The following is a 62643-nucleotide window of genomic DNA, read 5'->3' as shown; positions in this document are numbered from 1 at the left end:
ATTCGATTTCATATAAATGATTAACCGGTTTCAAAATTTGAAATCGTCCCAGCCCTACTTATAAAATTCAAATGTGTAATAAATTTACTATTATGTTTTGAAGACTTTCAGGAGAAGCTGGTCAAACTATATAAAACACACGTCATGAAGATACCACCGTTGCCCCGCCTACATAAAGATAGGAGGAATGTAAGTGACATATATGTTTCTCCCTGGATGACTGTAGAAATAAAGAATGAAGAGTCTAAAAGATGGGAAGAGGTTAAGATTTCAACGCATCAAATATTCAGAAATGATGATAAACCCGCAAAATATATCTACGTAATTGGAGAAGCTGGCTCAGGGAAAAGCACGTTTTGTAAAATGCTGGTACATTTCTGGTGTATCGCTCATCCGTATCAGGGATGCAGTTTAGACGAACGTGACATAGTTGAAGAAATGAAGAGATTCAATTTCTTATTTTATGTTTCACTACGACACTTATCCGATTGCTATAGTATAGAAGAAATACTAAAGAAATCATATAGTGATCCTGCGCTTGGAGATATTTTACAAAATGAATCTTGTAAATGTCTTATTATCCTTGACGGTCTTGACGAATGGAACCCAGAAAGAAAACACAGTTCGCAGTTTCTAACCCCAGGACTTCCAGGACACGAGTTCAGTGCAGACTATACAATTGTTACAACTACAAGACAATGGAAATTTGATGCTCTGCCAGTAAGTGATAGCGAAGTAGATAAAAAGGTCAAACTAAATGGAATTGATAGGTTTGAAATGAGAAACCTCACTAAGAAAACAGTCGAAATATTAAATGACATCTATCAAAAATGTAAAAATGCAGATGAGTGTATATTTGATCTTGAAAGTAGAGAAGTGTCCGACATTAGCCACACACCGTTAGTCTTGCAACAACTAGTTTGTGTATGGTTCAATGATAAATTCCGAGTTAATTCAAAGTGCGATATATACAAAAGCATGTTAGACCTCTTTTTTGAGTGGAAAGTATTTGGTACTTCAGAAAGTCAAACGCAACTTTATGCTATCAAGGCCCCCAGTAGAAATGCTCATGTGACGAAGTACATTTCATATTTAGCGTACGAAACTTTGTTTGACAAAAATAAAGAAACCACACTGACGTTCAGTAGTTCAACACTTACCCAATTGAGCATACCAGATGATGTGATAAATGACTGTTTGGCCAGTGGTATTATGAAAGAAGAGCGAATCATAAGTTTTAGTGAAAGTATACAGTCATCAATTTCCTTCTTTCACAAATCAATGCAAGAATATCTAGCTGCAGTGTATATAGCTAGTCAGTTCAGAGAAATGCTAAAATCGCAGAAGGATGAACATGGTCTTACAGATGTCTGCAAAAAGTGCGTAGAGAAATACTTCGGTAGTTGCAAAACGGTTGTTGATATTTTAGAACTGTCTAACGTGTTAATTATGCTTTGTGGATTAGAACCACAGGTGCTGACAAATGTTACTGAGTATTTCTATAACGTAGCACTTGTTGACACAATGGTGGTTGAGGAAAGAAATAAAGTAACGGAACCATTCAATTCAGATCATCATAAATTGATCAATGCTCTTCGAACCTGCATTATAAAGTGTATTGAAGAAGTGATGTCGATTGCAAAAAATGTTTGCCCGCATGTTTACATTGCCGATCTTTACGTTGACCCTTCAGCGGATTTGATACGTTGTTTTAATAATATTATTTTAAAAAATGTCCTATCGATAGAAATAGTGAAAAGTCCATACAGAATAAGAACACGTTATGAAAAAGATGATACAGAGGCATTTTATCTTGTCGTGAAACATTTAACAAAATGTGACCAATTAAAGGTTTTTACATTTATTACCGACAACCACTGTGACGAGAAGATTGACAGTGACGTTTCTGCAATACTTGAGACAAATATTCGCACTCTTGAAACTGTCAGTCTTTTAAATATACCCAGGGCAAACATACCACTTTTTCTTTCGAAAGTAACGGAAATGCGACAATTAACTTCGCTAGAGATGAATTGTATTTTCGGAGAAAGTATCCCACATAATATTTGTTTGTCGTTGGGTAAATACCTGGAGCAGACTACAAATCTTCAGCATTTAGCTCTCGGTACATTTTTTGTAAAATGGGACGAACATATGATAGATCTATCGAAGCAAAATCAACTTCAGCATGTTGATTTAAAGTTAAGTTCATTCAGTATGGTCAGTTGTAACACTGACAATCTAGAGACGTGTAAGCTTAGAGTTGCAAGCGGTGACATGATGAATCAAGTGTCTGGCAATCTATGTAGTGCAGGTAAATTAAAACATCTTGATCTGTTTTGTGGATTTTTTAGCAGTGTTAACGAAAAAGAATGCAAAACTACTTCCGAAAATATTTCCAGACTACTGCCATCATTAGTCAGTCTCAGTACTCTAAAGTTATGGAAGTTTACTTTTACTGACAATATTATAGCACGTCCGTGTGATATGCAGAATATGGAAAACATAACACTTATTCAGGTAAGAATGAATATTTCAACGTGGTGCAAGTTTATAGACAATCTTCCTGCACTGCCGCATATAATAAAGGTAACAACGATTCACATGGATATTAGAGATGGGACAACTTGTGGATACGGAATACGTGATGAAATGCAGGTAGCAGCTGCAAACCGGTACGTTAAAGAGAAAACGCATTTATTCTGGGTGGCATATGAAGATAACATAAATTTTCGGTTTACTACAATAAAAGTGTGACTTTGAATATGCTAATGGGAGAAGGTAAAATATGTGACTTTGTCAAGTTTTATAATGTTGACAGTAATTCATGACAAAAGGCGTACTAAGTTTACATTTCAAAACTTGTTGTATGCCTTTCAAGCATTTTGCATGTTTACTCAATGAATTAGATGACATACCTCCGTATTCAACAACTTTATAAAATGATTAAATAGCACTTTGAATGCGTGTACTAATGTTTTTTAAATGTAAAAATACAGTTTGTTAATAATTGTGAAAGCAAATATATCCATTCAGAGAGCTCAAGGCTCTATTCATAGATATAAGAATTTATCAGAATAAGGTTGACATAGTCATTACGTGTATTTCTTATTAAATTCTAGTTTGGTACACCCATTACCAAATAAAACAGCTGGCCTAGAAAAGATCATTGGTTCTAGCCAGGTCTTTCCCGTGCGTACTAAAAAGGACACTAAGAAAATATGAAATAAACTACAGCTAAGTCAGTTTTACTATAAACCCACCAATTAAATGTGTAAATTCAACCTAATGGTAGGGCTATGCCAGGTTAGAAAACAGTAAGCAATTTATTACATGATATCAGAATTTGATTTTAACAGTTTTATATTGAATATGTTTGGCTAAGTAGCCCTGAAAATAGGTTTGGAATATAGACCGGTCATCTACTGCAAACTATGGACCAGAGAGATGTATGAGTCGTCATGTTATCAATACTTCTAGCAGCATTTTATCAGACATTTTTTCTTTTATTTAACGAGTTTATAAATTTGATATGGAAGGCACAAATCGAATGTTCTTTTTATCACATGGCAGTTGGTTTTCGCTGACACATCGAACTTTCTATATCTTTACCTATAACAAATGAAATTAATAGGGAACATTAGTCAGTTACTTCCCCTGATTATGTCCAAGAAGTAGATTGGCCCTTCCTCTGTTTTTATCGTTGACTTCTTTGTAATTTTCAAAAGCAATATCTATACTAAATTTCATTGGATTGGAAAATGATTAAGGACAGGTTTTCTTTTTGTGGCCCTCTGCTAAATGTAGGTTTGATTAATCATTTTTATTTAGAAATCTACACATAAAAAGCATATTTATTTTGACCAACCACAACATTTTAGATAAAGGTTATAACGAAAAAGTCAGATGAATCCAACTGAAAGGGACCAATGTAGTATTTGGTTATCCTTGCGCTTTATCATACAACTTTTCAAGGGAAGTAAAAAGCTAATGTTCCTCATTATACCATCGTCTTTTATATTTATAAGCACGTCAACGCGAAATTATTATTCCAAAAACATATAATGTCTTACTTTCACTAGAACGATGTCATTGATTTTCAATCATACATACCTTTTCGTTTATAACCTGGTTTTCTCTTAGAATGATGTTTAATTCCTTTTCCTTTTTTCCGAAGTTATTGTATGAAATTAAATGTTAGTTATCTGTGTCTATGTACATTGAAAACAATCTCCGATATACAAGTGAGTTGTCACGACAAATTGGAATCTAAAATTACATAGGTGTTTATTTTTACATAAAACTTAATGGAAGACTATAACTAAAGACTATAACTAAAGACAAGAAAGATATATTATCTGCATGTATATAACACATTGTTATATCTTGGACACTGAAACATCGGAGGCTTGGAAATATTTCAGATGGTCTATTTGAACGCAACAACACACATTAACTCAGGATAATATATGATGATAAATGTATTGTATATGCTGTACAATTGATGCACACATCTGTAGATAAATTTTAAATCACTTTTTGCGTTTTGTTCTAATAAGAAAATCTTGCGCGAATTCAGTTGGTGGTTTGCTGGACCGAAAAAATGTAAATACACCAGAAGAAAGAGTAAGTATTCAGACTACGTAAGTTTTGTTGTTCTACCCAGGTGTGCGTCCTGCCTGAAATGATGCTTGAATGAGCATATGGGGTCTCAATCTACCAAGAAAAGCCAAGTAACCTACAGCTGAGTCGGTGACATGTTAAAAGCAACAAATTAATAATTTTAAGGTAAAAATGTGAGAAAATGTTGTTTTTTTTTTTTTTTTTTTTAGGTTAATTAATTATCTACGTGTAGTTTCTAAAAGTACAATTTATAGAACAGCTGTAAAGTGATCTTATAACAGCTCATTGATATCGTATCAGAGAACAGACAGGAAACATACATAAAGACCTTACAACAAATGTATGCGTAAAAGTAACGAACTTGAGCATTGCGCTTTATTTATTGGGTTAACCGGTTCCTCCTTGTGTTCTGCCTACTGAGGATGCGGTCGCTCATTGTAGCTGAGATAAATAGTTGCACTTGTAGTCTACCCCTACTGAGCTTAATATTTACGCGTTGTGTTCTACCTACTGAGCTAGTTTGTCACCCATATTGTTTAACGTACTCGGTAATCTGGTTCCTCACTGTATTTTACCAATTCAGTAGGTTGCCCCTTGTACTCTACCAACGGTTGCCAATTGTAATCTACTTACCTTGCAAAATGGTCGCTCATTGTGTTCTACCTACAGAGCAAAATGTCTGCCAATTTTGTTCTACGGAGCTATATGGTTGCCCATTAGGTTCTACGTTCTGAGCTGAGAGGTTGCCTATTGCAACCTATTTACTGAGCTAAGTGGTCGCCAATCAGTGTTTTACCTACGGAGCTAAGAGGTTGCCAATTGTGCTCTAACTACTGCGCTAACTGTCCCCCACTGTGTTCTAGATCTACTGAGCTATATGATTGCCAGTTGGGCTCTACGTACGGTTGCCTATTTTGCTCTATCCATTGAGCAAATAGGTAGCCCTATATGTTCTGCCTATTGAACAAAATGTGCCCAATTTTTCCTACTGCTGAGTTAACAGGTATGTCATTGTGCATTACCAACTAAGCTAGCAGGCTGTCCTTTGTTTTTTACCTACTAAGATAACAGTTTGGCCTAGTTAGTTCTACCTACTGAGCTTTAAGCCCGTCCGCTGTGTTCTACTTTCTAAGCTAAATGGCTGCCCATTGTGCTCTAGCTACTGAGCTACCTGGTCATCAATTGTGCTCTTACTACTGAGCTACAATGAAGCATGTTTTCTATTTTCCTCTACCTATAAAGAGCTAGTAGGTTGTCCATTGTGTTCAACCTACTGATCAAACTAGTTGCCAATTGTGCTCCACCTACTGCGCTAATAGGTTACCAATTGTGCTCTACCTATTGAGCTAGCAGGTTACCCAACGTACTTTACCAGTTTAGCTGGTAGATTGCCTATAAAACTACATACTGAGCAATCCGGTTGCCCAATTAGTGCTACCTACTGAGCTAAATGGTTGTCTATTGTGTTCTTCCTACTGGGCTAAATTGTTGCCGGTGGTGTTCTACCTACTGAGATACTGGGTCCTGAGCTAACTGGCTGTCCATGTGCTTAAATTATACTGCAACCAATGGCCTTATGGTAGCTCTTGATGTCATAAATAATGTACTTTTAGGGATCGTGATATTAAGCGAATTGAAGCATTATAAAGACACTCTTAGAATGTACGTCTCAGTTTTTGTTCGTGTATTCCTATTTTGCAAATGTACTGGTTTACAGTTCTCTGTCAATAAATGGTAAAGAGCTAGCTCGGACCAACGTGGCTTGATTAAAAGACCAGCCAAAAATACTAGAAAGGACTCATTGGAGACAGCTGAGACAAACTTTGAATCCTAGCGATACTCCCATGCCATGAAAAATGCAATTATTGGACTTGGCTTGAACTTAAGAATATGTGTTTTAGAATAATTTATTTTTATGAATGTATGACCTTGTTTTCATTTTTATGTCCTTTTTGGAATTTTTTAGTTCTCTGAGAAGCTGTTATATTACTAAGAAAGTATATTTTAGTCACAACTTATAATGTTTCCAAGCTCCTTCCGCTTGGGTGAAGGATACAAGTATAAGAATTGCATACAGGTGAAGACATAAATGTAAACTTAATCATTAAAAATAATTATGTTCGTACACTACAATATTGTATGACACATTTTGGAACTAACGAAGTTGATGAAAAACATAACTCTATCGTACTGACGTGTACGAATACAGCTTTAATCCTGTGTAACCAAAACTGACAAATGTTCATTCTATAGAGTTAACTGTTGTACAGCGTCTTTGCTTACCTTGTGACTATGACCATACATACGAATTAAACACTCTAGCTTGATATTGCAAATATCGGAAAATCAGTGTTACAAGCAGTTACATAAGACTTCTCACCGTATTGTGGCATCAAAATGCCACAAGCCATATTGCTCATATCGTATGGTATGGTATGGTATTTTTTAAGTCTTAAATGACATTGATTATCAGAAGGCACATATCAAATGGAACATATTTAGTAGTTTTGTTACCCTAAACTAAAATGATATATTCTTATTTAAAGTTTTTAGTAATCTATCACCGCTAAAGAAATCGAAAGTAAACTTCTTCCCCCGTTGCGTACGTCGCTTATGGATGAATGAGTGGTAGCTGGTTGTAACTGTAGAGTCAGTGTAGCCGGTGTCGGGCTGTACGCGGTTTCGCAGACAGGCAAATTCATGCTCTTCGTAAAAATAAAGCAGAAAATTAAACAATTCTCTGTTATTATTTCACGAAACTTAGTTATTCCCTACATAATTTTACACCAGGAGTGTTTCTCCACTGGAGCCTCGCTCTGGCAAGTACAGACAAAAACAATAACAACACCAATGAGGGCCAGTATGTCGACTGAAAGTTTTTAAATTTCATGAAAATAATGACTATGTAATTTTAAAACAACAATAAAATATATAATTTAAAAATCACTATTCCATCATATACCATGTGAGTATTTACCTATAACTTCAACATTTATGGAAGGTATCTCAATCTGCAAATGTTTGATTTTTATGCCCCAACTTTTGGGGTGCATATAAATTTGTCCTTGTCCGTCCGTCCGTCCGTCCTTCCGTCCGTCCGTCCGTCCGTCCGTCCTTCCGAGAATGTTGTGTCGCGCGTAGCTCCAAAAGTATGTGACGTAGAGTTACAAAACTTTACAGGAATGTTGGTCAGCATGTGTAGTTGTGCACCTGGGTTTTCGCGTCCGGATTCATTCAGTCATGTAGGAGTTATGGCCCCTGACTTTGTAAAAATTGGTAATTTTAATGTTGTGTCGCGCCTAGCTCCAAAAGTATTTGACCTAGAGTCACAAAACTTTACAGGAATGTTGGTCAGCATGTGTAGTTGTACACCTGGGGTTTTGCGTCCGAATTTTAATTCAGTTGTGTAGTAGTTATGGCACTTGACTTAGTAAAAAATTGGTCATTTTAATGTTGTGTCGCGCGTAGCTCCAAAAGTATTTGACCTAGAGTCGCCAAAGTTTACAGGAATGTTGGTCAGCATGTGCAGTTGTGCACCTGGGGTTTCGCGTCCGGATTCACTCAGTCGTGTAGGAGTTATGACCCCTGACTTAGTTAAAAATTGGTCATTTTAATGTTGTGTCGCGCATAGCTCCAAAAGTATTTGACCTAGAGTCAGCATTTGCGGTTGTGCACCTGTGGTTTCGCGTCCGGATTCATTCAGTATTGTAGGTGTTATGGCCCCTGACCTAGGAAACAAATGTGTGTCCTTTGTCATGTAGTGGGGGCATTTGTGTCCCATGGACACATTTCTAGTTTGCTTTAAGTTTTTGTTTTGTTTTGTTTTTTAAACTTAGAACTTAATCAAGTAATTAGAGTTATGGGGTTCACTAATGATTTAAATGCTACGGTTTTATTTTCATGTCAACTGCTTTAGCCTTTTTCAGTCCAACTAATTGTGCTAGTGGGTAACTTATGGGGGATTCTGACCCAACTTGATCATTTAGGTTTGCTGCTTAGTTAGAATATTTGCAAACGAATAATGTGTTCTTACGTAGATGTATATCCAAATATTTTCTGTCTGTACAACCTGTTTAATTCTGAATTTTTCATGCGCCAAACATTAATACCTCTACGCCGTTTGTCTTTTTAAAGATATTTCTTGTTTAATCTGTTCTTGTATACTAAGGATAAAAATCCTGATGTAATTGCTCTCTCCAGTTTACATAAAAAAAACATTCTCCAGATAACAAATCACAGTCTATATGTCACAGTTCTCTTCCTAAAAAGGATAAACCAAGTATTTAGAATTCACTTAACCGATGTCATCAAATAAACATTCATTAGTAAAGAAAACATATCTGAGGAAAATTATTAAACACCTACAGAGAACGAGTTTGTACGCTTGTTGTATCTAGGAAAAATGGTATGTCAGATTAACATGTATATACGAAGTTTCAACACTATTTACGGCTGATTTAAATTTCTACAGATTACTGATGCAGGAAATGAAACCATTGAAACTTTAGCTCTTGTCAAATATATATCAGCAAGATGAGCCTATATTTATTAATTTGAGAGGTAGGACAACTAGACTAAATTATACCAAATCTGCTTCTACTTTGCTTGGTGGTTTTCTATGTTTCAATCAAACCGAGTCTTCTGTATTTTAGCTTGTTTGCATTCTATGCTTCCAATGGATCTTCTACTAGACTTTTTTTAATCGCCTTAATGTCTAGAACAAAGGAGTAACAATCATCGTTTTACTATTATGAGAACTTGCATTAATATCTTGACAAGTCTTTATCGTTAACACAGGCTAACTAAATAAGAAAAAATAAATATAAAATGAGCATGCACCAATAGATAAGTCCGATCACCCAGCAATTGCAACAGATACGGACGGGATTCATCTGTGAAGCAGGTATTAAGAGCGAAAGAATCGGTAACTATATAATACTGCATTTCTGTACCTGGTAAATCTGGACCTCTACGTTCAAATCAAGAATTAGACATATGCAAAAACCCTTAGTGAGAGCGAGTTTGAGATATCAAATAAAATCTGTAAGAAGATACCTTGGACTGATAGAATACCACCGAGAAAAATAATAGCAGACACGGTTTAATTTTTTTGTTGGTTTTAAATCCTTGATCCGCGGCCATTCAAATTTTATTGTCTGTGTGCAACCTATGATTACATTAGGTAACAATTAACGACCACGCACCACACTTTCGTACGCAAATCCACATGTATTTTATATAGAATTTATCTAAAATAGACTCAATTTTGACAGGCCTCAATGTTCATAGTCAGGATTTTCATGCTTTTTCCGGGACAATTTTAGATTAAAAAGGTAGGACTGGAGCAGGTCTTTAACGTCGCATCGACAAAATTATAGGTTCTATTGCGACTTTTTAGCTTTGATGATGATAAAAAACCAAGGTGCCTCTCCGTGCATTTTGATGTTGTCTATTTATGAGAGCTAATGGAAAGTGCAACACCCCTTACGCCAACTAGCACCCCAGCTTTAGCGGAACTCAATTGCAAGTGTATTGAATGAGACAAGTTAAAACTCTATATTATATTAAAGCTTTACTATGTAAATAGATACAGAGCTAAAATGGAATAATTCCTATTTCACTGTGCTATTTCAATATGTCAATGATACCTTCTACAGATCAGTTTATAATGGGTTAAACAGTGGCATTTTCTTTGACAATTATCCCATGGTTTAAAAACAAACATACATGAAATTATCACTGATAGTAGTACCGAATAAATGGCCTTGGATTAGATATGAATAGAAGTTGAGCTCTGAATGCTGCCGCATTATGATTAACACCTGTGAGGAGCTATTTGAAAATCCTTCCAAGCATCAAAAAGACAAAGCGAACAAAATTTTGTGTTTGAGGGACATATGGACTGACTAACAGACCAAAACCTGGACACACCTCAAGGATCTGAGGGATGAGAACTTACATTTATATAAATGCATTCCATTGAAAAAAAGATGCGACTACAATCAAATGATACTGATTTAATGCTGGTTCCGCTTACCGTTGTTGACTTTTAACTTTTTAAATTGAAATGATTACGAAACTCGGGGTCTTGAGTTTGACCCCCTTTCCTCCAACTAAAATTACTAACATTTAGATAAGTGTCCCATGTAAAAAAGAAGACATACTTCTCTGTATCTTGCACCATCCCCTAGAAAATAGTAAGATTACTAACAGTCTTTGGAGGAGTCGCCAATATAACCTCTAGGTGACGACTATAAATAAACTTTCATACAAACAAGATAAAGGCAAAATTGTCAAGCTGTAAATATCCCAAATTGCAGAAGTATGAACAAATCTTTTTCCCTAGAAACACAAAAAATGTATACATGAATGTTGACAAAACGATAAGCAACGAAACAACCTGTGAGCAGATAAATTTTGATTAAACAAGAGTGTCGGAAACACATTGCAATCAACTATTCAAACAGTTTTGCAATAGAGAAGGGAAATGAAAATAAACATCTGAATGCAACAGAAACTGAAAGATTTAAAAACACAAATATGGAGTAACTTGATAAAAGGAGACAAAAAAATATGTAACAAAGACTTGGAGGTTGGGCAGGAAGGAGGTGAGGTGGGATGGAGGAACAAGGAACAGAGCTGTGATTCTAAGAGAAACAAAAAATAGTAATAATAACCGTCCCTGATATTTGGGGAACTGGACCTTATGTCAGACGTTTGCTCCTTAATAAGACAAATCCTTACGCGGGGTTTGATGAAACAGAGACAGCACTAAAAAAGAAAATAGTAAAATAATTTTATCGTGAGCTTTTCAATAAAGCTCTTTTTCAGCCCTATTAATTACTTGCCCCAATGACATTGGTCTTTGGAGTGGCTCACCTGAATTGACCTTGCAATTAAACTCTAACCAATACGGTTACAATATTTATTCCCAGTGATCTCGGCCTTTTTGGATAACTGACTCTTATCCAATTCATCCAATCCACATGTGCAGTTTGATGATAATAAGGGTTGTTATTTAGAAGACAAAGTGAAATTGAGAAAAGCTTTCCTTGATTGTCGAAGTGTTTAGCAGAACGCCTGTTTGTACTTTGCACCATTGCACTGATGGTAAGTCAGAAAATAACTGTAAACAAAAATTGTGACACAAGGTCTGGCGAGAATGTTATATATAAAGTATATTAGAAGTAATCTAATATCGTTGTAAAATTATATAATATAATGCCGTGGGCAAAATATTTCGGTTTTTTTGTTTGGCCACAAGGGCCGACTCGTGTCTGTATGAGGTCTTGGTTTTCGTTTTTGAAATGTCAAGTAAAAGCGGTGTTTTTGTCTATTAGGGTTTAACTGTGCAGATTGTCGCAACTATGCAATCTTCTAAAAATATGCCCTCATGAATATTCCTGATTTCACAGTACTTTCTACTACTTGTATTTACCAGTGTTAAACCATTTTCTGTATCAGTAGTTATCTAAGCAGACATACTAACCCTATAAATTTCGTGGGCATTTTAGCTGTGATTATTGATATTTACAATTGTAAAAAGTTCCGTTAAAAGTTAAGGTAGAACAAAAGTGATCAACATCTTATCTGGAGCGATCAACATATTATCTTGAGCGATCAACATACTATCTTGAGCGATCAACATCTTATCTCGTGCGCACTACATCTTATCTCGAGCGATCAACATATCATCTTGAGCGATCAACATATTATCTCGAGCGATCAACATATTATCTTGAGCGATCAACATATTATCTTGAGCGATCAACATCTTATCTCGAGCGATCAACATATTATCTTGAGCCATCAACTATAATAAATAGTTGATCGCTCAAGATAATATGTTGATCGCTCGAGATAAGATGTTGATCGCTCAAGATAATATGTTGATCGCTCGAGATAAGATGTTGACTGCTCAAGATAGTATGTTGATATCTCCAGATAAGATGTAGATCGCTCAAAATAAGATGTTGTGCGCACCGCACGAGATAAGATGTTGATCGCCCGAGATAAGATGTCGTGCGCACGAGATAAGATGTTGATCGCTCGAGATAAGATGTCGTGCGCACGAGATAAGATGTTGGTCGCTCAAAATAAGATGCCGTGCGTACGAGAGAATTTAATCTTAAAAAAATAACATATGTCCTAAACATACCACCGTAAAAATCCCACAAGTAGATCTACATTCAAACTTTTTGCAAAATATAGATACAGGGGGCAGGAAGGGTAAGGGGTAGGTAGGGGATGGGGGAGGAGATTTAAGTGGAAGGTAGGACAAGGATGAATATACAAAGGGGTTACTCCGTTCCTAAATAACAGTTACACTACAATATAACACAGTAGCGCAAACATAAACATTTCATTTAAAATTTATGATCGAAACTATTCGATTAAATAATTATCGGTATGTTTATTGAATTCGAACTAAAACATGTACACTGATATTACGTTCGTTTTATCATCACCGAATATATAATATATAATAAACACTGTTGTAAAGTTATTAAGTTGCAAATATGTCCTGATGAACAAACAGAGAATGGCAGGCTATTGTCTTATATCACTGATATCACTTCTATCAGGTTATACTGATGTAGACTTGAAGGGATGAGGTTTACTGAACTGTTTCCGACTATATTATGCGACTTGATAAAATTTATATCAAACGATGCCAGCCTTATAACAAACTTTTCATGTAACCCATATGGCCTGTCGAGAAAAACATATGTTTGAATACTATTTCGTAAAAATATACTTTAAAAACACACTCTGATATCTGTGTTTTGCAAATGCTTGGAGCACATTAGTTTACAAAACAAGCAAAAACATGATTCATTTGTTATTTAAAGTGATCTTTGATTGAAAACAAAAATACCCAACAAATAAACGTGCATTCTAGTACCAATTGTGTCTGAGGCGCAATAGCGGAACAATTTTCGGTCCTGTGGAAAGCGGTTCATATTGCCGCTGAGGACTTAACAATCTACAACAAATGCTAAATGATAATTTACATGTTACAAATTGTAAGTCGCCATATGACCTATCATGTGTCGATGCGGCGTTAAATCAAAAAATGTTACAAATTGAAAATAGACCATTAAACGTTGACAAAAATATACTTAAAAGATACGTACATTTGTAATAGCCTGTTGAACAAACGTTATAAGATGATCACCTGTCTTTGTTCAACTGACAAAAGGACATATCTCATCATATTGACAGATGTATAACATTTGATCCGTACCTGTAAGAATCATTATGTGTAACCCTATGAAATTTGTTATAAAGCAAATTCAAAGACTTTATGTTTTGTTCAGATATAAAGGCAGTAACATTAACACAATACAGGTTAATCAGATTACGTCACCTACATAAAGATAAACTATTATGATTCAAGTTCTAAATCAATGACTTCAGTACAAATTACCTTGATGGCACAATGCAAATCAATGGTACTGTCCGACCCCGGTAGCGGTCGGCCATTTATTTCTTATTCAACAGATTCCAGTATCATAAATGCAACATGAGAAATTCAAACAATGTTGTAAAAACGTTTCGATTTAAAATCTTTGGCATAGATAGATGTTTTGTCTATTTAACTTTCGATTTTAAAATGAAATGTTACCATTTATTGTTCTGTTGTATTATCCTATTTTATATTGATCTGTTAACAAATAAAGAACGAAGAATGAGTATCTATAAATATTTTAATACCGTATATAGCAATGACATCTTTCTTTCAGCTGTTTCACTTTTTACTTATTTTTCAATGCCTCTGTATATTTGCCCTACTTAAATAGTCCGACCTACGTCTCAAGCCATTAATAGATACAGTGCAACCTCTCCGGAGTGGCCCTCTCTTTAGCAAAAATGTCTACATTACAGCATCATTTAAATTCCCCTAAGCTGAAATTTACAAACAAATTTACCTCTACAGAACAACAACCTTTACATAACAGTCAATATCCGTATCTCCCAAAAAGGTGTTGCTCTACAGATGTTGCACTGTTTGTTACTTATGGGCACTTATTAGTATAAAACCATCGGGACACATATTAGTAGAAGAAGTATAAGCACACGTAAAACTTAAAAATATATCTGCATACGTATAACTTATTGCGTGTACAAGTAATAGCCAATACTAGCATATTAGTTTAAACATTTCTGCGTACGTACTGGTACAATAATGATAATAATAATAATAATAATAATAATAATAATAACAACATCAATGCAGATATGAGTTTAAAAACATCTGCGCACGTACTGGTATAAAAACATTTACTCAATTATAAATTATTACGTGCGCACGCATTACTTTATACGTGCAAGAATACTAGTATTTTTCATACTAGAACGTGCGCACGTATAAATATGTGCGCTAACGATTTTTATACTAATACATGCGCACGTATTAGTTATTACGTGCATACGTATTAGAATATATTAAAATACATTAACGCCACCTATGTGCTACCGCAGTGAGGACTCTCTATCATACTGTTATTTATGAATGATTATAAATGCGTAAATTCATACCCTTCATTACTTAAATAATACTTAAAACGTAAGCTTTGTTTGTACTTTATTTTCTACCCTATGAAGAATATGGTATGCAAGAAATTGAATATGTCACCGATAGAAGATCTGGTTCTTGGGTAACTGTTTTGCTGTATCTCGGCAGAGCCTCGGTTCCAACAAACAGTTACCATCGGGTAAGATATTTCAATCTACAACTACCGGTTATTTTATTGATACAGTTAATGAAAATACCTTAACATTCAGAAATAGCTTAAAACATTATGTTTTCCTAATGCATGGAGATATAATGCATTATTTGCATGAACGTATAAATGTTTGAATTCTGTGGCACTTCGGCGGTACACTCATTTATTTTGAATACATATTGATACAATTCATTAATTATAAATAGCATATAATTATTTGGATTGTGTTTAAAATGTAATTTGAACCATCGTCGTATTTATTTACCTAGATTTAAAATCTTTTTTGCTGTACAGGTTGCCACTCCACGGGGGTCATACTGATAACGAGAACAAACGTAGATCATACTGATGTCTATTTTTCAGTCATAATAGTATATGTTTAAGACCATCGTAAATCTTTACCATAGTTTTAACATTATTTTTGGCTTGTCTTGCGTGTGTTTTAAGGCAATTTATAATACTGGCACTTAAAACGTCAAGTAATGATAAAGAGGTTAAGGTCAACATAATTATTGAATGGCCGCCAATTTAATATTGCCACATCAATATGTGGCAAAAAGCAGAAAGAATTTTTGTACATGTTATTTTAAAAAAAATCTGTCACCAAAGTATTGTACTTAAGTCCTCGCGAAAGCCATATTAATACCAACTACAAAGACGAAATCAAACCTGAAAATTTCCTATACCATATTTTGCATTTTTATAGCGATCATCTTCTATTTTATTACAGCACATTTATTAAATCTTTATTTCTTAAGTCGCCATTTCTACCAAGTATGCGATAGGAACATGTGGGTTTGGACAGAACGCTAAGTGATACGTACTGAAACACGCTAGAGTAAAGAATAAAATAAAACACGGTGCTTTTGAGAAAGGGCACAAGGAAATGGAGAAAGATAAGCAATATTATATTTGGACTACTTGTGACTAGACCAGCGGAGGCTAACAATTGATTTGGTAGTGACATGACTTATATACAGTAGAAACTATAGTGCATTATGCCAAGATGACAAAGATATAGATCTCTAATTTAAATGGTTTAAGTCTCATCTTAATGGGCTATACCCGTAATTAAAGGTCTCGCATTGTTTAAATTTGAAACTAATCTATAGCTTACAAAACATGAATACAATCCTATAAACAATCAATTAAAGATATGATCATGTTCGTTTATTCAAATGTTACAAACAGTCTTTAAACTGGCTCTTTTTTAACAATACGTTTGCGATACATTGGTATGTGCCTTAAATTTGAAAACATTAAATGAAACAAAGCAGTGCTTTAATTTGATTGTGCATATATTTGACCTGGGACTATTTTTGACCTGGGACTCTTTTTGACGTTGTTATTTAATAAATTGTTGATCCATCAATATTTTGTGAAGTTGTTTTGGAATATAAGACCATTGTGTTTGTTTATCCATTAGCTACGCACATGCGCAAACACTGGTATTATATTTTGATTTACACCATGACGGAAATGAGTCCTGGATAAGTCAATATTTCAGGTAAAATATATGTTTCTAGTCTTTTTCTGACATTATTAACTAACAGCAAAATTGTTTCCATATAAGCGAACTGCTTGGTGTAGTTTTTATTCATGTCATCTGTCCTTAGTTAACATACTAACACAAGTTTTCTCCATATAGAAAAGTAAGATTTATTCTATATGATAAACGTTGCACATTAGATATCATTATAGCAGAAACCGCTCCTATTTCCCTTTTTCCGCAATGTAACTAAGGACAACAAATAGAAAGAGAATGTTAACGTTCTGGTTTTGCAATGTGGCATGATGTTGTTCATTAGCCATATATTGTTTAATTTGCAAATATATTAGTATGCTGTTTAGTAATCGTATTATTAAACATATTTTATTGCATATCAATACACATAATATCTACATCTCAAATATAAATCTTAACAATATTATATGCAAAAGGGTTGGGTAACAAGTTCTCTCAACATTATTACATACCCTCCCCTTAACAAAATTCACTTACATGAGATTTGGCTACAAAGTGTGTATTGAAAAAGCTATGCAAAATTTTATATAATTGAAGTTAAAAGAAGAGAGGAAGAGGGAAGAAAGAATAGTAAGAGAAAGTCTAGTTAGATCAAGTACAACATAATTAACTAAGAACAAATGACATGAATATATGCTACACCAAGCAATTCGCTTATATGATATAAACAGAGTTTTCTCTTTCATTTGATAATGGACGTGTATAAGATTTATATTAAATCAGTCCAACATTGTCAATAAATTGTTCTTGAGCTCATACGTTACAAGATATTTATTACTTGCGTAGAAATTAGTCTACGTAGAAATATAAAAATAAATGTACTCAAGGGTTCATTTTCATATTGAACGATTTATTGAAAACTGCCCACAATGATGTGAACGATTTGTTGCGATTTTATTGAAAATATTTAGCAAGTGATTATAGTAATTCTTTTTCATTTAACTGTTGAAAGGGGAGAAATTGTGTGGTCAATGCCAGTGGTATTGGACCGGAAAGAAACTTAAAACATTTACATGCAGTTTTATCAAATACAGATGCACATACAATAATTAAGTTGTACAATATTTGTTTGTAATTTGGCAGCTGTTTGGTTTGAGAGCCAATTATTCATGATTATGTCGGGTATAGTTATAGTTTGCTAAATATCTAAGAAACAAAATCGCAATTGCATTCTTAGACCGTTTTTTTCCCAACAATCTAACCGGAAATAACAATTCTATCAACAGGCGACTGACTACCTTCTGAGTTTTGAAGAAATGTGTAAACTTTGGATACTTTTCTGTGCTTTAAGTCCATGCCCTTCCATTATCTTTGTTATGAGACAGTATTTTTGTGTGTTATTATTTTTTTTTATAAAATGACGAAAACACGCCCAGTAAACTGTGGCACCACCTCATTTTCTTGTAATATTGCCTTCAATATGAGTGGTATCATACAATATGCACAATGCTTAGCATTTTGAACATTTTAGTTATTTTAAAACACTTTCTCATTTTTTTATTTTTTTTCTGGTTATCATTAAGCAGCTTAATTTTTCGAGTGTTATTAATTTGGACTGAATAACTTGTCTAAGCTTAAGTTTTAAGTTTAAACATATTTTATTCCCAGTAATACATGTACAGATTAAATACATACATCATATTTGAACAAGATAAGTAGGGAAGGATAAGAATGAAATACACAGTCTTCTAGAATTCTTCTCCTTATTTTTTCGAGTGTCATTAATTTAGACTGCTTAACTTGCCTTAGAATCTGTATTCGTTTGCTGAGCACCAGTATTATTTGGTACTTTTTTAAGTTTACTAGCGGATTTGTTATTTTTATAGTTGTTTCTTTTCTTTAATTTGTATCATCTATCTATTGCTATTATTCACTTCTTTTGGGAATACTATGAAATGTTTAGTGAACAAAACTGTCTTAGTTTTAATTCTGCCGAGTGTTTCGATTCTTGCTATGTTTTCGTCAGTTTTATATTAAGTTGTGTTTAACTATATTTTCTAAGTTTGGTGTCGATTCTTTGCAATGATAACACTTGTACTGCTTCAATGTACCTAAACAGGCAGAAATAAGAAGCACCGGGAATTTGTGTTTTAAAGGAAATCAGCGATGAATTAAGGCTTAATTCGTAATCAGTGAAAAAGAAAATATACTAAATTCTTATAATATGACATGCATTCAGAAACTTTGGCTCAATTTTTGATAAAACTCATTCACTTTTTGTTGGCATCATCTAAACATTCACCATTTAATCAACTAATTTTACCTTACCTACTGCTCATGTAAGTCATTCTGGACTTATATTGACGGGGGAACACTTGACACATGCCTTTCGAAGACATTTCAAGGAACAAACATACCTTTGTTACCTTTATCCAAATATCAATCGAAAAAAGTTAGACAACGTTTATCACGTTTCAACAAATGATTGAAATCACATCGCTATTTCCGTTTTCGTTGTTCAGTTGTTTCTACACTGTGTTTAATACAGTCAAAAACATACGGTGTTCTGTTTTGAGAATCGTGACTTTCTATTTCATACTTAACCGCGATGACGATGGTACGATGACGAAAACGCGATAGCGCGATGGCACGATGATGAAACAACGATGGTAAAAACACGATGGCACGATGATGAAATCGCGCTGGTGCGATGGTACGACGGTGAAATGTCGATATAAAATCGCGTTTTCATCATCGTACCATCAAGTTTTCACCATCGTATCATCGCATTTTTATCGTCGTACCATCGCGTTTTCACCATCGTGTCCTCGCATTTTTATCATCGTACCATCGCATTTTCACCATCGTACCATCGCGTTATCACCATCTTACCATCGCATTTTCACCAACGTGCCATCGCCTTTGTGTGTCAGAAAAATACAGGCTTGATACAATCTCATTTTCACTATGCACTATGTACCTTCTACATCCTAACAAGAAGAAGCTGACTTTGAATAATACCATGTGACTATTACACCCAGCTTTTTATTTACTTTCATGCATACATAAAATACAAAGGACGTGGCCTTGAAGATTTACAGTTTTAATGAACAAAGCACTGACCATTTTGTAAAACATTGTGTAAAACAGCAGAATCTAAATCATGGTAAATTTCGTCTCACAAAATACATTGAGATACATTCATCTACTGTTGACAAAGATTCAAGTGTACGGGACTACGCATTTCAAACCGAAAGGCGATGGTACGATGGTAAAAAGCGATGGTACGATGGCAAAAACGCGATAATACGATGGAGAAACCACGATGGTACAATGATAAAAACGCGATGGCCTGTGGCTATTTAAAGGGAAACGTTTCTTTGACTGAAAATGTTATTTTAGCTCATTTGAGCACGAATTGCTCAAGCATGTCAAGGGTGAGATATTGATTGTGGTCGTTGATTATCCGTTGTCCGTCGTCCTTCAATATTTTCTTTTAAACAACACGATAACTACTTTCCTCTTTTGTAGGGCTATATAAAACATGGCACACATAGCTCAACTAGCAAATGTCAAATACAGGAACTGGGTTAAGGCTGGACTTGGTATTAAGTACGTTAAAGAAGGCTTGAAACCATTCTGTGACCACCTGGCTACACAACAACATATTGATATCCTGAATAAAGTTAAACAGCCACACACTCTTGCAGCAGTGTCTTGTGGACATTGTAATATACGGACTCTTCAGCCTAATCATGTACGAACCAGAAATAAGCAGTGCCCTCTTGATCAACGCGATTGTAACTGCCAATATCCAGGCGGAAAAACGTTGTGTCCCAACAATGTATGTGGTGCCATCTACGATGAAATCATTCAACTTCACGCATCAATCCCTCCAGCGCCTTACTGGAAGAACACGGATGCACGTCAATGGTGCACTGAACCATGGTCTGTAGCAAAGTGTTTCATAAATGCTCCAGGATATGAACACAAAACAAAAGCTAGTGAGTTCGATTGCCCTGGCTTGTTACATCTGCTGATAAACAATAAAGGTTTTCAACAACACATCAAGTGTACAATCTCTGGCACAGACGTTTTTTCAAGGGTATGTATTGAATTATATTCTTGTTGTGCCACGAAAAAAATAATGTTTTTTATAATCATGTGGTGATAGGTATGTAAATAGTAACGTTACATGTTTGATGTTCCAAAATGCGTATACATTTAGATTAAATTGGGTGATATTGTTTACTCAGACATAATCTTTGTCCTGGACCGACACTACTGCCTGAGTTTGAACATACTTCTTATCAATAAGTCGCCATTTGACTTATGTTTATTTCGGATCGACTCAAACAAAGAAAACATATCACAGTTTGTACTATATTATACAGGTACGCAAGTCTAGAAACGCTATATTTCATTCCTGTACTATGGAACTAGAAGATGCTCAGGTTAACAATTATATTGATGATATGATAGAACTATTACAAGATGAAACAGAACTCAAACACAGACAAGAATCAAAAGATGCAGTCATAAATCTTAAAGAGGTAAAGGAAATATATCAATGCATTTAACACTTTTCGCATTATATATATTTTCATGCGAAAATATGATTTAATTGTTTTGTATGATAGAAAGGCCATTTGCAGAATTCAGTGTGTTATGTGACAATATCGATTTTAAGTATCTCTGTTTGGTTTGATAAACCGAAAAGTCATAGCGTAACGTTATTTACCGATTTCCGGATCCGGCATACGAAATCGAATGTCACTATATCTTGTGCGAAGAACAGGCTGGATTAAGAAAACATTATAACACTGTTGATAATATATTTTCTTTAAAAATGTGAATAGATATGTATTTTGTCAATTATAAAAAACTGTACTGTGCTTTTGTGGATTACCGAAAAGCTTTCGACTCAGTCAATCGTATTGCTCTATGGCGAAATATTTTAAGTTACAATATTGATGGTAAATGTTTTAAAATTATTCTCAACATGTATGATAAAGCAAAGTCTTGTGTAAAATCAAACAATAATCTGTCTGATTATTTTGTGAGTCATACAGGAGTTAGACAGGGTGAAAATCTCTTTCCTGTTATATTTTCTTTATTCTTGAATTATTTAAATAGCTTTATGTCTAGTAAATTCCATGGTCTTCAGTTATTATCTGATAATGTTAGTCATATATTAAGTGATAACGATGCTGAAGTTTTCTTCAAGTTATATCCGCTATTAATTGCTGATGACACTGTCATCTTAGCTGAAAACCCTAACGACCTCCAGTCAGCTCTTAATGCTATATCAGAATATTGCACCTAGTGGGGGGCTAAAGGTTAACACCGCAAATACTAAAGTTGTCATATTTTGGAAAAAAAAGAGAGATATGCGTAATGCTCCAGTATTTCAATTGGAGGGTAATATTTCAGAAATTGTTGACCACTTCTCATACCTAGGTATTCAATTTTCTTTCAATGGCAAGTTCGATAGAACTAAGGCTCTTAGTATTTTATTTCTAATAATTGGTTAGATCAGAAGATTCACTCACTTAACTACTTCAAAACTGTTGTTAACACGAGAATTAAAGATCAGTTTATACAAAACTGGAACTATTCAGTTAATAACTCAAGCATATGTTTAAGTTAATAAATATATAAACACGAATTTGTATTTGAAAAATGTTTCAAGCTTTTACCTTTTGACCCTAGCATTTCACTTTGTAAATTCAGATGCATGAATCGTTTGTTCCAATAGAAAAGGGTAGTTTTGAAAACATTGCAAGTGAAAAAAGAACTTGTCATTTGTGTAACAGTAACATTTTAGGAGATGAATTTCACTATCATTTTGATTGCAATACTTTAATGTTGATAGAACAAGAGCTGTCACTAATGGTGACAAATGCCCCCGCAGCGCTTTGACCTTTAACCTGCTGACCTTTAACTTTGACCTGGTGACCCCAAAGTCAGTAGGGGCCGTGTACTCAATAAGTACTTTCAGCATGTGATGTTTGAAGGTTCTGGATGCAGTGGTTCGCGAGTAAAGTGCCTTCATGCAAAAAGATATATGGTGACGATCAAACGAACGGACGGACAGTTGAAAACTAATATGCCTCCCTTCGGGGGCATAAAAATAGATGAATATTATTTTAAATATCCAAATACTCTCAAATTTCCTAACCTTATGAACAATGACAATAAGAATACTTTGTTAAAACTGTTTTTTTTTCTGTAAGAAAATTAGGTCTGGTTTTAGATAAATATCATCCTCCACAACATCAGTTACTTTAGCAAAGATTTGTCATGTTTTACATGCCATTCTGATTTTGTTATTATGACTTGTTATTGTTATAACTGTTGTCAGATGCCCTTATGGGCCTTGACTTGATTAATAAACTGTAAACTTAACATGAATAAATGGTAACCTGTATAAATTTATAAATCTGGCAAATTTAATGTCTTTATAATAATCAAAAATATGTTGACACCTGCGAGATATTTGATTAACTGAGACGTGATTGTAGGTTTACAATCAATAAGGGAATATATTTTTTAATTTTGATTTTTCGAAAAACTCCTATTTGGAGAACCTGCTTGAGGCTATTTTTTTTTCAAATATCTCTTGTTAATAATCAATAACGCGATTATATGTTTCACTGGATGAATGCTGTTATCATGATGTTTTGAAAAACATCAGTGTTTTATCAACTTCTTTTTTGTGGAATGATTCGAAATGATCCCTTCCTTAAAACAAACCATGAAGATACCAGATATCTGACAACGTGTTAATACTAAATATAAGAAATTAAATCGTTCTTATAATCTTGTTATGGCAATGTGGAAAATCAGTAAAATTTAAATAAAAAAGACACGAAAATTCATATATTACGTACACATGTGACTTAGATAAGAAGTAAAAAAAAACAATCACCTAATTATGTATCTCAGTAAAAGGTAAACGAAAAGGTGTAATAACCACATTTCATTGACCTAATTATTTTTTGAACGACAATTTCTAAGCAAATTGATGAACTATTATCTTCAAAATTTGTTTTACCATTATAAACTATTATTGTCAAATATACAATGTAGATATATTGTATTATTAAGAGTTTCGTGAATGGTCATTAAAATATCTATAGTTTTGTTATCTCTTACTTACCAAAAACTGTCTGAGTAAATGCAGTCAGGTAAAAAGAATTTATACACATGATACAAAAAAGAAAAAAGAAAAAAGAACAGTCACATTGCAGAATAATATTATATCAATGGACCCGTACAACTGTTGGCTGAAACATGTATATCTAAATATGACAAGAAATAGTTGGAAAATACTAATCGCATTCTAGGACATGGTGGCAGCCACTGAGGTGGAAATGTCATAGACAATTATCACGAGATCACCCGCCATTTATTAACTAAGGAATAAAACAAATAAGCTTACTTTCTTAGTGATTCATGTTTCGAAATAGAAATAAATACGTGTATAAGTGTCAGAAGGATTTGACTGTTCTTAAAAGAAAGACTGGGTGACAGTTAGATTTACAAATATTAAGTTCTGCCTATTCTTAAAATGTTTGTTTTACATTTACAAATCTTAAACTATTGTTTAGTTTCAAATTTTTACAGCTCAAACAGGCGAACTTCGCCATATCCACTTCAGACGAGGATGAAATTCGTCGCGTTGCCATGGATGCTCTTAGGGAACTTCAACAGATGACAGCTGACGCAAGAAATGAACTAAGAACTACAGCTGCTGAAGGCAAACTGCAGCTGGAAGAGAAAGGTTTAGTTATTAAATCCCAATTCGATCAGAAAAGCGAGAAAATAGAAAAGGACCTCGAGCATACAGGACAGAATATCAAAAAGAAATTGGTGAGAGAAGCAGAAGAAAATCTAGAGCAGAAACTTCAAGAAGCAAAGCTTCAGTTAGAGGTAAGATAATAAAATGAAACAATACTTGTCTTTCTAAAACGACAAAAACCATCGCAAAAATGGACAAGAATCACAAAAACATTTAGATAGTAGTACGGAAAAAGTATCAAAATACTTGTATAGTAGAAACATAAAAAAATCTTCTGGTATAAAACCACTGTGTGACTCTACAAAAAATGTTCACTCTACAAAGATTTTTTCAAATTATTCTGATTCGTTAAAATCATGGCTGCCAGATGGCGTGCTCACTTTTCCCTATATGTATGTAGCACATAGTTAAAAGTTGACAAATGTACAAAACTGCTGGCTATATTTTAAAGTAATTTCACACCAATGGCCCTTGTGTGACTTTCTTCAAAGATTGTTCCAAAATGTTCAATTTGTCATAAAACATGGCCGACAGGAGGAGTTGTCACTTTTTCCCTTGATGTATATATTTGAATCTTTAAAATGTTATTCTCAGAAACAGTTGGCCCAATTTTAAAACAATTTTACACAAGTGTTTCTTGAATGACCATCTAAGATTACCTTCCCACCCCAACATATACATTCACATTACCTTTCCGTATTTGTTAAAAGTGATAGAAATACAGCTTAATCCTTGTTCATAAAAATGGTAATGACAATGATTACTATCACTAGAAGAATTTACGAGAATTATGTCTTCTGTATTTCTATGTAAAACGTAAACTTCAATGTAGACATTCGAAATTCACAGTCAATATCCATATCTAAATGTAGTTTTGTTTTACTACTCCGAACCAGATTACGAATTCCCTTGTTTGTAATACTTTGATATGCACAATTATTATTCGTTGTCGAAATCGCAACATCATTTTTGTAATCATGTGAGAGACAAACCAAACAGCAAGTCCGCTTTATAGTGACAATAGAGAGTTTGAGATTTCAACCTTCGCCTTAATCGTCAACGTCTCTTTCGAAGTCACCTTATGAAGACGAAGTTCGATTAAAATTCCTTGAGATTTCAAACTTTAGAACTGAACCTTACTTCATTTATTCTGCTCTTTTAATTTATCCGTAATTATGATAGTTTTGTTTTCGTGCATTATAAATTGATAATCATATCAACGTATTTAATTGTTGATGGTGTACTTGAAAGATGATGCAGTTAATATTTTTTCAAACAAAAACATGAAACACAAACTATTACAAACTATTATGCATTTGTCGAAATACTTTAAAATTAAGTTAAACATTTGCGATAAAGCAACCACTGGAAAAGGCATGACCATAAACTATAAAGGACAGATTCATCCGTAATGCTGTGGACTAGTATTTCATAGATTTTATTAAAGTTTCTTTCCACTTTGAATTGGTACTCCATAAAAGACGCGTTTTACTTGTAGACACTCATAAACAAAGTACCCAATGAAAATTTAACATTTTTAAAAAATATGCTGATAACATGGGCCATTATACACACGTTATCAATACATTTCAGAAGCGAATTGAAACAAATGTAAGATACGCTCGTGATATCATACGTTTTGGCATCTTGACATTCTGCATGACTCTGTATAATGCCAAACTCTCAGACAGCACAATATAATCGTGCCAAGCCACCATGTGTCTAGCGAAACAGTCAAGAAAAGTTAGGCGGAGACGGAAATCGTCGCACAAAATAACATGTGGACGTATTTGTGTATTTGTTTGAATATACATTTTAATAAATAAAGTATGTGCAGATCCAGGGATTCCGGTTAGGGGGACACCAATTTCAAAGAGGAAGTCACACATTTCACGGGGGTGGTGGTCGGGGTGGGCGTCACACCGAGTTTCAATGCCGATTTTTACGTGACTTTAAAGAATGGAGTTATCGTATCAGCTAACAGGAAAATTCTCGCATCATGATATCATGGATTTGAAATTGTTTGATACTTCAGACAAATTTTCCGTCTTTCTAGTACCATTTTATATTTATAATTAAGACACAACTGTCGTATAAAGTATAGACAGAAACGGATTGCTTTTATCTGGAAGTGAAAATAAAATGTTCCACCGAATGATAATCATGTGTAATTATTTATTTTGCAAGTAAAATGACTGTCCTGCCATATGCCTCTATCCAGATTTCAATCCTTGATGCCGAGTATGTAGACAGAGTTGATGAAAAAAGTCTGAATTTTTGACTTTCGTAATATCACATGTTCGTACGTTCAAAACGTCACTTTCTACGACAAATAGACCCATCTAGTATATTTGATACCGCTTGGAGACACAATTATGCCGTAAAAGTTGAAGTTAAAATCTCAATGTTTCTCAAAACTGATAACTTCATTCCTCCGGGTTCAGTTCAATGTATTTAGTTAGAATTATTAGCCATAAAAAACTTCATTATTCTAAAAAAACAAGGAAGAATATCCAACAGAGAAAGCCACGTTCAAAACACGCAGCCTCCCCAAAGACACACACGAACAACCCTCGCATACTTATTGATAGTGTTTGGCATCAAATTTACTCTAACTATACATTTGGATAATAAGCAGAAATCCTGAAACAAAGCTTTTCATTTCACATAGTAACAAAGAGAAGTCTAAGGAGGCTTACTTGATATTACCTGGAAAACTTTAGTAGCGACGTCTGATATAAACAAAATACACGCATATCGGTGACCCCAAATATATATGAGAGACGATGAAGAGGAAGGCGAAGGTTGAAATCTCAAACTCTCTAATATGTGCATCTTACTGCACATAGTGTGTTTTTGGTGATATTTTCATAAAATCATTGTCCTGTTGTTGTGCATCTAAATGAGTTAAATTAACGATAATTCCGCATATGTGAAGCTAATGCTTTAGAAATAAAAAAAATAAAAAATCGGACAAATATTTAATAGTTCTTTTCTTCAATCTTCTATGCGTGTTCTCCCTTACCTATAGGTAGATTTCTGAAGTTGAAGGGAAGCAGCTCCTGCGTGCAGTTTGAACTTACTTAAGAAGACTGCCCAAGTCAAAATAGGAAAAGTTATATTTGGAAACGTATTATTTGGTACTGGTAACATAAAGAGTTTGGAATATTTAGTTAAAAGCTACAATTTCCTCCACCTTTTTACACACACATCTATTTCAGGTGGATTTTTACCTGAAAATGCGCATAACTCCATTTTAATGCTGAACGAGAAATCAAACAGTGTAGAAAAACTACTGTTTCATCCTATTGATTTACAAATATTTCATTACAGAACAGAGAATGTTCAAAATGTAATAATAACTTATTTCCACCCCTTTTTGATTTTTCGATTGTGGATGTTTTGTGTATGTGTTTATCTGTAATATGAACATGACGAAATAAACAACATTTAAAACAAAGATAACTGGAATACCTTAATTATTTAAAACAGAGTCACAAAAACATGATTGAATGTTCAATGACGAATACCACTGAGACTAGTAAAGAAACAGTCACTAACAAGAAGAAAGCAGGTAATTTCTTTTACAATGGTATGCCGTTTTTTTATGTATTCACTATTTCTATATTGACTAAGGTCGTAGCCCAAGGCTAAGGTTATAAATCTTCAGATGGACCAAGCCTAAAAGGCATCCATTGTTTTATTGTTAAATCAAACATCTTGAAGATTAATTGGATACAGAGATATCAATTGCAAACACTTGCAGCGTTGGTTCTTTATTTCCAGGATATTGTGTTTGATCTCGCATTGCTTTGATAACAAAATGTTACGTATTTAGAAATCGATACACCTTTTACATAAATAAAATCGCAAGTGGTTTCCATGGAAAATCATTTTGAGTATGTTATATGTATGTTTACTCGTAAATACGTTGGCTGATAAATTTAGGACAATTCGATATGTCGCGTTGGCGAGTTTTATGTAGCAACTTTTACTCGCGCACCAGCGTGGCAGTGCTTTTAACCAAATTCTAAATTTAAGGCGACAAAACAAACCTAACAACGCGACATATTGAAACATAAAATTCCACACAATAAAACATTTCGTACTGTGCTGGCGGCGAACACGCTAAGATGAAATGAAATATTTCTGTTTCTGTAACAACTACATATATTGGACTGACACTTAATAAAAGACATCATTCTCATCCAAATCCAATATTAACCAAGTTAGAGAACTACTGGTAAAATGTAATTCATATTGTTGTATACCTATATAAATTCTGTAAAAAATCGGCTCGTATTTCACAATTAAATGTGAACAAGCAGACAAAAATTCCGTATTGTACCTTTTAAATTCCGTATTGTACCTTCCGTATTGTATACTGCCGGACTAATTTCGTTAATGTGCATGACCTGACACAGTTCTATAAATAGCGCACATAAAAACTTCACTAAGTTCCATTTAATATCGATAACCATTGAAGATTTCGTTCAAGAACAAAACAAGAATCAAACTGGTAACGTTATGTAATAAAAGGGTCATTATAACAGTTACAGTAACTGGATCTGGGACTTTGTATTCGGCTCTCGTTGATTTTGCAAGGTCGGATCACACTCGGCAATTGCGCGCCTCGTGAGATCCGATCTGACAAAATCCACTCGAGCCGAACAATGCATCCCAGATCAAGCTACTATTATAATAACCCTATTTTATTGTCCTTATTTGACTTGCAAAATAAGTTTCACGTAAAATTTCAATAAAATAAAATAACTGTCAGAATTTGTTGACGAATGTTACGGTTCATGCACAAATTAGTATTCGGCTCTCGTTGATTTTGCAAGGACGGATCACACTCGTCGCTTGCGCGCCTCGTGAGACCCAATCTGGCATAATCCCGAACACTGCATCCCAGATCAAGCTACTGTAATAATAACCCTCATTTTATTGTCCTTATTTGACTAATAAGTTGAAGTTTCACGTAAAATAAAATAAAAAAACTGTCAGAATTTGTTGACGAATGTTACGATTCATGCACGCAGTGGAGCATTATTCAAGAAGGTTAAATGGACTGAGAAAGTTTCGGCTTATTTCATCTGAACATAACGTTTGAGATGAGCTTTTAGTATAGATGGATGAACGCGAACATTTACAGCGAATTATACAAAAACATGGTCTGCAGCATCACGGACAGGTCAAATCTCTAGCTTGTTCAAAATGGGCGCTTGGTCCCGTTAAGCGTCCGCTACCGCTAAAAATAATGATTTTTTTCTCATGAACAGATGGATCTGCAGCACACTTCTGTTGTATCATTAGTAGTAAAGGCTGATGATATGGTACCGGTACCATATCATCAAGGGGCCGTTGCTATGGACCTCGGTACCATACCATCATCCAGCCCATCCGTTGCTAGGGACCGGCATTCATGGTACCATATCACCATCCATGGTACCATATCACCATTTAGGGTGCCATATTACCACCCAGGGTGCCAGATCACCATTTAGGGTACCATAATGCCATCCCCATGCGTTGCTAGGTACCATATCACCATGTAGGGTACTATAAACATATTTACAAGTAGACAATAAGAGATAAGGTACTTTCTTTCGTAAAAACGGAGTGGCCCTGAAAAGGGCCCTTGTGTTTTATTTGTGTTTACTTCTTGACCTTCTGGTGGTTGTTGATAGATTTCATGTATGCACCTCTCCCTGTTGATCCAACCCGTTTGTTTGTCACTCTCTCTATCCTGATCATCCGATAAAGTAAAGGTCTTTTGTTCGACTGTTTACTGCCATCCTGCTCTTCACCCTTAATGTTCTCCTGCTGGGTCGTTGTTGGAGAAGTGAAGACGATAGGTACCGTAAGTTGATCTGCCTTGAATTTCACATCACATACCGTCCGATGATGTCTCCTTGATAGTAGAGTTGAGTTTGACCAGGTTAATGTTGACCGTCTTCTGCAAGTATAGATGTTCCAACTTTACTCAGGTACGCCATATGTGCCTGCTGGTGTTGTGACTGTTGCTGAGCTTGTTGCTGTGGCTGCTGTTGATACTGTTGATACTGTTGTGTAAAATTCGCCTGTGGTGAGGTATAATATGAATCTACCCCATTCTGCATGGTATTCTGTGGTACCGATGTATACACAGGTTGATGATTCGGTGTATATGTATTCATCTGCGGTACTGTATACGGTTCAATGATATTTGATGCCTCCATGACTTCTTCAAGTATCGATTTGGTAGAAGGTAAGATGTCCTCCATCCTTCAAAAAAAAGTGACCTGGACGTAGGATGCAACGTCTTTATATACCCTGCATAGACCCATGATGCAGATGTAACATGTGTTTTCATTGGCTGATCAAGACTTAACATGAGCTAAGATCCACGTATTTTTTACATTTTCTCCTACAGTCTTTTTTCGTAGTCAACATTGTCAGCATTACACATTAGCATCGTATAGGTAAGGTCTAGATCTTTCTAACAAGGGTATATTCATTAAAATCGGACGAGTAATCAACGAGCAGTCAAGAAAAAATGTAGCGTCAAGAAACACAAATAAGCCATTTCAACGTTACATTTAGTCGTACAGAAAATGAATCGATGACGTCATTTATAGTGCTCTCTATTATGTTAGTTTATATTTATATAGCGCTGTGCTCCATAGGCTTCATTGCACTTTTTAGCAGTACACGATACAATGGAGCTCGAAGATAGACTGTCTTACATTGAGAGGTGCTACGACAAGTTGGGATGGACATATCGTTACTCCGGCAAGCCATCCAGTAGCCTGAGGCTGAGCGTCTGCAGAGACTGCGAAGCACTGCAACCCAGACCGAGGATGAGGAGGTGGAGGAATACACAGAGATGAGAGTGGAGGAGCCAGCCATGCAGGGAGCGGGTCCAGGCGACAACCCGACCAACCCCATCGTTATTAATGGGCCAGGGAAGGTGGAGGAGGCGGACCAGAGCCAAGCAGCCGGTAGTGGTGGTGAAGGGTCGGACTGGGAGGGAGATGATGAGCCGGCCTTCACGTTCCAAGGCGGTCCTTCCAAGAGGAAGAACCTTCAATACTGCCCAACCTGTCGTGGAATGCATTAGGTGTTTGGAGATTATTCTCAAAAACCTAAAACAAACAGCCCTTTTCAGGGCTACACATATCTTTTCAGAAAGATACCTTCATTATATTGTCAAAAAAAAACAAAAACAAAATTGAAAAAAACAACAACAAAGTGGTCTAAGGTCCCAAGGGTAGTTTAGTAAGGCCTCTGTTGATTTGTTAAAATATATATATGTTTCTCTATCCAGTTCGTGCCTTTACTTTATATACAAAGTTGTTAAAGGTATAGGATATACCATTCATTATGGGTCTACGAAAACCTCTTCGTTTGATACGCCGGTTGATCAACAAAGATCGGACCCCTGACTGGGTGTATGCAGAGATCGAGAAGAGACAGAGGCAGGCTGGTCTGAAAGCCTTCTTTGCAAGACGTGGGGTGGAGTGGCCACGTCCGCGGTACAGAGTTAAACTTAACAACCTGTACCCGGACTTGACTGAGTTTAACACTCAACCAATCAAGCTTACTAATTTATACCCGGACTTGTCTGAGTTTTATTAAGCTTTGACTTTAACAATGGTCCTTTTAAGGACCAACCAACTATGTTAGAGTAGAAAATACAATGTACCTTGTCTATTGTCAATTGAAAGAAACAACAAACAACTTATCTTTTTTAAACTTTTTTTATTGAAGATAGAACTTTTTTAAGAAAAAACACACACAACTATGTTAAAAGTCAATGTCACTGATTTTATAACTTTGGCTGCTTCTGCTTGAGTTCTTCCTGGCTCTTCTTACCACCAGCTTTTCGTTTGGGTATGAAACGCTTCTTATCCTCCTTCTTAGTCTCCTGTTCCTCGGTTGTTTGTGGCGGGGATATCCTGATTCTCTACCGTATTCCCCTGAGGTACTGTTGGTATGATCAGATCAAATGTATTATATGCTCTTGGTGATTTCCTAATGCCTTGTACACCAGCAGTTGACTTCTGTGGAACAAAACCTTGTCGCGGATCGACAGGGGGTACAGAGCCAAAACCAAAGTTGACGGTGTTTTCCTTCGCCTCTGCAGTATCAACCGGTGTAAATAATGGTCTACGGGATAAAATCGCCTGTGTGTCCTTGCTATCCGCTTCTGCAATATCTGACCATTTGTACATGCGTGGTGGTACTGGTGGTATGCTGTCAGAAAATCCTCCGACAGGTGGAAGTAATGGTCTACGATAGGTCAGTTGTGTACCCTTGCTATCGCCTGCTTGCCGAGTGTTAGCAAAATGTCCTAATTCGTTACAGTTGTAACATCTCAGATTCTTCGTGTAGCTTTGCTCTTTGGGACACTGACTAGCAAAATGTCCTTCCTCCTTGCAATTATAACAAACATCTTTTCCATTGTTGTAGATCAACCAGTTCATAGCTCTGACATGCTTCTTTAATTTCTCCAACAACACATCCTTTGGTTGTTGATAGTACATGGTATCAGCCCCATCAACTTTCTCTACTGGTGCATAAGTTTTGCTTTCCATCTTGTCTCTTCAGATTTCAGAGATCAACTGATGTCGATGTGCTGACAGTCCCCGTATTTATAGGATTTTTCAAGGTCATCAAGACAGCTCGGCTTTTTCTGTCAGTATAAAAGGACTGTCATCAAGGGATTTGTGTCATTTCTGCCTAGGCAAAACATGGCAGCACCACGTAAATTAGTACATTACTCAGATACTTCGAGTAGCAGCGAAGATGAAGAAGAAGAAGAACTAAAGAAGCATCGTTTATCATTAACTAAAAAGAGAAAAAATCTTAGCTAGTAGAAAAGAACGACGTGAGGGTTTAGAAGGAAAACGTAAACAAGCAAGACAAGATCAACACGATGAGAAACAACATGACCTGGCAAGCAACTACTTTAACATCACACCCAGAATGGACCGAAAATCAAGAAAATTCAAGACGCAAACTAAAGTGTACGATGTCACATTCAAACCCTATGATCAGCCGCATGACTTTACTTACGACATATTCAATGCTATGGTAGACAAGATGAAAGAAGAGTGTCAGACCAAGCCAAGAGATAAAGTTCGAGTCTCTATTGATCATCCTGGTTTGAAACTTGGAATACACGTCCCATTTGACAATGCGTCAGCAGTGACAGGGGGAACTTTGCTTCAAGAATTTAAAAATGTCATGAAAAGCAATGAAGATTTCAAGATTCATGATGGTCAACTGCATGCTGAAATCACTCATATTTCAATGCCCGAAATATGCATAATGGGTCGCATGTCAGTATAGAGAACATGACTCAATTTAAACGGAGTGTCATACAAATTGACAATCCTAATGACAGCATGTGCTTAGCACGATCCATTTTTGTAGGTATATGCCATGCAAAAAAATCAAATACCGAGGAATGGAAAAAACGATGTAACATGATACGACAATCTAAGAAATCTTTACAACAGAAGGAAGCTCAGAAGTTATTGGATAGTATTGGAATCAAATACGATCAATCGTGCGGAATAGAGGAGTACCAGAAAATCCAGACCAAACTCTACCCAGACTACATTATCAAGGTTCACACTCAACATGGTAAAAGTTAACCTTTGTTTACCCCACCCATCATGAGGAAAGGGAGTAAAGTGATACACGTATACCACCATGGAGGAAATTATGACACCATCACTTCGATCAAGAGATTCTACGGATATGGTTATTATTGTGAATACTGTGACATTGGCTATAACAATCTGGAACAGCACAAGTGTAAAAACATTTGTCAGTTCAACGGAACTTTGTGATCCTGGCAGACAGGTTATTTGTAGTGACTGTAGTATTACTTTTAAAAGTATGGAATGCTATTAAAAGTATAAGCAAATCACAGGTCACAAAAAGAAAAGTATTTGTGAATCTGTATGGCAATGTCAAACATGTCGTAGTATTGTTGTAGGTAGGAAGAAAAGTCATGTTTGTTTAGGGTCAAAGAAATGTAGATATTGTAAGGACATTGTTGGACCAAATCATGAATGTCACATACCAAAATATGTTTCTCCTGAATCTGAAGGTCCTTCAGATTACATCTTTTTTTATTTTGAGAGTCGGTTCGATACAAGTGAGCACATACCAAATTTTTGTTGTGCTCAGCGCTTTTGCGATGAATGTATCCGTAAGGACATCACTGAACCATGCGACCACTGCGACACGTTACCTGAACCCAGGGAAATGTTGTTTAGGGGTGATAATACCGTGGCTGAATTTTGTACTTGGTTATTTAAACCAACCCACAAAAGATCCACGGTCATAGCTCACAATTTTCAAGGGTATGATGGTCAGTTTATCTTGCTGTGTAATGTCAGTCATACCACAACCAAACCCGAGGTCATCATGAATGGAAGCAAACTCATTTCCCTGAAACGCCAGGGACTGAGAATGATTGATTCCTTGAGCTTTCTCAGTATGCCATTGTCAGCTTTTCCCAAAACGTTTGGTCTTACTGAAATGGCTAAAGGCTACTTTCCACATTGGGCCAACAAAGCTGAATTCCAGAACTATGTGGGGCTTTACTTAGACTCAGAGTACTATCATCCTGGCGGCATGAAACCCGAAGCCCGTGAAGCCTTTTTAGAATGGTACAGAAAAAGGTCAGCACACATTCCATCTTTGATTTTCAAAAAGAGGTGGAAAAGTATTGTCGATCAGATGTAGATCTTCTGAGGAGGGGGTGTGGCGAGTTTCAACATCAGTTAATGGCCAGTGATGGTATCAATCCTTTTACCGAATGTGTCACTTTGACTCAAGTCTGTTATTGTGCCACTCGCAAAAACACATTGCCAGAAAACAGTTTAGGTATCATTTCAGATGCAGGATATCCAAATAAGACCCGTTATTCCATTAAAGCCATACGATGGTTACAGGCCGAGGCAACTACCACAGGAAAACCCATTCGTCATGCACTGAACGGTGGAGAAGTCCGTATAGGTCCCTTTTTTGTTGATGGGTACAATGCAGAGACCAACACAGTGTATGAGTTTCTAGGGTGTTGGACTCATGGGTGTGAAACATGCTATCCAAAGCGTGAGGTCAAGAATCCTTACTCGTTAAAAACCATGAATACATTGTATGTAGAGACCTTTTCAAGATTTGAAGCTTTGCAACACGAAGGGTACCGCATTGCATACATATGGGAATGTAAATTTGACCAAAAGTGCAAGGAAAACCCAAAGTACAAGAGTTTGATTGATCGGTTCTATCCCCATATGGAACCGATCAAACCCCGCGATGCCCTGTTTGGTGGACGTACCAATGCAGTCACTCTCTACCATGAAGTAGACGAAAGCACCAATCAAAAGATAAAGTACGCTGATATTTGTTCACTGCATCCTAACAAATACAAAGAATATCCCCTCCATCACCCTATCATTCTAAGTCAGGAGGAAATTGATATGACAAATCTTAGGAAATACAGAGGTTTGATCAAGTGTAAGGTGCTTCCTCCTCAAGATTTATGGTTACCCGTCCTACCCATGCATTACAACAAGAAAATGGTGTACACCTTGTGCCGTATATGTGCAGAGAAAGAAATTCAGACCTGCTCACATTCACAGGAGAAAGGGTCTTGGTTGGGGTTTGGACTTCAGTGGAATTGAACAAGGCTTTAGATCTAGGTTACAAAGTCCTTGAAGTGTATCAAAACTGGCACTTCAAGGAATGGAGCGACACTGCCTATAAGGAATACATCAATAAGTACTTGAAAAGAAAACAAGAGGCCAGTGGTTATTCCAATTGGACCAAGACTCAGGCTGATAAAGACAAGTTCAAAAGCGACTACTTTCAGGTCGAAGGTGTCATCCTTGAAGATGTAGAGAAGAATCCCGGCAAAAGGGCCGTGGCCAAAACCATGCTGAATTGTCTCTGGGGAAAGAACGCCTATAACAATGTCTTACCCAAATCGGAATACACTGACAAGCCAGCCAGGTTATACGAGATAATCTCTGACCCGCAGAAAAAAAGTCCACTACTTTGACTTCTTTGAACATGATGAGTTTTCTCTGATCAATTATTCCGATTACACGGATATGTCAAAACCCCATGCTGCAGCCAATGTGGTAGTTGCAGCGTTTGTCACTACCTATGCTAGGTTAGAACTGTACTCAGTCCTGGAACGTTTAGGGGATCGGGTCTTGTACTTTGACACAGACAGTTGTATGTACATTTACGAACCGGATAAATACAACATTCCCATTACAGACAGTCGATTGGGAAAGTGGACAGATGAAGTACCCAATGGAAGAATCGTCAAGTATGTTGCCCTGGGTCCTAAAAACTACGGATACGAGTACATTGTCAATGGGGAACGCCACACGGTTTGCAAGGTCAAAGGCATTACCCTGGATTACAATACCACCCAAAAAGACAATTTCAACAGTATGATACAAGCTGTCCAAAACAGGGAATCCTTTTCAGAACTCGTTGAATATCCATACCGTATCAAAAGACACAGAGATCGAAAGGTCACCAGTGAACTCCAGACCAAGTCTTTCTGTTCAGTGTATACTAAACGTGTCGTGGTGGATCAATATAAGACCGTGCCTTACGGATATGTTCAGTCGTAGACATGACATCAAATGAGTTGGACGTACATATTTGAATGAATCAGAATGTTGTATTCATAAAGCTTGGCATTTACTTCTTTGAATAAAATGGTATTAACAACAGAAGAAGTTATGTTATTACTTAAGACAAACGGACATAATGAAAATATTAGGGGTACAGAGGAGATGATATTCTTTTATTGAAGAGAAACGCCTTTCAGCAACATGTACAAATCAAGTTTTACTGCCAACAGTGCAGTTTATGTATGTAGTGAGCAATATTTTCAATTTACAAAAATGATGCAATGTCAAGAAAAGGATCGTGCTAGGTGTATCATGAAGACGACAAATCCTTACGGGATGAAGCGTTTGGGAAATATGAAATCAGAGAACTTTAATGCAAAACAATGGGATCAACAATCTACAGAAGTGCTTTTCAAAGCAAATTGGTTGAAGTTCACACAGAATGAAAATCTAAGAAATATTCTTCTGGCCACGGGATTTAAAATCCTAGTAGAGGCCAGCCCACGAGATAGTATTTGGGGTATCGGAATGGATATGTGGAATTCAAATGCAGTTCATCCTAACAACTGGAACGGAAAAAATAGATTTGGATCCATCCTAATGGATATAAGGAGTTGGCTCCGACAGACTCAGTCATTCTGACTTCAGCATTCTAACCATAAAGATGGAAAATAGCTCGGGAGTATTTGAGAACATGACAAATGCCCTCACTGCTGAACTGAAGGAAGTGTTGCGACCACATTACAAAGTATGGGCGTATGAAGCACATTACAGTAAAGTACTTCTTGGCTTTTTGTCAGACACTTTTGAAGAATTATTCAAAGACTATGTAAGAAGAGAGAGGCCGGATTTAAAAGTAGACTTCTCCATTGTGCACACTGGTGATTCGTATATGGACATGTGGCGGAATTTGCCACAGAATTTTTTGGTAAATATAAAAGTTGCAATTTTTGACTTTCTGATAAAAACGGAGTTTCTCTGCGTCAGCTACAAGGACATATCAAAAGTAAGGACGGAAATGGATATGGATTTCTCTACATGGATGTACATTCTCCGAAAATACATGAGTAAATATTATCCCGAGATCGAACTCGAGTGGTGTGAACACACTTTGCAAGCCAATTCGTTTTGTGAATGTGAGGAACCCAAAATGAAGGATGAAGATGCTGCTGATAAAGTCAACGTTTACATTATGACTATGTTATGTGATCACCATGTAGATCGACAATGGTAAATAGGAGCCACACAACAGACAAAGCATCATTCGTAATCATGATGTCAAACAAGGCAGCTGTGTTGTCTCTCAACCTCAAAGAGTTGATGGAATTGCATGGGGTGCCATTACTCCTAAACATCACCATAAAGCATTGGACATAGCGTTGATGCCAAAGCATGCTCGCAGTACATTATATCACTATGTGATGAAATGGTTGTTTTGTCAAGCAAGGGTAAATAAAGAATTCAGACATCACAAGGTCAAGAGAAGAAAGTATACCAAATTAAACAATTGTTAACTATTGTTTTTATTGTCAACATTGCTTTTGTGAACATGGTAAAGTATAAATAAACATGCGAAAAAGAATATGTTGTCATTATCATTGAACCCATCATGGAAGAAAGTAGTTTACTATTTCAACATCCTTGCAATATTTTTATTTCTGGACCAAGGGGGTCTGGTAAAACTCAATTTGTCAAACAACTGATTGGGTTTAAAACGGATGTGTTTCAAACTGTACCACAACAAGTGGTGTGGTGTTACAAAGAATGGCAGAGTACCTATGCTATGTTGCAAGAAAGAGAAGGATCTTATATCAAATTTATCAATGGCATCCCAGACGACGACAGAGATTGTCAGCGATACCAGTATTCCTCATTTGGTATTGTTTGACGACATGCTCGGCGATAAAGATGAAGAAAAAACCAAACTTTGGTTTACAAGAAGAAGACATCATCGTAATGCCAGTGAGGTTTATATCACCCAGAACATGTTTCAACAATCCAAAGCAAGCAGAACAATGAATCTGAATGCTCATTACATGATTCTGTTTCAAAATACTAGAGATAAAGGACAAATCAAAGTATTGGCAAGTCAAACTCAATTGCAACATTTACTCCAAGCCTATCGAGATGCCATTCCAGTGCCTCACGGATACTTAGTGATTGATTTTCATCCAAGAACTCCCGAGTCCTACAGACTGAGAACAGATATCTTTCATCGTTGGGTGACTGGAGGAAATCGAGGCCCGGTTGTGTACACGGGACTAGTATAAAAGAAATAGACATAGGAAGAAGGTATTCACTTCAAAACAATTCGTCATGGATTACACACCAAAAGCGGTCATCAGAGCCTTGGAATCGCTCAGTCAGGACAAAAATATTCAAAAACGACAACAGTTATTACAAGCGGGTCTGCATGAAATGATCAAATGGTTTACGTTAGCAGCCAAGATCATTATACATAAAAAGATTCAACTGCCTAAACAGACTTTGAATTTCATGAACAGAAATCAACATGAGATTCAACAGTTAGCAGATGCCAACGTGGATGCCGACACCAAACGTAAATTGATACTGAAACCAGGAGGTAGTGGATTTCTTGGAGATGTTATGATTCGAAGTCTACTTCGTTGGGACGGACAAAAAACTTTGAGAAAATTTAACAAGGCTTTCAAGAAAAGATCAGCGCTATCAGTAAAGAAAGGTAAAAAGGGAACTGTAAAAATCACCAACAGTCAAAAAAAGTCGAAAGAGATCTGTTAAAAAGAGATCTGTTAAAGCACCCGCCAAGAAGTCACCGTTGAAAGTCAAAATACAAGTCAAGAAATCATCGGGCAAGACCACAGGCAAGACACTTCCACCGCCCATGAGGAAACTCGATGATCGGTTTGTGACTGTCAGACGAAAATCTTCACCAAGACAAAGTTCACCAATGAGACCACTCAGTCGTGTCTCTGATGTGACTGATCAGACAACACCCGTCAGATTACCTCTCTCACCTATCAGTATCATGTCTGGATTTCAAACTCCAAGTCCATAGCAATCGAGATCAAGGAGTATGACCCCAACCTCTGTTCTTAATACACCCAAGTCAAGATTTGATAACGTTGTGGTGAATCAACACGATGGTTTAACCTATTTGACTCCAACCGGTAAATAGACTGCAAGCAAATTAACACCGGGAGAATCTTCGTTCTCGTCTTCGTCCCGAAACTCGACCCCAAGATCGTTTCTGTCCAGTACTTCGTCTGGAACTCCATCTTGGGCAACCTCACCTTCTTCCTCATTTACAGGGTATCCGAGTGGAATGTTAGCCCGATTTTCACCCCTGAATCGACAAGTATCTACACTTAGATCAGGTTCGATCAGTGATGCTGCAAAAACAGCCTTTGATGCCCTGTCGCCTATATAAACCCAAGTAATCACCGAAACAACATCATTTTGTTGTTGGGACAGTCACGAAGATGGCATGCAAAAGAACTGCAAAACGTAAAACACCGTTGATCAAGAAACATGGGGCCATGATGTTAGCTTTAGGCAAAGCACAGCCTCAATTTAGGAAAAAAACTAATCAAGGAAGCGCCTAAAGATCTGATCAACTGCGTGGCAGAATGCTGTCAAAATATTTTAAAAGGGAATGTATCTCTATCAGAAGCTCAGAAGCGCCAGTTGCATCCAAGGCGTCAACAACTTCGGGCCTTGGCAAACAAAAGATTCCTATCCAGAAGAAAAAACACATATATATATATTAAATCAGAAAGGAGGATTTTTACCACTGTTAGCTTTTGCGCTAGCACCTGTGCTCAACAACAGTCTTGAAAAATTGATAGATAAAATATAAAGAAGATGGCCATTGTTCCGTTTAAAATGCTGGAAGAGATGAATCGCTCGAAAGCAGAGCAACAGCAACGTCCAAGATTACCACCAAACCCTAACATCACATAAACATCAGAGCTGCAGAAAGACATGGGGTCTGTACTTCATCGAGAAGATTTGTCTGAAAGTGAAAAAGCTCAATTATACGGGGAAACGTTACAGAAATTTCAACTGGCTCATAAAAAAGCAGTGCAACCGCCATCAAAATTTCAACAACAGCAAGAGCAAACTGTACAAAAAGAGAAAAAGCCAAAGACTTTGCATGATCGTTTTATTGATAGTGTGCCAGTTACCATGCGTCGTAAAGCCAAACTTCTTCTTCAAATGTTGGAAGGTCATCCGAGCATGAGTTGGAATGCTCAGGGAAATTTAGAAGTCAACGGAAAACCTATTCCTGGATCTAATATGATTGTTTTAGTCAATGATGTCCTCCGACAACGCAAAGGATCCAACCCAAGAGGATGGCAAGAATTTTCTCGATGTCTGAGAGAATCTAATGTCCCTCAGGAATATGTTGGCAACAGACAGCGCTGGTTATGGATGCAGAGAGACGGGTCCGAGGATGAAGACGATTGGGAAGAATTTTTTGAGACCAGTTCCTACTTACCACCTACACCACCTAAGTCTATAAAACGTGAACCCAGAGCATCAACGTCCCAGTCGTGGGAGGCTTATTAACATGGACAGTAAAAAGGAGGTAGTGAGTGCTTCATAAAATCTACTACGATCCAAAACATCCTGCAGGATTTTCGGGCATACAAAAACTGTATCGATCAGCTCGTATACAGATCAAATCTCTATCTTTAGATCAAGTCAGATCATGGTTGCAGGAACAGAAAACCTACACGTTGCATAAACCTATTCGTCGAAAATTTAAAACGTCAAACAAAGGTGGGAGGCATCGATCATCAGTGGCAGGCGGATTTAGCAGATTTACAAAAGTTAATGAAAGACAATGATCAGTTTCGTTATTTGTTGTGTGTCATTGATGTGTTTTCAAAATACGCTTGGGTTGTTCCAATTCATAATAAAACAGGTCAAACTTTGATTCAAGCGTTTGAGTCTATTTTGAAAACTTCAGGTCGATCTCAAAAGTCCTTGCAAACTGACAAAGGGTCTGAATTCAAAAATAAAGACTTTCAAAAGTTTTTGAAGTCCAAACATATTCATTTTTTCACTACAGAAAATCCTGAAACCAAAGCAAGCGTGTTGAAAGATTTCAAAGAAGTTTGAAAAGTCGCATGTGGAAGTATTTCACACATGAGAAAACGCGGCGTTACATCGATATTTTAGATGATTTGGTTCATGCCTACAATCATAGTTTTCATCGAAGTATTCAAAAAACACCCGCATCGGTCACTGCAAAAAACAGAACCAGAAGTATCACAACACTTGTATGGATCAAAAACAAAATCCAAACCTATCTCGGTCAAAGTGGGTGATTTAGTTCGCATCAACAAAACAAAGCGAACGTTTGACAAAGGATGACTCCCAAAGAATTATTCAAGGTCATTCACATTCGCCGTTCTTTGCCACCAACTGTTCAGTTAGAAGATTTGGGTGGGGAAAAATTGAAGGATCCTTTTATTTGCCTGAAATTAAGACTATAAAAGACAAAGATATTTACGAAATTGAATCAGTCATTGCTCGTCGCACAAGGAAAGTGGGTGGAAAAAAGATCAAAGAAATTAAAGTTCACTGGGAAGGTTATCCAAAGAAATTTGACAGTTGGATTCCAGAAAGTCATTTGGTATAGATGTCTCAGTCAGATTCTGCTAGCGTGGAGGTGGCAGACAATACTACGACGCTTTGTAAAACTCGTGAGCCAAAAAATCGTCTCACTCACATTTCACAGATTTTTGCCATTTATTTTGTGCTGGTGGTTTGCATCATTCAACTCTGTCTGAAATCTGAAGAATTCTGCTCAGTAGCACACTTGGTTACATTTTACCTACTCCAGGTTTGAAATTCATAAAACAACCTACGTTGCAAAATCTAGCTATTGGTCACCAGCGATGAATTCGTTTTATATAATGGTGCTCAGTGACAGCTCAATGGTGATGTTTTCTAACAATACCCAGAGTGAATTCAGGACAAATTTACCCAAACCTATTCATGTCAATAAAGATGATTATGAAATGGCTTTGGTCGAGCTCATCATTCCTTCTCAAATTGTCAATGCAACAGAGGAGGAATCTCAATTTCAAGTTGTTACAACCCATGCCAAACTTGGCAAGGAATTTAGTAAATTTCCTTCCGCTAAGTGTAAGAAAATCAGTAATCAGTACACCTTTCATTGCAGTATCAAATCTGGGGTATATGCATCCCCAGAGCATCTCATTACTGAAATAGACAATACTATTCAAAAAGAACTTGGAGACATTTTCCATAAAATGTCCATAGTGTTTCATATTGGTTATTCCGAACCGAGGAGACGTATCAAATTCAATACCGATACACAGCATGTGGGTATACATTACCATCCTAGTTTATTACTTAAGCTAGGGGGAAAAAGTCAACATCTGGGAGATGTGTATCCAGCGGATGAAAATCCATTTCCTTACGGTGTGGATTTAAATGTGGGAACTGATCGTTTATTCATTTATTCTGATCTGGCAGATTTTACTTTTCTGGGAGATATTGAGGCACCCATTCTCCGTGTGGTTCCATTTGAACCGAGCAAGAGAGATTCAAATCATGTTCACGAAGAATTTGTCAATTTGCATTATGTCCCAATCTCCAAATCCTGTTTTGATGAAATAGGTATAAATATAAGGGGCGACACGAGACAAACCGTTCATTTTGTTGGTGGCAAGTCTATGGTGAAGCTGCATTTTCGGAAGAAATCACGACTTAATTTATGATCACAATGTATCCCGTATATCGTGGTGTTCCGCGCCAGTACGGTCATGGACTTGGGTCTATCTTTAAATCATCTATCAAATCAAAACAACAACTCCTTTTGTGAAACCCATGGTTAGATCAGCAATTAGAGCTCTCAAACATGAAGGTCTGGGTGCAATCTAGGATATCTTTTTAGGAAGAAATCCAAGACAAGTGTTAAAGTCTCGTCGAAAAAAGGCGATGAAGTCTGTTGGAAAAGCAACAGCTTTATCCCTGGGACAACCTTTGATCTAAACTATAAAAGGTTCAAAACCAAGACCTCGTCGTCAGTACTCCTTCAGACATCGTGGAAGAAGGGTGGCGGTGATACCACAACGTGGTCGTGAAAAAAAAAACGTTCACAAAGAAAATCTAGACATCTTGATATTGATATTGATATTGCGAGTGTAGCAAAACAGAACCTGATGTTTCTGCTGTAACTCCAACCATGTCAGCCATGCAAATGGACAATGGACGGAACATTACCCGATTTCGGCTCTGAATAATTCAGCGCCCATCGAATTTATCATTCCTCCACAAACGGAAAAATGGACAGATTTGAATCAGTCTTATTTGTACCTCAAATTCAAAGTGACTAAGCTTAATGGAACAGACCTGGAGGCTGGTACTGAAACTTCTGTGTTCAATAACTTTTTCCACAGTATGTTCAGCAGCATTGATCTGTTTTTGAACAATAAACTGATTTCGAGCAACACACACACCTATCCGTACAGAGTCTACATTGAAAATCTCCTGTCCTACAACAAAGAATGTAAAGACACACAACTGCGAGCACTTGAACTCTGGGATAAAGATACAGCCACTCATATGCAGGATAATACCCGAAGTGGAAATAATGGATGGAAACGTCGCAGAACTCGTATTGCCGAAAGCAAATTCTGTGAACTTATTGGAAGATTACATCTGGATTTATTCCTACAAGAGAAATTCCTCCCCAATGGAATTGAAATACGCCTCAAGTTGAACAGAGCCTCACCCAACTTCTGTCTCATGGGCACAGCCGAAGGAAAAGTTGATATCCAGCAAGTGGGATTCAACGTGATAACGGTAGAATTGCTTCCTGTGGTGGCCAACGATTTGAATCAGGCCATTAGCTAGCATAACATGAAGATCCCGATACGACGTGCTGTAGTGAAAACATTGACGATCCCCGATGGACAGAGATCTTAAATTGATGATCACTTGTTTCTTGGACAACTTCCAAAACGACTCATCATTGGTATGGTGAGAAATGCAGATATGAATGGAGACCCCGCCACCAACCCGTTTGATTTCAGACATGTCCATTTGTCTAAACTAGAAGTCAGTATCGACGGGAAAACCATTCACAACAAAGCTCTCCATCCAGATTTTGGCAACAGTAGCTCTCGGACTCAACAGGTCGATTGGACTGACAATGACAGAATATAAAAGTGGCTACACCCTCTGGGGATTTGATCTCACCGCAGATCAAGGTTGCGAGGAAGGTCAACTTCACCCTTATATTAACGGGGAACATCAGGATAGATCTTCAGTTTGCACAACAACTTTCTAGCGTCGTGAACGTGACAGTATACGCAGAATTCGACAACCAAACTGAAATCAACGGATTGAGAGAGGTCGTCACAGATTATTAAACATGGATGGTCATGCCTATGCCAAACAACTTAGAGACCATGCTGAGAAAGTGAAATATCACGAACCGATATTTTAAAGAAAACTGAAGAATATGCGAGACACCTTAAACGAATGTGTTGTGGAAGAACTGCAAACACTCATCTTCGATGAAGTACATAAGAACTGTTATGGATGTATTGTGGATCATCCCAGTCAGTTACAGCATCAACTGTGTTTGTTCACATCTACGGACGAGTGGGTGGAGTTGTACATTGAAAAAGCTCTCAATCAACTGAATTTCTACAATGTGATAAAAAAAATGGTATCCTAAACTGGAGCTCATGGATGTGCATGGCAGTGAGATAGTACAAGCCCTGCATATGTGGGTAGATATAAAGGACAAGTTAGCCCGTCATCAATCAGATTAACGGGAAAGCTGGATGAGTATATGGGAAGATCGAGTGAAAGACGCCTGGAATCATGAATACCCATGAACTTCAATACATCTTGGATAAATCGTTTTTATTGAGAACACTCAATGGAGAAGTGTGTCCTAAGGATCATCTACCGAAGCAGAAACCCTGTCATGTGAAAGCTTACATAGTAAACACACATGACTCAGATAAACCTGGATAACATTGGGTGGCTATTTACTTCAGAGAAAATACAGCCATCTACTTTGACTCTTATGGATTACCACCCTTAGAGGAAGCTATTCGACCCTTCTTGGACAACAATACCCGAAGCTGGACTAGGAACAACATACGACTTCAACGTGGAAGCAGTGCCATGTGTGGTGTTTACTGCATATTTGGTTTGGACGCTTTAGCCAGAGGATATGATTTAGAGACTAAATGGACTATTAAATTTCGTTTAGAGCCAAGATATTGGCATCTCAACGACAAAGATATAGGAACTTGGTTCAAACAATTCTATGTACACTTGTATGCAAAAGCTAGATCATTAGCTAAACCTGAATATTGTCAGTGTTGTACAGCAGATCAATCTGATAAACTTGCTTTAGCTTTGTTTAAATTGTATGTGTTAGACCATGATTATTTTGTATCCTTAATGTTCATTGTTAATACAGTTACTTGTTCAATATAAAAAATGTGTACACACAAAAATAGTCTTTGTTATTTTTTCCCTATCTAGGGGTAGTAGTAAAGGTTCCATAAACCCCATCCCTCAAAAAGACCAGTAGTCCTGGTCTTTTTTCAACTTAGCCATGTAGATGTTGGTCCTCCATGTAAGATCAAATCTCATTGGCTAATGTATTGATTCTCTATCCGGTCCGCGCGATTCCTTTATAAGCAAGTGCATTCACCTACATTTCATCATTCGTTCAAAATGGAGTCCATTGCCGAGCAAATTGAAGAGTTACAACGTCTTGAAGCCAGAGCTGCTGTTCTTCAGAACAGTATCCTCAATACGCTTAGGAGGGAAGAAGAGAGGTGGAGGGACACCCAACGTCGAACGAATGAGGCGTTAAGGATCATCCGATCCTTAAGAGATAGAGAACAGTGGAGGCGGACAGAAAGACAGAGAATGGAGGAGAGATACACGGGTCGGCGCTATGTCAGGGTGGTTAGGGTTCATCCCTATGTCGAAAGAGCCCCTGCTGATAGCACCACTGAGTAGAGATGCTACTCAGAAACACAACGGTTCTTTTCAGGGCAACTCCATTTTTACGAAAGAAAGCACCTTTTCTCTTATTGTCTACTTGTAAATATTTTTATAGTACCCTTCTTGGTGATATGGCAGCTAGCAACGCATGGGGATGGCATTATGGTACCCTAAATGGTAATATGACACCCTGGGTGGTGACATGGTACCATGGATGGTGATATGGTACCCTGAATGCCGGTCCCTAGCAACGGATGGGCTGGATGATGATATGGTACCGAGGTCCATAGCAACGGCCCCTTGATAATATGGTACCGGTACCATATCATCAGCCTTTACTACTATCATTGTAATAAGGTTTTCTTTTAATTTCTTCAGATCAAGGCCCTTAGATTCCTTTTAGGGGCCGCAAGATTTAAAAGTAGAAAAGCATTTCAAAAACTTCTTTTCATGAACCGTTTCAAAGATCTTCATTAAACTTGGACTGTAGCGTCATTATAACGCTTAGTCCCTTTGACTTGAATGGTATGTTTAGATCCAAACACAGTATAAATGTGAACTTTTACTATGACATTTTATCACGAGTGTTGCTCTACACGAAGATGTTATACATTTGAAGTAAATCTAAAGATAAAATACTCTGTTGAAAGATTACTTTTGGATAACTTTAAAGATAGATTAAAGAATCGAAAAATAGACTTTAAACGACTTTTTCCCATAAACTGCAAGTCATATTTTCATTAAACTGCTGTAGCAAAATTGTAAGGTCCTCCTTGACTTTCGTTCAAATGAGGGCATTTAACCCATTTAGGGATGATACAGGTAGAATAGGCAATTGAACAATTTCTCATGAACCAATTACGGGATCTTCATCAAACTTGTTCTGTTTCATCAGTTTAAGGTTCAAATAAGAGCACCTGCCCACTAGGGGCTACTAGAGATGAAAATATATAAAAGCTTTAAAGAGAAAGGAAATGTTATTTAGTGTTTATTTCATCTGCTGGGATTTCTTTAATCATTTAAAGAAGCCAAAGATATTTTCAAAATAGACATCAATGAGAAAGTTATGAGCATTTAATATTTGATAAAACTCGTGACCATTTTGTTTCAATGTTAAAAAATGGTAGATGTATTTAATTTCTAGATACATATTTGAATTGAATTTATTTATTTCTGAAAATAAATTCTCTACTTTTACCAGCTATAATGAAAAAAATGACCATGTTAAAAAAAATGTTATATTTTTTTAAATTTCTAGATACATATATACATATTTGATTTGCATTTATTTTTTACTTGTTCATCTTTCAACTTGGGCAAAACCATTAACTGTTATGAGGCGGGCTTACCAAAAATATTTTGAGTGAATGGCGAGCAGTGAAGATCATGTTAAGACGACACAGATACGCAGACTGATCATGATCTACACTGGTCGTAAAGACAGAATAAATTGTGTTCAGCATGATAAGGGTTAAAAGGTTGTTTGTTAAATAAAGAAAGTTTGTAAATGACGTCATAAACACACACAATGACCTCCTCTATAATCAACAATTTTCTTAAATTTCAAACTGCCATATCTTTTACAATAGTGGTCCGACTTTATAAGTAAAATCATGGTAAAGGTTTCTCCCATATTTGTTCAAATTGGACGCCTTTCTCAAATTTGTTTAAAAGGGGGCGATTTGCCTGTTTTAAGGCCGCTTTAACAATTTCTTCTCATGAGCTGCTTGATCGATTTTCACCAGAATTTGTCTGTAGCATTATTGTAATGTACTCTCATTATCTGGTTCAATTTGGACACGCCTTTTTTACAGGCTGCTTGAGCTTAAATTAGACAAGCCGTTAAAAAGCTTCTTCTCGTGAATCACATTCAACTGATAAATCACTTATTGGGCTTCTCCAAACCAGTTTTGTTCAAATGGGGACACTTGTCAGCTGAAAGGTGAAATTTAAGGTTCAGATAAAAAGATCTTGAATAACATTTTGTGGTAAATCTTAATAATAATGTGTCTGTAGCATATCAGATATGTTCAAATTGGCAAAAGAAGGGGCGGGGGGAGGGGGTGATGTGGGGGATGGGGGATGTGGCTAATACATGTATACATATTTTCGTTGTATGCAGTCTTTGTCTACAATGATCATATTTATGCAATTTTAATTAATATTATAAAAGTTACGATTGAAGAGCTTTGAATATGTCGACTTATATTTAACTTATTCTACAGCTGACAAAGGTACATGTGTTCCAACTAGGGAATAGTTCAAAACACCGTTGCTTTAATTCATTAATTCATGTAAAAGTTAAATGACATCTAACTCAAATCTAGAACGATTCATACAGAAAACAATTCTAGTATTTTCAAGGGGCAGTACATTTGTATTCTGTTACTCTTACGTCAATTGTCGAGTAACTTCCCTGCTTTTTGGAAGTTACTTACCATCTTTAGTTTTTTCCAACATGATAGGCTTAATAGATTCTATTTGTTTTATTTAATAAATTTAAAGATGTAAAGTTTATAGATAGAACTAGAAACAATGAAAAATAACAAATAAATCTATAGATATTTTGATCTAACTGTTACACCACCCGAGAAATGTGTGGTTGGACTGATTTAGTATATTTTCACCTTCTTGACCATGGTTCTTACCATTATTCGGTACTCAGTCTTTCTGATATCTACCTAATAAAGAATATTTTATCTATATCACAGTAATGGAATGTTTATGCTATTCACAGTTATTTTCTCTGTATGGCGTGGGAGTATAGCTACAGACCGTACTAAAACTAAGACAGATTACTGTTTAAAAGTGTACCTCATTATCAGCTTTAAAATACGATAGAATAGAAGTTAACTATTTATTGTAGCCATGATTCAAGAGATAGTTTCAAATTATTTTTAGCTTCCAGTCGTTATATATAGCTTCAGACATAAAATGTATTCCTTTTAGCTTACAGTCGTAAGCTACATTAAACATGCAATATATTCATTCAGCTTCAAATCGTAAACTACATTAAACAATAAATATATTAGCCGATTTAAACAAGCGTACCAGATATAAAAGTGTAAACTGTGAGTATAATATGCATGAGCACTTTGAACAAGTTACTGCAATGTTAGCATTTCATTACGAGGGTTTATATGACATACTGCATATTAATAAAACAGTCCGTATACTGTAAAAATAGAAATTCAATTAAATAATACATATAAGCTATTCACATGGTTTGACATTATTCGGTCTATACCATCATTTTAAGGAAAAAGACAAGGGAAAACAAAATCAGCTGTTCGATTAAGAACAGCCCATATTATAAAACGATAATATGTGTAAGATTATTATGCTTATAAAATCCAAACGTGTTTTAATATTGCCATTATGTTTTGAAGACTTTCAGGAGAAGCTGTTCAAACTATATAAAACACATGTCAGAAAAGTACATCCGTTGCCCCGCCTACATAAAAAGAAGAGGAATGTAAGTGATATATACGTTTCTCCCTGGATGACAGCAGAAATATATAAGGAAGAGTCTAAAAGATGGGAAGAGGTTAAGATTTCAACGCAGCAAATATTCAGAAATGATGAAAAGCCAGCAAAAAATATCTACGTAATCGGAGAAGCTGGCTCAGGTAAAAGCACGTTTTGTAAAATGCTGGTGCATTTCTGGTGTATCGCACCTCCATATCAGGAATGCAGTTTAGACGAACGTTACATAGTTGAAGAAATGAAGAGATTTGATTTCTTATTTTATGTTACACTCCGACACGTTTCCGATTGCAACAGTATAGAAGAAATGTTAAAGAAATCATATAATGGTCCTGTGCTTGGAGATATTTTACAAAATGATTCTGGTAAATGCCTTATTGTCCTTGACGGTCTGGACGAATGGAACCCAGAAACAAAAGACAGTTTAAAAGTTATGACCCCAGGACTTCCAGGACGCGAACTCGATGCAGACTATACTATTATTACAACTACAAGACAATGGAAATTTGATGCCCTGCCAATAGGTGATAGCGAAGTAGATAAAAAAATCAAACTAAATGGAATTGATAAAACTGAAATGAAAAACCTCACTATTAAAACAGTCGAAACATTAAATGACATCTATCAAAAAAGTAAAAATGCAGGTGAGTGTTTAACTGATCTTCTTAGAAGAAATGTGTCCGACATTAGCCATACACCATTGGTCTTGCAACAACTAATCTGTCTATGGTTTCATGATAAACTCAAAGACAATTCGAAGTGTGCTATGAACAGAGGTATGTTAGACCTCTTTCTGGAGTGGAAAACACTTGGGACTTCTGAAAGTCAAGACCAGCTGTATGCTATCAATACCACCAGTAGAAATACACGGGTGATACAGTATCTTTCATATTTAGCGTACAAAACCCTGTTTGACAAAAATAAAGAAACCACACTGACGTTCAGTAGTTCAACACTTACCCAGTTGAGCATACCACATGATGTAATAAAAGACTGTTTGGCCAGTGGCATTTTAAAAGAAGAACGAAACGTAAGTTTGACGGAAAGTATACAGTCATCAATTTCCTTCTTTCACAAATCAATGCAAGAATATCTAGCGGCAGTGTATATCGCCAGTCAGTTTAGAGAAATGCTTAAACCGCAGACGGATGAGCATGATCCTACAGATGTCTGCAAAAAGTGCCTAGGGGAATACTTCGGTAGTTGCAAAACGGTTGTTGATATTTTAGAAAAGTCAAACGTGTTAATTATGCTGTGTGGATTAGAACCACAGTTGTTGACAAATGTAAGTGAGTATATCTATAACCTAACACGTGTTGACGAAATTGTGGTTGAGGAAAGAAATAAAGTAATGACACTATTCAGATCGAGTCATCATAAATTAATCAGTGCTATTCAAACGTGCATTTTAAAGTGCATTGAAGAAGGTATGTCGATTACAAAAAAAATTCACTCATCTGTTTATATTGCCGATCTTTACGTTGACCCTTCAATGGATTTGCTACGTTATGGTCATAATATTATTTTGAAAAATGTTCTGTCGATAGAAATAGTAGAAGGTCCATTCAGCATAATAGCACATTATAAGAAAGATGAGATGGAAGCATTTTATCTTGGCGTGAAACATTTAATAAAATGCGATCAATTAAAGGTAATTAAATTTAGATCCCATATCCATAGTCACGACGGAATTAAAAATGAAGTTACTACAATACTTGACACCAATGTTCGCACTCTTGAAACTATCCGTTTGAGAAACAATGATATTATTATCATAACACGTCTTGTTTCAATATTACCGACAATGCGACAATTAACTTCCCTTCAGTTGGACACTTGTGGAAGTCGTTTAACACATGATGATGTTGTTCCGTTGTGTAAATTCCTAGAGCAGACTACAAGGCTTCAACATATATCGCTCGATATTTCTTGTAGTCAATACGATGAACACATGATAGACCTATCAAAACATGAACAACTTCATCATGTTGATTTTTGGTGTAGTTCATTCTGTTTGATCAGTTGTAACAGTGACAATCTAGAAACATGTGTGCTTGATGTTACAGGTCGTTCCATGATGAAACACGTGTGTAACAGTCTATATAAAGCACGTCAATTAAAACATCTTGAGCTGAATTACACCGGCTATATAAGAACTAAGGGAACAGAATACAGGACCGTTACTGAAAATCTTATAACACTTCTACCATCATTAGTCAGTCTCAGTACTTTAAGGCTATGGTACATTACTTTTACTGACAATATTATAGCACGTCCGTGTGATATGAAGAATCTGAAAGAAATAACACTTCACTATGCAACCATGAGTCTGACAACGTGGTGCATGTTTATAGACAGTCTTTCTGAGCTGCCACAAGTAGTAATGGTAATAACATTGGGCATGGATATTAGAGATGAGACAATATCTGGGTACAGTATGTCTGATAAAAAACAAGAAACAACTGCTCGCCAGTATGTTAGAAAGAAAACGAATTGTTTCCGTGTGACAAACGATCGTACAATTGATTTTCAATTTACTACAAAGAAATTGTGACTCTGAATATGAGTTTATTATAATGCTAAAATAGATCATGTGAGTAGGCAAAAATGTTGACAATGTTTCATGAAAAAAGTACAGCACAAATGTTTCATATTAAGCTTATATTACAACATTTCATGCAGGACCTTTACAAAATTATGCATTTTAGTTCAGTGTAAAAAAATGAAGTACTTCTAGAACTTTTTTTTTTCCATTTTCAAACTGTAAGAAAAACATCTTTATTTGTGAGTTATTGTTATAAAACCCAAAACATTTTACTTCGGATAGTTCTAGTCTGTATATATAATTACAATAACACGTTTACATAATCTACATGATATACATGTACATATGACAAATAGATTTACCGCGTTAATCACGCAATACCTATTTGATATGAAATAGGAAGATTTTAGTTGTAAAATACTTTTATCACATTTATAATTCGAAAATTTTAGTTTATATATTTTATATTATATACGTGTACTTGCTTTTTGTTTAACTACATTGACATAATAATGTAATGTACATGTAGCTGCTCGCCACTTTATAGTTGAACTTACTCATATGTTCGCATGATTGTGCTCTAACAGATTATTCTGTGCTTATTATTCAGACTACTTTATGATAGTTGTAGCACTTTCGATATGGCTGGCAAATATTACTTGACACCAGAACTAAATTTTCGTACAGCAAAATTTAATTTTGAACAATAGACCGGTCTATAGCACAAACTGTGGACTGACTATATGTGTTATATATCATAATTTGACATAAGTAAGTTAGACATTAAGTAAATATTGTTACATGTATAGAGAACGTCTTTTACAGCAAATAAATAATTTTCACCTATTGATTGGCTTGATGGTTAGCTATGTGTGCTGAAACATCGAAATATCTTCTTTCTTTACTTATTATAGAACAATTCAACGTCTGCTATACTTGAAACGACGTTAAAGTACGTACAGTACTGTTTGGAACTTTTTTAAACCGTTGTAGTTTTAGATTATAAAAATAATATGTAGAAATATGCACGATCTCTGGGCGGAAATATTGCGCGATTTCAGTTGTGCTATATTATTAAAGAACGAGTGCAAATTCCCAGATGCACAAATCTAATAGTATTTTCATAACATACGCATTTACTCTAAAACTTATTTGATAAATGATATATCTTTCTTTGACTTGAATGAAATTGAAAATATTGCCGTAAAAGACATTTTTAAACGTGATTTTAAACATGACGAAAGAAATGAAACTGATTTATCACATGTTTGACGTTGCGGGAGTGTAATAAAACCATTAAATAAAAATGGTAATACACTAGTGTAATAAAGCTTTGACGTTGACGTCATTTATAGTATAGGCGACGTCGGTCAAATTGTCTTGTTTATATAGTAAAAGAAAGTCGATTTTTTTTATGTTTCGACAAGAAAGGCTTACAAGACAGTGATAAAAAGAATATTACATTTGTGACTTTTCACATTGAATTTATTGCATTTTATCATTTTATTCAACTCGTTTAATAAATTCAGTATGAAAAGACACTCATGTAATATCCTCTATATCTCAAATGATGTCATGCTTTTGATAAGAAATATGAACGTCAATCTGGAAAAAATGACTTTTTGTGTTCCACTGTAACTAACCGGAGTTTATAATTGAGTATATTAATATATTATTTTATTTATTTCCCATTTAATGTCGAACCCTTTGTCAGGTAAACTCACTCTGGATGTAACCCACCCCAATTAGAGAGGCAATGTGTTGATTTCAAGTGTCTTGCCTAAGGATACTACCTAATGGCCGTGGTAAGGCTCGAACTCACAACCCTCCGTTCAGGAAGCAAACGCGCTAACCACTGCGCTATTCCGGTTCCACAATTATATTATGGAATATGGTGAATGTCTGTGTTCACATTAAAACACACCTTCGTCGTAATATGTGTGATGTACCGATAAAATATCTTTTACCTGAAATTTGATGAAATTACAAACAGATATAATTATGATATAGAAATGGTTATATCTTAGAATCTGAAACATCAAAGGTTTGAAAATATTTCAGGCAGAAGTTCCATTTAACAGAGACAGAACACAGTTACTCAGTACACAGTCTGATTATTTGTATCCAATATATCTCTATACATATGATGTAAATAAATTTTTGAAAATATGTTTTATTTTTTTATTGTTACTATAGACAATTCTAGCTGGAATATGTCGGTAGTCTCAGCAACGATGACGATATTCCTTGGGTGCTTAATACTGAGCTGACCGATCGCTTACTCTGCTATTAATACTGACCTGACCACTCGCTCCCAGTGTTGTAAATACTGAGCTGTAAGATCACTGTATAGGCTGAAAATACTGAGCTGACCGATACTCCACGTGCTGTAAATATTTAGCTGACCTATCGCTCTTTGTACTGTTGGTACTGACCGGACACATCGCGCACAGTGCTGTAAAAACTGAGCTCAAACATTTGCTGAGTAGGCTGTAAAAATTGAGCTGACCGACACTCCCCGTGCTGTAAATACTGAGCTAAAAGATTGCTCCCTGTGCTGTAAAACCTAAGCTGACCGATACTCCCTGTGCTGTAAATACTGAGCTGACAAATACTCCCTGAGCTGTTAATACTGAACTGACCGATACTAACTGTGCTGTACATACTGAGCTGACCAATACTCCCTGAGCTGTAATACTGAGCTGACCGATACTCCCTGTGCTGTTAATACTGAGCTGACTGATACTCTCTGAGCTGTTAATACTGGGTTGACCGATAATCACTTTGCTGCAAATACTGAGCTGACCGACACTCCATGAGCTGTTAATACTGGATTGACCGATACTTTCTGTGTTGTACATACTGAGCTGACCGATACTCCCTGAGCTGTTAATACTGGGTTGACCGATACTACCTGTGCTGTAAATACTGAGCTGACCGATACTCCATGACCTGTTAATACTGGGTTGACCGATACTACCTGTGCTGTAAATACTGGATTGACCGATACTCCCTGTGCTGTTAATACTGAGCTGACCGATACTGCCTGTACTGTTTATACTGGGTTGACCGATACTTCCTGTGCTGTTAATACTGAGCTGACCAATACTCCCTGACCTGTTTATTCTGAGCTGACCGATACTCCCTGAGCTGTTAATACTGGGTTGACCGATACTCCCTGAGCTGTTAATACTGAGCTGACCGATACTCCTGAGCTGTTAATTCTGAGCTGACCGATATTCCCTGTGCTGTTAATACTAAGCTGACCGATACTGCCTGTACTGTTTATACTTGGTTGACCGATACTCCCTGTGCTGTTAATACCGAGCTGACCGATACTCCCTGAGCTGTTAATACTGAGTTGACCGATACTCCAGGTGTTGTAAATAATTAACTGACCGATCGAACCTTGTGCTTAAAATACTGAACTGAAATATTGCTGTCTGTCTGTAAGGGCTGACCTGACCGATCGCTCATTGTACTGTGAATACTGCACTGAAAAATGACTCCTTGTGCCGTATACTGAGTTCACCAATACTCCCTGTGTTGTAAATATTAAGCAGACCGATTCCTCCCTGTACTGTAAGTACTGACCTGACCGATACTCCCTGTGCTGTTAATACTGAGCAGACCGATTGCTCCCTGTACTGTAAGTACTTAGCTGACCGATACTCCCTGTGCTGTTAATACGGAGTTGACCTGTACTCCTTGTGCTGTTAATACTGATCTGACCGATACTCCCCGTGCTGTAAATACTGATCTTACCGATACTACGTGAGCTGTTAATACTGGTTTAACCGATCTCCCTGTGCTGTTAATACTGAGCTGACCGATACTCCCTGTGCTGTTAATACTGAGCAGACCGATTGCTCCCTGTACTGTAAGTACTTAGCTGACCGATACTCCCTGTGCTGTTAATACGGGGTTGATCAATACTCCCTGTGCTGTTAATAATGCGTTTACCGATACTCACTGTGCTGTAAATACTGAGCTTACCGATACTACATGAGCTGTTAATACTGGTTTGAACGATCTCCCTGTACTGTTAATACTGAGCTGACCGATACTCCCTGTGCTGTTAATACTGGGTTGACTCAACTCCCTTCACCAAAATGATGTAACAAAGTTAGTGATTCTTGACCTTTCGGCTGCTTTCGATACCACCGACCACAAGACACTATTGCATCGCCTCCATGACCACTTTTGTATCACAGGGAAACCACTTGAATGGATAGCTTCATATCTGAGCAACCGCTACTAAACAGTGACCATAGATTATGAATTGTCAAGACCGGTGCAAATGACATACAGTGGCCCAAAGGGGTCCGTTCTCGGACCAAAATTTTTCACTATGTACACTAAACCAGTTGGTACAATATGCAAGAAACATGAACTAAATCATCAATTTTACGTCGACGATAGGCAGCTTTATTTATTTTTCAAACCAACAAATCCGGCCTCTCAAAAGGATGCTTTACGCTTTTTTGAAAACTGTCTCTTAAAAATCGTATCTTGGACGAACAGCAACATGTTGAAAATCACTGCCTATAAAACTGAAGTCATTGTATGTACCTCTCAAAGAAACGAAAAACATATTGAATCGGTTACTGTTAAATTTGGAGAAGAGAACATTAAACTATCTAGATGTGTAAGGAATCTTGGTGCTTTTCTAGACTCCAAAATGAGCATGGAAAACATATAAACTCAGTTTGTAGATCAGGGTACGGACAGCTACGTCAAATAGGCCACATCAGGAAATATCTTTATACAGATGCTACAAAATCTCTAGTAAATTCACTCGTCACTTCACGCCTTGATTATTGCAATGCGCTCTTGTATGGTGTTCCGAAGGTCTTGCTAAATAAACTTCAGGGTTTCAGAACACTGCAGCTCGAATTATAAGGAGAATATCGCGTTATGATCACATTACGCCGGTATTAAAAGAACTGCATTGGATACCAGTTACACATAGAGTGGACTTTAAGATTCTAGTTCACACATACAAAGCATTGTATGACCAATCACCGGTCTATGTTAAAGACTGGCTGGAAATCTATCAGCCAACAAGAAATTTGAGATCCAAGAACAGCTCAAAACAACTAGTTGTTCCAAAAAAGCAAAACCTTGAGGTACGGTGATCCTAGTTTTTCATCAGCTGCACCGAAGTTATAGAATGCTGTTCCGGCTACCATTAGAGACGCTAAAAGCTTGGATGCTTTCAAACGATCATTAAAAACATATTTTTTCTTCAAGATTTATTGAAACTCACTTTGCACTGGAAAACAAGCTTTGCAATTGAAATTATTTCCTATTGTTAATTGTTCTTTAAAAAATATTCAGAACAATTGAAATGTAGAGTAAAACCCGATTCAGGCTAAACACCTTTTATTGTTGATTTTTTTTTGTATGTTGTATTGTATGTGCATATCATTCTGTAATATGTAATTTGTACAGCGCTTTTGAACGTTTATTTTTAATTGAAAAGAGCGCTATAAAAATCTGGTAAATAATAATAAATAATAATACTCCCTGTGCTGTTAATACTGAGCTGACCGATACTCCCTTAGCTGTTAATACTGAGTTGATCAATACTCCCTGTGCTGTTAATACTAAGCCGACCGATATTTCCCTATCCTGTAAATGCTGATCTAACAGCATTCCATTGCTGTAAATACTGAGGTAACCAATCGGTCCCTTGGCGGTAAAATCTAGGCTGACTAATCGCTCCCAGTGCTGTAAATACTAAGCTGACCGGTACTCCCTTTGCTGTAAATTCTGCCCTGACCGATTGCTCCATTTTCTGCAAATACTGAACTGAACGATTACTCCCTGTTCTGCAAATACTGAAACTGACCGATTCCTCCCTGTACTGTAAATTCTAAGCAGACCGATCGCTCCATGTTCTGCAAATACTGAACTGACCCATTCCTGCCCGTGTTGTAAATACTGATCTGACCAATCGCTAATTGTTCTCTACATCCTATGCTAAATGGTTGATCGCTGTATTCTACGAACTGAGCTTACTAATCAGTCCTTGCGTTCTACCTGCTAAGGTAATAAGTCGCTCTTTGTGCTTTAAAGAGTCTTTAGCTCATTGTTTTACACCCAGTAGCTGCATGTACTCTATTATCCACTGCTTGTGCTGTACTGAGATAAGTAGCTGCCTTCTGATTGTGATCTATCTACTGAATTTACAGGTTGTGTGCTAACTGTTCTACATAGGCAGCTGACGGGTCACTCACGGCTTTAAGTTTGCTCCTTTTGTTCTTTCTACAGAGCTAAAACTGTCATTCTTCTTCGTGTTCCCTCTAAGCTAACCAGTCCATTTAATTGACATACTTATCATATTTATCAATCGCTCCTTGCATTTTAGACCATCCAAGAATCATCCCTGTGAAGTTTCATCAGAGATGGTCTTATGGTTTAGGAGGAGACGTTGTTTAAAGGAAAGTGTGGACGGACGGACGGGCCGTAAAAAGCACAATAATTGTGGTTGTTATAACTTTTAGGCTTATATTTCATATTAAAGGCTTAAAACATATATGTATGCGTTAAGGATTGTGAACAGTAAAACGCCTTAACAGTAAAATAACAAGAGTTGTCACTATTGATGACAAATGCGTCCGAAGTAGACCCTAGCATGCCACGGTTTTATGCGCAAAATAATCGCATATCATTTGTTACCTTGACCACGGTCATAATTGTGACACATCTCAATACGGTTAACATTTGTGTAAGAATATTTTCAAATCCTTTTGATAAATGCCAGAGTTATGGTCCACACAAGAAACACATTTGATTTCCTAAGTTTGACCTTTAGCTTAGAGCTAAGGGTCTTGGTCTTGCAGATGGCACTTCATCTCAATATAGGAACCATTCATGCCAAGAAATTTCAAAATCCCTTAATAATTGGCCGAGTTATGGACCGAACACGAAACATACCCTGTTAACCTTTGACTTGTAAGTCTGAACTTGACCTTGGAACTAGGGGTTTGGGTCTTGCGCATGACTTATTTTGGTAAACATTTATGCCAAGTTGTTTAAACAAGAGCTGTCACTAATGGTGACAAATGCCCCCGCAGCACCTTGACCTTTGACCTGGTGACCCAAAGTCAGTAGGAATGGTGTACTTATAAAGTACTATCAGCATTAAAGTTTGAAGGACCTGGGTGAAGTGGATCGCAAGTAAAGTGCCTTCATGCAAAAAGTTAATGTTGACCCCTGTGACCTTTGACCTGGTGACCCCAATATCAGTAGGAGTGGTGTACTCAATAAGTACTATCAGCATGTGAAGTTTGAAGGTCCTGAGTGCAGTGGTTCGCATGTAAAGTGCCTTCATGCAAAAAGTTAACGTTGGCCCCTGTGACCTTGACCTTTGACCTGGTGACCCCAAAGTCAGTAGGGTTTGTGTACTCATAAAGTACGTAAAGTATGTAAAGTTTAAAGGTCCTGGGTGAAGTGGTTCGCGAGTAAAGAGCCTTCATGCAAAAAGTTAATGTTGGCCCCTGTGACCTTTGACCTGGTTATACCAAAGTCAGTAGAATTGATGTACTCAAGTACTATCAGCATGTGAAGTTTGAAGGTCCTGGGTGCAGTCGTTCGCGAGTAAAATGCCTTCATGCAAAAAGTTAACGTTGGCTCCTGTGACCTTGACCTTAGACCTGGTGACTCCAAAGTCAGTAGGGTTGGTGTACACAATAAGTACTATCACCACGTGAAGTTTAAAGGTCCTGGGTGCAGTGGTTCGCGAGTATAGTGCCTATATGCAAAAAATGTGGCCCATGTGACCTGACCGATACTCCCTGTGCAGTAATGGGGGTTCTGAAATGAGGAATAATATCTCAATTGACTGTTCAGAGGGAAACTGTTCAGTAATGGGGGTTCTGAAATGAGGAATAATATCTCAATTGACTGTTCAGAGGGAAACACTTCAGTAATGTGTTTTGAAATGAAGAGCAATGTTTAATGTTACTGTCAAAAGTGTAATACTTTAGTAACTGGTTCCGGTTCTGAAATGATGAATAATGTCTAAGGCTACTGTAAGAAGAAGTGTTACCATCACAGATGGAGTGCATATGAAACATCACAAAATTAGCAACGGATAAACTTGATATTTTGCCCTTGTGTATATAGCATGCTTCTTTACTGTCAAATTTATATTCGAAACATTTTCTCAGATAAAAATAAGTGACATTTTGATTATTTACAGACTGGTTTCGTTTCGTTGAAATATGGTAAATAATTTTTTTTTAAATTATCAATCATTAATTAATTATAACATTATTTTAATGTAAATTTTGTCTGATAAGTTAAAGGAAATGTATGAAATTTCAAAATCGGCTTAAAAATGAGAAAATTATAATCATTTCCGCATTTGGTAAAAAGGGTAGCGTCTTGTTTCAATTTGTTTCCATTAATTTCCTGCCTTTACAGAAAGAGATGACCATGTTATACGCAAGAAATGTAAACATTAATCTGTCTTAAAAAAGAATTTTGCTTAAAATGCCATAAACACACTAAAACAGCTGCCTCCATTTTTAGTCATTTCTAAATTTTAAACTGGCATATATCTCATTCAAAATTAGTAAATACTGTTTATTTTTTAACAATTGTTTTAAGTGTTCTGAAAGGCTCCTTTAATAAATATATCTGGAAAATGAAACAAAAACCAAGTAGAGGTACCTATACACTGTTTTGATATTGAATAATTATATATATCATCACATGTGTTAGATAAAGTTTCAATAAAAAATTTCATATTGACATTCAAGATGTATTTTGTTTTCCAATTTGAATTGCCCTTAAATAGTTTAAGATACACAATCCCTCACTCACCGCAAAGAAACTACATTCCAACTGATGCATTTTGCAGAACATTTTCTTTCTAGAAATGAGTTCACCTGCTAGTACAGCTGTTGTACACTATCACGTCCAATTTCTAATGGGTACATAGATTAAACAAGAAACTATAAAAAATCACGAAAACCTGGTTTCCAAACTTTGAATCAAGCCAACAGGTTCTCTAGAATAAAGGTAATATTTTAGTGTTCATATCTACATCCAGTCATGCCATTCAGAAATACAGATATACATGAAAGAAAAGTACATGTGTATAGTCTACATAATATACATGTATATGTCTTTAATAAAAAAAAAAATACTTTGCTAATCAGGCAATATATATCTTATTTTAAATTGGAAGGATTTTAGTTGTACTTTAGTTCATACTGATAAATCAAATTAAATTGGTAAATTATTCTATGCTATATTAAATAAATGTTGGATGTTTCAACTACATTTAAATAATAAATAACACATGGAGGCTCTTCACATTC

At 36.3% G+C, this 62643-nt stretch overlaps 1 protein-coding gene across 1 annotated transcript; it reads left to right on the top strand.

Annotated features, from left to right (window-relative positions):
* Window positions 1-16730: 16730 nt before the first annotated feature.
* Window positions 16731-54154, top strand: LOC128553150 (uncharacterized). The gene is made up of 6 exons (XM_053534267.1): window positions 16731-16860; window positions 20350-20923; window positions 21213-21371; window positions 24448-24753; window positions 28115-28196; window positions 50667-54154. The coding sequence occupies exons 2-6, from the start codon at window positions 20363-20365 to the stop codon at window positions 53315-53317; spliced, it is 3759 nt and encodes a 1252-aa protein (XP_053390242.1). The 5' UTR covers window positions 16731-16860; window positions 20350-20362; the 3' UTR covers window positions 53318-54154.
* The last annotated feature ends 8489 nt before the right edge of the window (window positions 54155-62643 follow it).

The sequence above is a fragment of the Mercenaria mercenaria genome, unplaced genomic scaffold (assembly GCF_021730395.1).
Source record: "Mercenaria mercenaria strain notata unplaced genomic scaffold, MADL_Memer_1 contig_3533, whole genome shotgun sequence".
Lineage (NCBI taxonomy): Eukaryota > Metazoa > Mollusca > Bivalvia > Venerida > Veneridae > Mercenaria > Mercenaria mercenaria.
The sequence above is the reverse complement of the archived record's forward strand: the minus strand, read 5'-3'. Positions and strand labels throughout refer to the sequence as shown.

Excerpts from the sequence above, each read along its gene's own strand:
- LOC128553150 (XM_053534267.1), top strand. The coding sequence starts at position 20,363 with ATGGCACACATAGCTCAACTAGCAAATGTCAAATACAGGAACTGGGTT. Across the intron at positions 21,372-24,447 it reads CAGTCATAAATCTTAAAGAG|CTCAAACAGGCGAACTTCGC; the intron begins GTAAAGGAAATA and ends AAATTTTTACAG. Across the intron at positions 28,197-50,666 it reads CACTAACAAGAAGAAAGCAG|ACTTTCAGGAGAAGCTGTTC; the intron begins GTAATTTCTTTT and ends TATGTTTTGAAG.